The 72,089-nt window shown below is 34.4% G+C and overlaps 2 protein-coding genes across 2 annotated transcripts; both read left to right on the forward strand.

The window, feature by feature from the left end:
• Window positions 1-27,825: 27,825 nt before the first annotated feature.
• Window positions 27,826-32,909, forward strand: LOC139861251 (oligopeptide transporter 1-like). The gene is made up of 6 exons (XM_071849580.1): window positions 27,826-28,000; window positions 29,439-29,878; window positions 29,964-30,061; window positions 30,819-31,650; window positions 31,733-31,915; window positions 32,275-32,909. The coding sequence occupies exons 1-6, from the start codon at window positions 27,940-27,942 to the stop codon at window positions 32,896-32,898; spliced, it is 2,238 nt and encodes a 745-aa protein (XP_071705681.1). The 5' UTR covers window positions 27,826-27,939; the 3' UTR covers window positions 32,899-32,909.
• A 1,228-nt stretch (window positions 32,910-34,137) lies between these two features.
• LOC139861252 (oligopeptide transporter 1-like) lies at window positions 34,138-37,953 on the forward strand. Its single transcript, XM_071849581.1, has 7 exons — window positions 34,138-34,493; window positions 34,614-35,053; window positions 35,148-35,245; window positions 35,549-36,121; window positions 36,213-36,471; window positions 36,925-37,107; window positions 37,221-37,953. Exons 1-7 carry the CDS (start codon window positions 34,445-34,447, stop codon window positions 37,836-37,838), a joined length of 2,220 nt encoding a protein of 739 aa, XP_071705682.1. The 5' UTR covers window positions 34,138-34,444; the 3' UTR covers window positions 37,839-37,953.
• The last annotated feature ends 34,136 nt before the right edge of the window (window positions 37,954-72,089 follow it).

Consider the following 72,089-nt stretch of genomic DNA (forward strand, 5'->3'; position numbering starts at 1 on the left):
TTTACTATTGCTCCTACCAAGGATAGTAATTGCGTTCGACACGTTATAGACCATAATCAAAAGCATGTCACGGGACATTGCCTTAACAGTTGCTTGTTCAACGCTTTCCTTTACAACCGGACGGTAGTTTGCCGAAAGGTAATATACGGAACAAGTAAACTGGACGTGTTGCTTTCCAAATACAAGGTTAGCAAGTGGGTGACACAAAACCGCAAGTTTTGAGCTAAAATTTTCAAATCTGAAACCCACCAAACCCACAAAAATATTTTGCAAACACCGGTAAAGGGTTATTCCGGAAAACTTATCTAGGGTAAAAACTAGATTTAATTTTCAAAAGATCAAATGTTTTCATAAAGATCCAATTTCCTTAATGGATCTAAATTTTTATAGTCATGTGGGACTGTAAACCATATCGTTACTACCATTGTTTATACCGCCATATAGAAATCACTGATGTACAAAGTGTGAAGAATAAAGAAGTGATTCTAGTATTTCAAGACGATATTGCTTGAGGACAAGCAACGCTCAAGTGTGGGAATATTTGATAATGCTAAAAACGAACATATATTTCATAGCATTATTCCTCAAGAAAGACAAGCTTTTAGTTGCAATTGTTCTATTTACAAGTGATATTCGTTTAAATAATAAAAGGTGAAGACAAAAGACAGATTCGACGAATTGAAGACGCAAACGACCAAAAAGCTCAAAAGTACAAAAGACAATCAAAAAGGTTCCAATTATTGATAAGAAACGTCTCGAAATCACAAGAGTACAAGATTCAAAACGCAAAGTACAAGATATTAAATTGTACGCGAGGACGTTCGAAAATCCGGAACCGGGACCAGAGTCAACTCTTAACGCTCGACGCAACGGACTAAAAATTACAAGTTAACTATGTATATAAATATAATATAATATATAATTAATTATATTAATTATATATATATTATATTTATATATAAAAAAACCGTCGGTAGAGAAAACTCCAAGGACTGAGCTGTAAATACTATCTCCGCGACTCGCGGAGTTTGAAGAGCATTTTGCCGCGAGTCGCGGAGCCCCAATTTTCAACTCTGGCTATAAAGCAAACCGAATTCTGATCAAATTTCATATTCTATTTCTATCTCTCTCTCAATATATACGTAATATATATATATAATTTATATTTTAATTTTAATTTTAATTTTAAATCCTAATAATAAGGGTATGTTAGCGAATGTTGTAAAGGTGTAAGTCGAAATTCTGTCCGTGTAACGCTACGCTATTTTTAATCATTGTAAGTTATGTTCAACCTTTTTATATTAATGTCTCGTAGCTAAGTTATTATTATGCTTATTTAAAACGAAGTAATCATGATGTTGGGCTAATTACTTGTCATAACCCGTCCTTAACCATAAGAACGTGTTAGATAACGTATGATTTCATTGCGAGGTATTGACCTCTATATGCGACATTTTTTTAAAGAAAAACTGCATATATTATACATTACAAACCATGATCCTTATTTTTGATACAAGCTTTGGACAAAATAAAGATGATTATCGTTTAGCGATAATCTTCGACTTACAAACTTTACAAATGATAATAACAACCCGATTTCTAGCATATTTTACAACACAAGTTCTTGGATATGCAGTCTTATTTTTGACACAAATATGCGTACGCAAGATCCTGCTTAGATTCAACATGATGCAGCGGAAGCTTCTAATTATCACCTGAGAATAGACATGTTTAAAACGTCAACATAAAGTTGGTGAGATATAGGTTTAATGCCGGCAGCGATATAAATATAGACCACAAGATTTCATATATAAACATTTTAATAAAAATATTCTAAGTGGTTGAGCACTTGGTAACCATACTTAACATTTAATCACGTCGCATATTCCCTTTATTATGAAATCTTACTACACCGTACCAAGTGTAGTCACGAAACGAAGTACTGTGCAACCGTTGAATACTGGTCATCCAGTCCGGTTGGGGTTGTCAGGCCCGATAGATCTATCAACAGGATTCGCGTTTACAATACCGCTGTAAATAACAGTTACCAAGCTACAGGGAAGTATGCCAGTGGTACAACTCAACGTAGAATATATTTTTCAGTTACTTGTGTCCATAACGTAAAACATAAAATACATGTATTCTCATCCCGAAATATTTAGAGTTTAAAAGTGGGACTATATACTCACTTTCGTCTTGAAGATATATATATAATTTGACTTGCTCTCCGGTTGATATCACGAACCTATCCATATATAATATATCAATACCTTTTCTTTTTAAACAAACATCACATATATATACTTGTTATACTTTTAATACTTTGAATAATTCCTTAGTCCGTAGTTAGCAGTTCGTTGTTAGTAATTCAATTTTAATGGTTCATTTTTAGATGTTTAATATACCCGCAATGAAATAAATAAAACCCCCAACGAAATAAATAAAACCCCATCGTATATGTATTGGTCGAGATTAATCTTGACCCATGGTACCGGTGTTGTCAAATGACGTGTTGCGTACATAAAGTACCGGTGTTGTCAAATGACGTGTTGCGTACAATCATGGGATCTTATGATTAATCTTCTCGTGTTGTTTACGGGTGATCCTGAACCATATAAAATTGAATTATAAGTACATATATATAAAATATCATATTAACTTAAAAAGATGTGATTTATTTAATTTTTTCCCAATTATTTCCGTGGCTAAACTAGTCTTGGATATCCGATTTTGTTTCGGTCATAGTTTCTTCGTTACAACTCCGTTTTCGTTGATTCAACTTGCCATCTCCTTGGATCGAGTCCCTCTTTAAGACTATGAACTGTAAATACCTTAGTTTGCATTCAAAATCACACGGCATAGGTCAAACTTTAGTGAAACTTATGAAGTTAATCATTTTCCATCATGTAAACAACCTTAAATGATTATTTTTCTAAAAATACTTATACTTTGAGTTAAATCATGAAATTTTTATGTGTTATCATATTCATAGTAAAAATCATTTTTCCAGAAAATAAACCTCCAATTCAAAGTTTAAGATGGTTTTTAATTATCCAACCCAAAACAGCCCCCGGTTGCACTCCGACGCCGTAAATTCAGTTTTTAAGGTGTTCTTTGAAAAACCAAGTTATACCTTGTTAAGTTAGCATATAATTAAGATATGTTACAGGTCTTGAAGTATTTTAAAAGTTAAGTTAGAAGGATCTATTTAGTTTGCGAACAAGTTTGAAATCATTCAAACTATGTTCTAGTTTATAAACTCTTATATATATAGCTTTAAATATATGAATTGAAAAAGAGTTGAAGTAGAGTTTTTACCTCAAGTTTAAAATGTAAAGTTGCTGGAAAGAAGTAGTAAAATAAAAGTTGAGAGAGTTCTTGCAAGTGTGTGTGAAAATTGGAAGTAAAATTTGGAAAATGAATGTGTAAAAATGAGTTAGAAATGATGCTTATTTATAGGCTTGAAAATTTGGTTTTTAGTGAAAATATCTAAGATAAGTTAAAATTTATTATGTCATGAATGACATATTATTCCAATAATTGAAGATTTCTATTGGTATATACCAATAGTAAATACTTCTAGAAGCTGTGTATAGTACCCTAGATATACGTATAGGATTATTGAGGAAACGGAACGAGAATTCAAATATAACTATCTTTTGTAAATATACTTATATTGTTTTATGTATAAAAGCCCTTTAAAAATGATTAAATACATTACTTATACGATATATGTATAAACATTATAAATCATCAGTATTTATGTCAAATAACGTTACGTATGGTTATTGTTTTGAAAACTTAAATTAGTAGTTTCAAAATATACTTATGACTTTTTGTTATTAATACAAAATGAGATATTAAAACATCCTTAGATCATGTTAAATATGTATGTATAATTATCATATATTGTATAGTTCGTGATATCATCGGTCAAACTAGACGGTCAAACGTTGTGTAAAACTCTTTTCAAAAACATAAGTCTCAACAATTTGGATTGCTTATCATGTTGGTAAGGTTTAATTTATGTAAATATTAATCTTATAAGTATAGAACGATCGAAAAAGTGCGGGTCGTTACATTACCTCCCCGTTAAATAAATTTCGTCCCGAAATTTTAAAATTGTACCTATTTTGCGTCATCGAGAAACAAGTGTGGATACTTTTGTTTCATCTGATCCTCCCGTTCCCACGTAAACTCGGGACCTCTTCGAGCATTCCAACGAACCTTAACGATCGGTATGTTGCTCTGCTTGAGCTGTTTAACTTCACGGTCCATGATTTCGATTGGTTCTTCGACGAATTGTAGTTTCTCGTCGACATGGATTTCTTCAAGAGGAATGGTGAGGTCTTCCTTTGCAAGACACTTCTTAAGGTTCGAGACGTGAAAGGTATTATGTACTCCGGCGAGTTGTTGCGGTAACTCGAGTCGATAAGCTACCGGTCCAATGCGTTCGATGATCTTGAACGGGCCTACATATCTTGGGTTCAGTTTACCTCTTTTACCGAAACGTATTACACCTTTCCAAGGTGACACCTTTAGCATAACCATGTCACCGATCTGAAACTCTAATGGTTTCCTTCGGACATCGGCGTAGCTCTTTTGGCGACTACGGGCCGTTTTCAATCTCTCTTTGATTTGTACTATCTTTTCAGTAGTTTCATGTATGATCTCGGGACCAGTTAAATGTCGATCTCCTACTTCATTCCAACAGATAGGAGATCTACACTTCCTTCCATACAATGCTTCGAATGGTGCAGCTTTAATGCTCGCATGATAACTATTATTATACGAGAATTCTGCTAACGGTAAATACTTATCCCATCCGTTTCCAAAATCGATCACACATGCCCTGAGCATGTCTTCAAGAGTCTGAATTGTTCTTTCACTCTGCCCGTCCGTTTGCGGATGATATGCGGTACTCATATCCAAACGAGTTCCTAGTGCCTCCTGTAGTGATTGCCAGAACTTTGAGGTAAATCTACTATCACGATCAGATATAATGGAAATAGGTATTCCATGCCTTGAAACTATTTCCTTTATATATAATCGTAATAATTTCTCCATTCTATCTGTTTCCTTTATAGGCAAGAAATGTGCAGATTTGGTAAGACGATCAACAATTACCCAAATGGTGTCGTATCCTCAGGCAGTCTTTGGTAACTTCGTGATGAAATCCATGGTAATACCGTCCCATTTCCATTCTGGAATTTCTGGTTGTTGAAGTAACCCTGACGGCTTCTGGTGTTCTGCTTTGACTTTGGAACAAGTTAAACATTCCCCAACATATGTTGCAACGTCTGTCTTCAAATTAGGCCACCAATAATGCGTCTTAAGATCTTGGTACATCTTTCCAACTCCAGGATGTATCGAATATCTTGTCTTATGTGCCTCGTTCAATATCAACTTCCTTAATCCACCCAACTTCGGTACCCAAATACGATTTGCAAAATATCGAATTCCATCTTCCCGCATAACGAGTTGCTTCTCATACTTCTTCATTATTTCATTTCCTATATTTTCTTTAGTAAGTGCTTCTCGTTGAACTTCTTTGATTTGTGAGTTGAGATTCATGCGAATTTTTATGTTCATCGCTCGTACTCGAATTGGTTCTCGTTCCTTTCTGCTTAGAGCATCGGCCACCACGTTCGCCTTCCCGGGATGATAACGAATTTCACAATCATAGTCGTTTATCAGCTCGACCCACCTACGTTGCCTCATGTTCAGCTGTTTTTGATCGAAAATATGTTGAAGGCTTTTATGATCAGTAAACACAGTGCATTTAACCCCATACAAGTAGTGTCTCCATATCTTCAATGCAAACACGACTGCTCCCAGTTCTAGATCATGCGTCGTATAATTCCGCTCGTGAATCTTTAATTGTCGGGATGCGTATGCAATAACTTTCTTCCGTTGCATAAGAACGCAACCAAAACCTTGTCGCGAAGCGTCACAATATATTTCAAAATCATCGTTCCCTTCTGGTAACGATAAAATAGGCGCCGTAGTCAACTTCTTTTTCAGTAATTGAAATGCACTCTCCTGCTCAGAAGTCCATTCATATTTCTTCCCTTCTTGCGTTAATGCTGTCAACGGCTTAGCTATTCGGGAAAAATCTTGAATAAACCTTCTATAATAACCGGCTAAACCCAAAAATTGGCGTATCTGCATTGGTGTCTTAGGAGTCTCCCATTTTTCAATGGCTTCAATTTTTGCTGGATCAACCTGAATTCCTTTGCTACTAACAACGTGGCCAAGAAATTGCACTTCTTTCAACCAGAAAGCACATTTAGAAAATTTAGCATATAGCTGTTCTTTTCTCAACAACTCTAATATCAACCTTAAATGCTGCTCATGCTCTTGCTCACTCTTGGAATAGATAAGAATATCATCAATGAAAACGATAACAAACTTATCTAAATATGGACTACAAACTCGATTCATGAGGTCCATGAATACAGCTGGCGCATTCGTCAATCCAAACGGCATGACCAAAAATTCGTAATGACCATAACGTGTCCGAAAAGCAGTTTTCGGAATGTCCTCTTCTTTGACACGTAATTGATGATAGCCCGACCTTAGGTCAATTTTTGAGTACACACATGATCCTTGGAGTTGATCAAATAAGTCGTCAATTCTCGGTAGTGGATACCGATTCTTGATAGTTAACTTATTTAATTCACGATAATCTATACACATCCTAAAAGATCCATCTTTCTTCTTAACAAACAAAATTGGAGCTCCCCACGGTGAAGTGCTTGGTCGTATGAATCCACGGTCTAGTAATTCTTTTAACTGACTTTGAAGTTCTTTTAATTCGGACGGTGCAAGTCTATATGGAGCACGAGCCACTGGTGCAGCTCCTGGTACTAAATCTATTTGAAATTCTACAGATCGAAATGGAGGTAATCCCGGCAACTCTTCCGGAAAAACTTCAGGAAAATCTCTTGCCACAGGCACGTCGTTGATGCACTTCTCTTTTTCTTTCTTTTCGACTTTATTAACATGTGCTATAATAGCATAACATCCCTTTTCTAAAAACTTCTTGGCTTTCAAACAGCTAATGAGTTTTAGCTTTGAATTACCCTTCTCTCCATAAATCATCACCGGCATTTTATCCTTACCAGGAATGCGAATTGCCTTATTGGCACACACAACTTCAGCTCCTACTTTGGACATCCAGTCCATGCCGACTATTACATCAAAACTTCCTAATTCTACGGGTATTAAGTCAATTTTAAACGTTTCTCCGGCTAAATTTATTTTACAATCACGGCAAATTTTATCGGCTTTAATTAGTTTACCATTAGCTAACTCAATCATGTACTTAGTATCTAGAGGTAATGATGAACAATTCAATTTAGCGTAAAAGCCTCTACTCACGTAACTTCCATCGGCACCAGTATCAAATATAATAGATGCGGATAAGTTATTAATGGTAAACGTACCCGTAACAAGCTCCGGGTCTTCACACGCCTCTCTAGCATTAATAACAAATGCTCTCCCTCGTGCAGGTCCGATATTCTTCTCTGGATTCGGGCACTGGCTCTTATAGTGACCTTGTTTTCCACACCCATAACAAGTAATGGTAGCCAAAGCAGTTCTATTTGCATTGGTGACAGGAGTCTTGGTATCATTTGTATTTGTAACGAGAGCCCTACAATCTTCAGCAAGATGACCCTTTCGATTACATTTGTTGCATACCACATTACAGTAGCCAGAGTGATGTTTGTGGCATCGGTTACATAAAGGATTTTGTCCTTTGTAACCAAAGCTTAAACCACTACCCGCACCTTGCGTGATTTCTTGTTTCTTAAAAGATTGTTGTTGGTTACCTCGATCATAATTTCCATTCCACTTTCTTTTGTTACCTGATACCTTCACATCAGTATTGGATACTTTCTTATCCATGATGACCTGATCCATTAGCTCGTTTGCCATGGTTATAGCTTCATGAATTGTCTTAGGTTTCGATGCTGTAACATTTGCCTTGACCTTTTTGGCCAAACCATCTTTGTACATTTCAATCTTTCGTTCTTCGGTTGGAACCAATTCAGGACATAGCAAAACTAATTCCATGAATCGCTGATTGTAGTTGGTGATTTCAGTACCAATAACCTTCAGACTTCGTAATTCATCTTCCAACTTCCTAACCTCGTTCCTTGGACAATATTCGTTGATTAACATTGTTTTGAATTCTTCCCATGGAGTATCATAAGCTACATCTCCTCCTACAGCCTTCACAAAATTTTTCCACCACGTGAGTGCACTATCTTGTAAAGTGCACGATGCATACTTGGTCATGTCCTTTTCAACACAACCACTGATTTTAAACACAGTCTCCATCTTTTCTATCCACCGGGTTAAACCGATCGGTCCTTCTGTTCCACTGAATGATGAGGGCTTGCAAGCTTGAAACGTCTTGTAGGTGCATCCTACACGAGGATTTGGGTTAACTGCAGCACCTCTTGCAGCCTCGACCCATAACATTCTGTCGTTCACTCGCTGATTGATGAGTTCCTGGATTTCTTGTTCCGTCATTCGGTTCAATCGCGCCATATTCTTCTATAAGAATGAAAAGAAAATAATTATTCACATGGAATATTATAGATGTAGTGTATATTTACAGTACATTATAGCTTATTAATAATATGAACCAGGTATTATTATAAAAGCCTTTTCTTCTTATTAGCGTTTTATAATTATATCTAGGGTAGTACCTACCCGTTAATGTCCATACTTAATAGCTTAGTACAGAATCAATTACTACCATCTAAATAATACTTAACCATGGAAAATTATTGCATTTCACACTTCACTATTTTACATATGCTTATATTATATCGAACATTAAGCAAACCACACTAATAATATTATACACAACATTATATGATCCCATGGTTTAATACGGCAGCGCATCGTTTGGTCTATTTTCTAGGACGTTTAGGTTCAAGGAATGGCCTAACGCTTATCCTAGCTGTCTGCCTATATTTTGGCTGTGGGGCTGAAGAACTGGATGCCGGGACAGCACGAATAGGAATAGCGGGAATAGGGGTGGTAGTGTTTAGTGGAGTTGGTGCCACATCATCCTCCCTAAACTCGGGATTTGAATTTTCTAATTCATTAGCTTTTCGTTTCTTTCCTTGTTCGAACTTGTCTTTCGTAATTTCCTCGGGTTCACTTTCCTCCTCGGGTTCACTTTCCAGATTTTCTATAGTTGGTTCATCCGGAATTTGTGAGTCTTCCCCAAAGATATTATTTTCGTCATCGGATAGGTTAATGACTGGAACACCATCTGAAGATTCTGATTCGGAGTCGCTGAATGTGATAATAAGTTTTGAGCCCGACATCTATCACACCACAACTAACTCATTAGTACTACATAATATTTACATATAAATTTTAACCAACAGTGATAAGCAATGGTTTTTGAAATCAGACCCGGTCAAAGTCCAGACTTACTAATGTATCCTAACGACTTATCGGTTAGACACACTAATGCAAACCTGGTTCGCTAAGACCACCGCTCTGATACCACATGTCATAACCCGTCCTTAACCATAAGAACGTGTTAGATAACGTATGATTTCATTGCGAGGTATTGACCTCTATATGCGACATTTTTTTAAAGAAAAACTGCATATATTATACATTACAAACCATGATCCTTATTTTTGATACAAGCTTTGGACAAAATAAAGATGATTATCGTTTAGCGATAATCTTCGACTTACAAACTTTACAAATGATAATAACAACCCGATTTCTAGCATATTTTACAACACAAGTTCTTGGATATGCAGTCTTATTTTTGACACAAATATGCGTACGCAAGATCCTGCTTAGATTCAACATGATGCAGCGGAAGCTTCTAATTATCACCTGAGAATAGACATGTTTAAAACGTCAACATAAAGTTGGTGAGATATAGGTTTAATGCCGGCAGCGATATAAATATAGACCACAAGATTTCATATATAAACATTTTAATAAAAATATTCTAAGTGGTTGAGCACTTGGTAACCATACTTAACATTTAATCACGTCGCATATTCCCTTTATTATGAAATCTTACTACACCGTACCAAGTGTAGTCACGAAACGAAGTACTGTGCAACCGTTGAATACTGGTCATCCAGTCCGGTTGGGGTTGTCAGGCCCGATAGATCTATCAACAGGATTCGCGTTTACAATACCGCTGTAAATAACAGTTACCAAGCTACAGGGAAGTATGCCAGTGGTACAACTCAACGTAGAATATATTTTTCAGTTACTTGTGTCCATAACGTAAAACATAAAATACATGTATTCTCATCCCGAAATATTTAGAGTTTAAAAGTGGGACTATATACTCACTTTCGTCTTGAAGATATATATATAATTTGACTTGCTCTCCGGTTGATATCACGAACCTATCCATATATAATATATCAATACCTTTTCTTTTTAAACAAACATCACATATATATACTTGTTATACTTTTAATACTTTGAATAATTCCTTAGTCCGTAGTTAGCAGTTCGTTGTTAGTAATTCAATTTTAATGGTTCATTTTTAGATGTTTAATATACCCGCAATGAAATAAATAAAACCCCCAACGAAATAAATAAAACCCCATCGTATATGTATTGGTCGAGATTAATCTTGACCCATGGTACCGGTGTTGTCAAATGACGTGTTGCGTACATAAAGTACCGGTGTTGTCAAATGACGTGTTGCGTACAATCATGGGATCTTATGATTAATCTTCTCGTGTTGTTTACGGGTGATCCTGAACCATATAAAATTGAATTATAAGTACATATATATAAAATATCATATTAACTTAAAAAGATGTGATTTATTTAATTTTTTCCCAATTATTTCCGTGGCTAAACTAGTCTTGGATATCCGATTTTGTTTCGGTCATAGTTTCTTCGTTACAACTCCGTTTTCGTTGATTCAACTTGCCATCTCCTTGGATCGAGTCCCTCTTTAAGACTATGAACTGTAAATACCTTAGTTTGTATTCAAAATCACACGGCATAGGTCAAACTTTAGTGAAACTTATGAAGTTAATCATTTTCCATCATGTAAACAACCTTAAATGATTATTTTTCTAAAAATACTTATACTTTGAGTTAAATCATGAAATTTTTATGTGTTATCATATTCATAGTAAAAATCATTTTTCCAGAAAATAAACCTCCAATTCAAAGTTTAAGATGGTTTTTAATTATCCAACCCAAAACAGCCCCCGGTTGCACTCCGACGCCGTAAATTCAGTTTTTAAGGTGTTCTTTGAAAAACCAAGTTATACCTTGTTAAGTTAGCATATAATTAAGATATGTTACAGGTCTTGAAGTATTTTAAAAGTTAAGTTAGAAGGATCTATTTAGTTTGCGAACAAGTTTGAAATCATTCAAACTATGTTCTAGTTTATAAACTCTTATATATATAGCTTTAAATATATGAATTGAAAAAGAGTTGAAGTAGAGTTTTTACCTCAAGTTTAAAATGTAAAGTTGCTGGAAAGAAGTAGTAAAATAAAAGTTGAGAGAGTTCTTGCAAGTGTGTGTGAAAATTGGAAGTAAAATTTGGAAAATGAATGTGTAAAAATGAGTTAGAAATGATGCTTATTTATAGGCTTGAAAATTTGGTTTTTAGTGAAAATATCTAAGATAAGTTAAAATTTATTATGTCATGAATGACATATTATTCCAATAATTGAAGATTTCTATTGGTATATACCAATAGTAAATACTTCTAGAAGCTGTGTATAGTACCCTAGATATACGTATAGGATTATTGAGGAAACGGAACGAGAATTCAAATATAACTATCTTTTGTAAATATACTTATATTGTTTTATGTATAAAAGCCCTTTAAAAATGATTAAATACATTACTTATACGATATATGTATAAACATTATAAATCATCAGTATTTATGTCAAATAACGTTACGTATGGTTATTGTTTTGAAAACTTAAGTTAGTAGTTTCAAAATATACTTATGACTTTTTGTTATTAATACAAAATGAGATATTAAAACATCCTTAGATCATGTTAAATATGTATGTATAATTATCATATATTGTATAGTTCGTGATATCATCGGTCAAACTAGACGGTCAAACGTTGTGTAAAACTCTTTTCAAAAACATAAGTCTCAACAATTTGGATTGCTTATCATGTTGGTAAGGTTTAATTTATGTAAATATTAATCTTATAAGTATAGAACGATCGAAAAAGTGCGGGTCGTTACATTACTAAAATTGGGTAATTGGGCTTTGTACCATAATTGGGGTTTGGACAAAAGAACGACACTTGTGGAAACTAGACTATGGGCTATTAATGGGCTTTATATTTGTTTAACTAAATGAAAGTTTGTTAATGTTAATATAAAGATTTACAATTGGGCGTCCCTATAAATTACCATATACACTCGATCGGACACGATGGGCAGGGTATTTATATGTACGAATAATCGTTCATTTAACCGGACACGGGAATGGATTAATAGCCACTAGAATAATTAAAACAGGGGTGAAATTACATTCAATGGTAATTGGTGTAATTGTTAACAAAGTAGTAAAACCTTGGTTTACACACAGTCGATAACCTGGTGTATTCATTAAACAAAGTATTAAAACCTTGTTACAATTCGAATCCCCAATTAGTTGGAATATTTAACTTCGGGTATAATAATAATTTGACAAGGACACTCGCACTTTATATTTATGACTGATGGACTGTTATGGACAAAAACTAGACGGACATATTAAATAATCCAGGACAAAGGACAATTAACCCATGGGCATAAAACTAAAATCAACACGTCGAACATCATGATTACGGAAGTTTAAATAAGCATAATTCTTTTATTTCATATTTAATTTCCTTTATTTTATATTTAATTGCACTTCTAATTATCGCACTTTTATTTATTGTTATTTAATCACACTTTTAATTATCGTACTTTTTAATTATCGCAATTTTATTTTATCGCATTTTTATTATTCGCAATTTCATTATCGTTATTTACTTTACGCTTTAATTTAAGTCTTGTATTTATTTTATATTTTACATTAGGTTTTAACTGCGACTAAAATCTTAAAATCGACAAACCGATCATTAAACGGTAAAAACCCCCCTTTATAATAATAATATTACTTATATATATATTTGTATTTTTAATAAAAGTAAACTAATATAGCGTTGAGCTTTGTTTAAAGATTTCCCTGTGGAACGAACCGGACTTACTAAAAACTACACTACTGTACGATTAGGTACACTGCCTATAAGTGTTGTAGCAAGGTTTAAGTATATCCATTCTATAAATAAATAAATATCTTGTGTAAAATTGTATCGTATTTAATAGTGTTTCCTAGTAAAATATAAGCTATTTTATATACACCTCGCATAACATCAGTAACCTTAGCCTCACCAACACAGTCAGTGCTGACAACGTCGTTACAATCGTCAGCACCTCTAACATCACAAGCTCCGCCAGTTCAAGAAATTACTGTGGATATCATCACAAATCAACAACGCGTATATTATCAACGAGTTATGAAGTATTAACTCATTCTCTCTGAAGGAATTTTTTATATTTTATATATAAATTTTAAAATCAAAATAAATCTTTTCGTACTAAGCTATTAAGTATGAATTAAAAAAGGGTAGATACTACTTGTTTAAATTCATATTACTAATATGCTACGATGTACATCCTTCGTTAACAACTTAATCATCGTTAACTACAATCTCTGTTTCAATTCAATGAATTCCGTCTCATAATAAATCAAGTGTACTATTCAATAACATGTTTGATTTTACACTTTCATCTTCGATGCACTTAAAACTTTCTAGATTACATCAATTGTACCTTGCAAAGTTCACAAAAATTCCACGAGCATCAACATCCTTCACCAAGGAATATCAATATGAATAAATAAGGAAGTATGATTCCATTAGGGAAATACTCCGCGAAGATTGTGTAATCTCTAATGATTTAGAGATTATTCATTTCTAATTCAAGCCAAAAATCAAATGAGCTTAATATGATATTAACTCATTAAATTTGTATTACATCTGAAAAAAATATACATACATATTTTTCAAAAAGACTGTAATAAAATTCTTTTGTACAAAATATTAATTGTGAAATTTTTTTTTAACGGGTAGGTAATACCCGAGAGATATATATGAATTCACAATTAATATATTACATTCTTCGAATCTGATTCATCAATCACTGACTATACTCACTACTCTCACCACAATATACATTCTTTCGTAGAAATCAAAACAACCATTCTCATCCAAATTTGATTACATATTCTGATTTTGACAAATCAAAATCCAAGTCAAGACTTAACAGAAGACATCACTCTTAGAATTCCTACATCTATCAAAGCCACACTTTGAATTCAAAACTATGATAGAACATCACTTTTATTCGTAACACTCAGAAGGATATGAGAATCAGTCGAGATTCATGATGATTTCATCCTTTGGATATTGACAATGACAATCTGCATTTAAAACCCTTCAAAATTTCGAAAAACACTTCAAATAATGAACAATCGAGATGATGATACAACCACACATTACCCACAGTCATACACCGAAAAACTCTCGAAACCAAAGTTATAGTTTAACATGTACCCTTGTCGAATTCTTTATCATTTATTAGCAAAAACAACCTTACGATTCCTTTTCAAATTAGCCAATTTTGTCACAGCTCCAGCAAGTCAACTTCAACTTTTCAGTTGGACTAGTCTTATTATAACCTCGATGGATATGTTGTCCTTTCATCATCGTTACTGGGAAACCTTTCATGTTCCACCACATTAGCAGTAAAGTTACCAACAACTTCATTACTCGATGGTTTAAGTCTCTCCGAAAAACCATTACATTTGTTCGTTAAAACTCGATCGTATATTCACCCGCATCTTGTAACAAAAACTGACGTACCAATTACCGGGAATTAGCAATCAGTATTTTGAAAATTTCGTAGCGTTTCCACGCCAACAGTTATACATATAACGTCTACCTCCAAGACTTACGGATTTTAAATGTGAAGTTTCTGAAAAACACCTGAACTGCGAACTAGTTCTCGAAATGCTGATGAAGCAGCAAAAATTGTAAACGACCCTAACAGTCAAAAGTTTGATGATAAAGAATAGTGTGTTGGTAAAGCTCAGAAAAAGAGAAGGTTTGGAACTGGAAAACGGATTGAGCAAAGTATGAAAGAGGCTATGGATAAATCACAAAGACTGAACCTGCCTTCAAAGGATCCAATAATTCAGTGTCTGCTGAAATCGTTAGCAAACACCTTACTTCTTATTCTAAACCTTCACAGACAATATTCTTCATCATCATCTTATCTTAAATATCATAAGATATCTTTGTATCTCCCATTATACATATTCTCCATATTTCTGGAGATATTTTCACAACTACTCTTATCTGAAATCATCTATCTCTCCGTAATATCTGCAACGTAAAAGAAACTGTGTTAGTTTTTAAATTCTGAAAAATTCGAATATGAATGTTTATGAAGTAGTGTTAGGAACTGAAGCATGAGTTAGTATAATATAATGACACTTGATCAACGTGATTATATTACAGTATTTTATGCTGAGTTTCTAATGGAACGTGATGATTCACAGAACATACCGTCATTATGTGTCATTTACACGACTCTTACATTTTATCTAATCTCTAAAGATATCAAGAAAATATTTTTTTCTTGATGATTCGGTCTTTTCCCTGGTAATTTAACAAATCAAGATTGTGCAATTACTATTTCTTTCTTAGAACAATAACAATGTTCATTCCGAAATCCATATGTGTGAATTCCGGACCATTACAAGAGATGCTTAATCGCAAGAAGAGGAAACGAAAGAATGAAAACTCCAAACTAAAAATTGGAGTATAAATCGTAGTAAATAGAAGAGAGCATTAACTGTGGATGACACTGATTATAGAAGACAGAAGCAGGGACATCGAAGTATAAGGGAAGATATAAAACCCAACAACCACCCAGAAATTATAAACCGTATATGTCGATGCATATAGCAATATAAAGACACGGGAGAACTAGAAACACTATAAACCCAAGAGTATAGTAGAAGTAAATAGATTCTTCTGGTGGTAGATGAAAGAGAATAATGACAGATGTGAAAATTAAGAGTATATCAAGGATCAGAATGGGATGGAGCATATTGACGAATGTCTTAAATTAGGAATTAAGGAGAAAGAATAGAAGGTGTGAGTTGTTGAAAAATAAAGAAACGAAGGGGGTAGATTTATAGTGAAATATCCGACATAACAATCGAAATAGATTACCGCATTAAATCAAAGGAGATCCTGATTTTCTTAATCACTGAAGAACCAAATCTTATTATGAAGATTTTTTTTAAATCCCTTAAATTTCGAAAACCAATCATAATTACGTCATCAGTTAAAATGAATATACGTTACTCATTTCACTCTCTTGCGATAGCTTCATTTATATACTCTTCGCGTAATCAAATTGTTTTATCTATATTACTCAATGATGATAAAACTCTATTTATCAACTCATATTCGTCATGAAAACATTCTTATAGTTAGCCATGACGACCTCGATCAAATTTCGGGATGAAATTTCTTTTAACGGGTAGGTACTGTGATGACCCGAAAATTTTCGATCAAATTTAAACTTTATATGATTCCGACACGATGAGCAAAATCTGTAATGATTGAGTCTCGAAAGCTTTGAAACTATGTTCATGTAATCAAATACCCTTTGACCATGACCGACGATTCACGAACAATTATGTGTAAATAGATATATATGATTATATACACATGTGCGAATATTAAATTGAGTGATATTAGCAAAACAGTTAACGGATGGTTGATATGAAAATAAATTATGAAATTATTATATGACTTGAAAACGTTAACAAATTATTAGATATATAATACTTTACATAAACGTGTTGGTTTCGATATTTGTTCAATATAGTTATTGACGGAATTAAAAGATAATATTATATGATTGAATTATCAGATACATCGAATTATGATTACGAGTCTATGTTATGAGGTCCACTTTGAATTAGGAAACCCTTACTCTTTAACGGTATTCGGAATATTTGGTAAAGTGATTACGTGGAAGGTTGAATTTCATATTACTCGATTGAACTATTTTTAAATGTACGAAAACACTTTACGATATAATAGAACTCGAATATTTAAGATGTCTGTGAGATGAAATATTGGTTAACTTACAACGTGTATTTAAAACGTGTTTACAAATAATGATGATACATATATAGTTTCAAATTAGGTAACATTTGATTCGATTGATATTTAGATATAGGACGTTTGATAAATGTTGGCGCATAAATGGATTACGTCAGGTTAAGTTTTAAAATATAAACAATACGTGTTATATTATTTTCTAAACGAAATTTAAAACGAACTTTAAAATGTAATTAAGTTTTAAAAAAATTAAATATTATATCATTACATAAATATTTTTCCATTACTTATGATATGTACAAGATTATATTTTAAAATATATATATATATATATATATATATATATATATATATATATATATATATATATATATATATATATATATATATATATATATATATATATATATATATATATATATATATATATATTAATTTAGTCATAAAACGTCCTGATTTAAAATAATATATCTTGATAAATAACGAGTCACTGATTTATAGAAGTAAATGACCACAACACTCAATTGTATAAGTTTCATTTTTTATAAAGTAATTTATTGATGAGTAAGTCAAATTATTAATAAGGGTACACGTCGTGTAACGTAAAAGGCTAGTTTTCTAAACGTATGAAAGTGCGCTCGAAAAACCGAAAGTGGTACATGAGTCGTGAGACCTAGTCCGTGTCATTTTTGTAAAAATTATATTTTTACCATGAGCGTAAATATAATATAATATTTAATAATCCTAAAGATTAAATATATTATATATTAAATAATATATGTATTTATGTTACGTATGAAATAAGTGTGAAATAAGAGTGTCGGCAATCTAATTTGTGTTAGGTGAGCTCAACTTCATTATAAATCGAACGCATTTACTCTCATTCGTTCTTTATATTAATATTTATTATTATTATTATTATTATTATTATTATTATTATTATTATTATTATTATTATTATTATTATTATTATTAATATTAAAGATTAATATTATTATTAATCGTATTATTATTATTATTAGTAGTATTATTATTAGTATTATACATAAAATACTACAACGAGGTCATGAGCGGGTCATTTCAAGACAAGTTTTGCGAGTAGGATAGGGCTAAGGAAATTATGGGTTATAGCTATGGAGGTGATGGGTATGGTTCATGGGTGTGTTCGTGAGGTCAACCTAGTGTTTATCATCTCCGTTGCGTTTACGTACCTTTCCTATAATATTGAATCTCAATATTGATACGTGAGTACTCATAATTTAATTTTTACATAATAATAGTGTATCCCTGACTAGTGCTCGAGTATATAGGATTATGCATGCTTGTACTTTTGATATTGCCATTAGATAGGTTATGTTGAATCTTGAACTAGTTACACCTGCGGTTGAGATAAAGTATAAGATATGCATGTCCTTGGAAAGCTAGCGAAAAATTAAGAACTTTTCCTTTAGATATCGAATGGATTCGATGAACGGATTAGAAGTTATCATCAGTTGAATTTTTGTAAAAATTATTATTATTATCGTCGTTATTATCGTCGTTCTAACTTTTATCCAATTACTATTATTATTATTATTATTATTATTATTATTATTATCATTATCAATAAAAAGTATTATCATTAAAAATTATTATTATTATAACCATCGTTATTATCATTAAAATTATAATTATAATTATTATTATTATTATTATCATTAAAATAGTTATTAGTGTTATCCTTATCATAATATTTATTATTATTAGTATTATTAAAACTAATATTAGTAACACTTAATTAGTATGATTACTATTACTATCATTAAAATGAACGCGATATAAAAGACGATTTAAAAACTATTAACAAACTGATTAGGAAATAATGAGTATGAGTATCATGATGAAATTTAAAGATATTGATTTAGATAAAACTATCATTTTTCATTATTTATATCACAATTATTATTAAAAGTATTATAGTTAATATTAAAAATGGTATCTTTACAAAAATTATTATTTTTAATAGGAATATCATTGTTAATATAAAATTTCATTATTAATAAGAATTATCATATTGTTATAATACCATTTTCATAAATATAAATATTGTTATTATTATTAGTAGAATAATAATAATTATTAATACAAAATAATACAACTTTTACTTATTATTATTATCAATGTTATTTTATCAAATAAAAATGTAATACAAATAATATAATTATCTTAATAAAACCTATCATAACATTTTTATGATATTTAATAAACTTTATAAATTTTATTATCTAAGATATATAAAAATATATTTTTATATAAAGTTTTATTTATTAATAAATAAATTATATTATCTACTCTAATAAATCTTTTAAAAATATTTTTAAAATATAAAACGACAATATTTAAGACTATATAATAATCATGTATAAATTTTGGAAATCATTTTTGCGTCAAATTGACTTTTGTTAACTTTTGCATATTAGTCTCGAGCATTAGGATTGTGGTACACTATGACCTTACTTAAATTATTAGACAAATATTGACCAACATATAAATATATATAATTAATTTAGGTTTGTGAATCCAAGGCCAACCTTACACTTGTTCAATGATGTTATATGTATTTTTACTACAAAATACAGTATGGTGAGTTTCATTTGCCTTTTTACCCTTTATATTTTTGGGATGAGAATACATGCACTGTTTTTATAAATGATTTACAAAATAGACACAAGTACGTGAAACTACATTCTATGGTTGAATTATCGAAATCGAATATGCCCCTTTTTATTAAGTATGGTAATCTAAGAATTAGGGAACAGACACCCTAATTGACGCGAATCCTAAAGATAGATCTATCGGGCCCAACAAGCCCCATCCAAAGTACCGGATGCTTTAGTACTTCGAAATTTATATCATGTCCGAAGGAGGATCCCGGAATGATGGGGATATTCTTATATGCATATTGTGAATGTCGGTTACCAGGTGTTCACCATATGAATGATTTTTGTCTCTATGCATGGGACGTATGTTTATGAGAATTGGAAATATGAAATCTTGTGTTCTATTAAAATTATGAAATGATTCTTTATGATAAACTAATGAACTCACCAACCTTTTGGTTGATACTTTAAAGCATGTTTATTCTCAGTTTTGAAAGAAATCTTCCGCTGTGCATTAGCTCATTTTAAGGATATTACTTGGAGTCATTCATGACATATTTCAAAAGACGTTGCATTCGAGTCATTGAAGTTCATTAGAGATTATTATTAAGTAAATGACAGATTAAGTCATTTATAGTTTGGATATTATGAAATGGTATGCATATATGTCAACCTTCAATGTAAATGAAAGTTTATATTTTAAAAACGAATGCAATGTTTGTAAAATGTATCATATAGAGGTCAAGTACCTCGCGATGTAACCAACTATTGTGATTCGCTTATAATCGATGCGGACTTCGTCCGGATGGATTAGGAACGGGCGTTTCACTTTATCTGTGTCAGACACGTATTGAGGTCATATAACGGATCTAACTGTTGGATAGCCACTTATTGTTTGTGTTAATGGATACCGTTTTACATGAAAATCTGTGTTGGAAAGATTAAGATGGGTTGGAATTGCGTTGTAAGTGTTTCTACTAATGATCATATGATTAGAGGCGGGTATTAAATGATGTTTTATCGAATAAGTGTCGGCATAGTTTGAATAAGTCATGACGAAATTCTGAAATCTCGAACTTGAATTAGGTATTTAAATGCAGAATTCGGGTTATTTTGTTGAGAATAGTGTTGACCTAGCGTTAAATATCTAAGGAATTAGTTAAAATTCTTTGTGTTTGGAGGTTAGTGCTAGCTTTTAACCTATGACACTAACTAAAATAACTCTGAACCGATAGAATTGACTTAGAAATAATCCCATAATGATATTGATTGTTGTTAAGACACAGATTGTTAGCAGCTTTTAGTGAAACTTTTTGTGATAACCCAAAAGGTTAGTGACGGAATAAGGTGACTAACGGGGAATACTTGGGGTTCAGAGACGAAATAGTGTGTAACTGACAATGAACGATGACTTCTTAACCTTTTCAGTTAGGATTCAGACAGGATTGGACTTATTCAGATTTCGAATAGTGACATATTTTCGGTATTAGATTACTCTTGCGAGTGGTGAGAATGAGATTTTAAAGACTAGTGTGTGATCAATGATCTGGATATTAAGTCTTTTAGCTTAAGTTGGGTTTGACTTTAGATCAGTAAGTTTTAATCGAACGGTTTGGAAATAAATTGAACCCGGTAGTGTGTGTGTGATCGTACGACATTTTGTGACTTAGGTTTTGTTGTGACCCGTTATTGTGGTTTGTGGTAACCATGACCTTGTTAACTTGGACTGACCAGATTCCGAGGACGGAATCTCTTAAAGGGGGGTAGATTTGTAACATCCTGATGTCAGGCCTAGGTAAAATTACCTATTCTACCCTTTTTATCCGTTTAGTATTTTAAAGAGCATTTTAATGAATTAATTAATCTCTGGGTGTATTTAATTAATTATTAGTCCAGTGGGTGCGTTTTGTGATAAGGGTCACAAAAATATTTTATTTATTTAATTTGGACTTCGTTTGGACTCCCGACCGTGGTATGTTGCGTTTCTAAAAACAGGTAAATACCTGTGTTTTATTAGATATGGAATTAAATGCCTTTTTATGACTCAAAACTGGCTACCCTTTTGTTTATTTACTGTTTGCGGTTTTCAAAACTCCCTCCCCTGGTTTTCTATCGACTAAAACACACACACCCACAAACCCTAGCCAAAATTGATGAAGATGATTACATGCAAGCTACAAGATTCGAATTTGCGCATCTCCAACATACAACAAGAAGGTTTGTCCTCATTAATTTCTATTTTGATTCTTATAAATCTAGGGTTCTTGAGATATGTTACAAAAATGCATAAATTACTTGAATCTTGTTCTAATCATGTTGTTAAGCTTGTTTTTGTGTCAAATAATTGTTAAATACTTGTTAGTAAATGTTTGTAATTGTTGTGGACTTGTAATTTGATCAAGAAATGCAAGAAACACCAAAAATTGATTAAACCCAAATTGTAGCAGCAACTTTTTGCTGTTAATGTTTTCTGTTTCAGTTCACGCAGCCACCAGCTGCTACTGTGCAGCTTCCGGCGGTGGTGGCTGCTGTCGCTGCTGCTGGCGGCTTGCGGTGGCGGTTGGTGGCCTGCGTTGGTGGTTGCCGGATGCCCTGCTGCTGCTATTTTTTGTTTCTGTTCGAGTGCAACAGCTTCGGCTGCTGCTGCTGTTGCTGTTCGCTGAGCTGCTGCCACCATGGCTGCTGGCGGCAGCCGGTGGCAGTGGTGGCAGTTGGCGGCCGGTTGCGGTGGTTGTTGCTTTTTGGTGCACGAAACGTTTTGGTTTACCCGTTTGGACCCCGACCCGTTAGTATAAAGTTTTTGTTAGTTTGTATCGTCCATGTGGACATTGACCCATTTGTTGGAATTTATAAGTGTGTAGGGGTGCATATAAGTTATAACTCGTACCCGTGTTGTTTCCGACCCGTTTTGGTTGGTTTGTGTAGATTACTCGTTTTGTTCACGACACGTTCATGGGCTTTTGACATTTGGAATGTGTATAAGTGTGAATATATGTATATTGTATTATTTGCCCATATTTACTCGCGACCCGTTAGTATGATTATTGGCATTCGTATATGTGTATGTGTGTATATATATATACATGTGTGTATATGAACATATATACATATATAGATGGATACATATATGTGTATATATATACGCGATTGCCCGTTTTGATCGTTGACCCATTTGTAAGACTTTTTCGGGAAGTGCTATAACGGTTTAGGATATTCTTGGATTTAAGCATATTTTTGGATATTGTGAGATATTATATATTTGTGAGTTTGTGACGGTTGTTTATATTGTACGAATATAAGTGTGTTATATATATATATATATATATATATATATATATATATATATATATATACATACATGTATATATAGATATCGTAGTATGTATATATACATATATGTGGTGTTTATATATATAATTATATATGCATATCGTTATATATGCATATCGCTATAAATGGGTAGTATTATATATATATATATATATATATATATATATATATATATATATATATATATATATATATATTGAATATATATAGAGTAATATTGTTAGTAAATGAAATACGATTTACTAACTTGTTCAGTATTTATTCTCAGGTGGTACAGACAAAGAGAAGACTCGGTGATATTAGACTACCGAGTTTGCGGGTATCGGTGAGTGGGACTAACTAGACTATATAGTATAGAGTAGCATGTTATATTATGATTGCCATGCTTATTAGATATACTTGCTACTATGGTTAGTTAGTTGTTGTGATGACTGCATGTTAGTTGATGCTTGTCTGCTGGAGCCCAGTGCGTCCCTATTGTGTGGTAGCCTCGGTAGGAGAGATCAACCTGCGAGTTGGGTTCCTCATGTGGTAGCCTAGACAATCGTGGTGTATATATGTGTGAATGACTCGTCTATCGCGTGTGGATTATATATATACAACACGGTGGTGGAGGAACTTCTGGTAAGCCCCAGTCCGATTAACTTGTGGTTAATGGTTTGGCCGAGCCGCCAGAGTTTCTGTAGACGGCACTTGGGTGATGATTATGTGTTAGCCTTTATGACATGATTGGTATAACGGTTTCTGTATGCTAGTACCTGTAGTTAGTTGAACTCACTTAGCTTCGTGCTAATCCCCCACATTTTCCTTGCAGGTTATGGATCTGTTGTATGCTAGTTATCAGGTTGAAGATGGGATGCTGGAAGATATGTTTGACAAAGCCGAAAACTCTGATATCGTGTCCTTTATATTAAAAGTTATTATAATATTTAATATAACACCCAGACTTTTAAATATTAACGTGTATATTATAATCAAGTGGATTTTACATTATATATATGATAAACAGATCTTCCGCTGTATTATTAAAAAAAAATCTGGGGTGTTAAAATACCCTCGAATGGCAAAGAGATTTGCAACTGACCAGTGAAACGAACCAGATTCTTCTCGGATAGTCGCGATTTTATTTCTTACTCGTATAGTGAGAGCGTGATTGCGATGAGAAGATGGGGTTTGTGAAATTCATAGCTATGAGGAGGTCAGTGTACCAGCGAGAAAGCGGAAAGTTGATAAGGTGGTAGATTTCGAGGTTGTTCTCACTGGAGCCTTGATGAAGAGTCTACGAGGGAGTCTGTTGGATTTTCTGATTGCTGGTAAAAGGAAATCATAGATAGACGGAAAGTACGATGGTGATCATTGACATGTGGGTTCGGGATTGGACATGTCTAGAGTGATCAGTGAGGCGGTGTAGTCTCCTGAAGAATCCTATAATTGAAGAGTTGCATACTTCAATTGATCTTCTTGTGTAAGAAGATGGTGGTGCAAGAAATCGAGATGGACCAAGTTAGTAACTGGAGATCGGGTTGAAGCTTAGCGGTTTTGATGTCGAAAGACTTCCTTCCCTTTGGTGTGGAAGAGTGGCGTGACCCGAAAGTTTGATTCCGGCGGTATCAAAAGTAGTAGCTGAGAGGAGATTGGGAGTTGCTATGGGTGTTTGAACAACATTGACAGTTGAGGTAATTATTGGTTTCTAGTTCTGATAAGTAGTATTGAAGACCTTGTATCGAAAGTCTACTCATTCGACGTATGTGATGAGTGTGTGTGTCCCAAATGGAGTTTGGCGGTATAATGGTGGTTTGACGTTCTTGGTTGGAATGGAGATTGATGATCGGGTTTGTTCAAAATCTTCAAATGGAAGATTGTTGAGTAGTGAACAGTTTACTCAAAGTCTTCAAGTGGGAGATTGTTGAAGAAACATAGTTGATGGGTTGGCGAAGGTTGTTTAATGTCTCATTCGAGTGGGAGATTGTTTGAGTGCGAAGTTCGAATTAAACAAGGTTTGCTGAATCTGTGAAACTTGTGACCACAAGTTTAGATTTATGGTCGCAAGAATCACATCTGTGCTAAGAAAACAAAACTCGCGACCACAAGAATTTCATTGCGGTCGCGAAAATGGTTCTGACGGGAGGAAACTTCTATAATCGTGTTTTTTTATTCATTAAGTAGTTTCCTTGTTTAGATTTGCCTATATAAACACATTATGTAACCCATACAATGTGTGCACGAAATTTATAGTGAAAAATCTCTGGTTTGCGCCCTTGGAGTAAACCTTTCTCCATGTTTTGGAGTTGGGATATAACCACGTTAAATTCCGTGTCGTTTATTTATCGTTTTGCTTTAATTGTTCGTTTGTCGATAGTGATTATGATCAATCAATTGTCTTGTTGGGGCCCTTCACAAATTCCTAACAAACGAAACCGAACCTGAAACTGAATTTAAATTCGGTATGGTTTTTCCGATTTTCATTCGGTTCGACTTTTGGATTAATTGGTTTGAAATCAAATATTTAACACTACTACCGCAACGAGTAATAATAGGATTATAGATAGTGTTCTAGAGTAATTTCATTGACAACGGGTGGACCAATATGATTTTTAAGCAATCAGAAAAAAAAAAAAAAAAAACTCAGCTTTTTGGCGGGACGTCGTTTTAGAATGTCGTCCGAAATACCGTTCGGAAGTGATGAAACACTGAGAAGCAACGTTCCGAATCAAAATGTTGTCAGAACTCTGTTTACTCTATATGCTCTTACCGAATAGATTTTTAAGCCAAATCCATTTCAATACGCATTCGATCTTGATCCCTTTACAAATCAAACGTCACCTACATTTAAGTTCCGTGAGATTATTTAATTTTAATTCACATAGGAAATATGAAATTATTGGGAGAAAAAAAAGCCAACCATAAGTCTTACTATATACTCCATATACGGAGTATATTGTTTAGTTTGTGATAATGATTATTTTGTCATTTTACCTAAACCACATTAATTACCTTTTAGACTTATGGTTTGGGCTCATATATTTTGCTTGTTACCAACCGGTCTACGTACATTCATTTGTGATGGTTTTCGTCACGAAATTAAATGCATGATTACACAAGTAAGCACCCTATACATCTAATAATTCAACTTAATTATTAGAAAAACCCATATTATTACAAATTAGGTCGGGTCACATAACTCAGTTAAATCGTATATATTTAAATAAAAATACTTATATGTTTTCATGTTTAACCATATTATTACAAATTCGGTGCCATATGCATGACATTACTAATTCTTTTAAAATAGCTAACTTTTTCTAATGTAGCTAGGCCCGCATCAACTCATCATATCATATACAGTATATAATTCAAAATGTATATGTATATGTATATGTAGTACGTAAATTACAGGTTTAATTTCAATTATATTTAATTAATTAAATCGTCTTAGTTTCCCATGACAATTAGAGAGTTTACTAACAATCATGTTAACATAAAAAATTCTCCGTAATAATTAGATACTAAGGGCCTGTTTATTTGAGGCTCGATGGACTGAGGTGTAGATGCTTATTCGGTCAAACTAAGCCTAGAATATACTCCATATAATATAGTGAATGTGCTAAAGAAATACAGGCCTAGAATATTACTCCGTATAATATGGTGAATATACTTAACAAATATACGTAATACCAATAGTAATACTCTAATGACCTGTTTTTTTTCACTTGTTAATTTGTTTCTACAGAACTTCTAATTCAGTATGCAAAACTGTTGTTTGTTTCACAATTAATCTGTCACCTAATCTGAAAATTAATCTGTTTTTAAAAAACATAGAATTAGACAAAACTTCTAAAAACAAAAGAAAACACATGCAATTTAAGAGAAAAAAAACATAGCTATTCAGACTATAATAACGCAAAATATGGGTGCCCCTTAATTTGCATTACTAATTATTATATTATTATTATATTATTAATTATTATTTATATTTACATTTACATTTACATTTATATTTATATTTATTTATATTTATATTTATATTTATGCTATAATACTATTATGGGTTAAAACTATAAACACGCTATATACAGTACTTTCATTTTATTTTAATGTAGGCTAATATCCACTAAAATGCTATTGTGAGCTATATACTTTCAAAAAATGTATTAATATGAGCGCATTAAACTTGTTAACTGGATAAAACAAAAATGAGCGAACAAATGTGAAAGTATATAGCCTACATCGGAACAAATCATTTTTGTATATAGCCTACATCGGAACACAATGAAAGTATATAACCTATTTGTAGTCATATAAAATTAAAAGAAAAATGAAAGTATATAGTGTATTTATAGATACAACCCTACTATTATTATATACAGTAATGAAGGATATATAATGGTGTTGAGGTTGCAAGTCACATAAGCATTATACATTTTACACTAATCTTATCTACTAACTAAGTGGGTGAGCTAGCTTAAATGTTCCTAACATTCTTTACCACCTCACTTAGCTTTAAAAATTTATCAAAGCAATTCAAGATCTTCTTTTCTCTCACCAGAAAGGAGAGAAGCCTAAATTGAAGTTTATCTAGGTAGGTAGGTAGGTAAAGCAACTTCACATTTTTGGAATTAAGTTTGGCAGCCATTGATTGATTATGTAGAATTAGCAACTCTCTAAAAGCAAAGAAGAAAACTTAACAGTTGTTAAGTCTTGTCCGTACGCTGTTGATAATTGCAGTGTAATGCAAAACTCAGACAGAAATACAAATCAGCTGGTAATGGCACCTGAGAATCTAACTATTGGTAAGATCCTATTTTTACATATAATATATAATGTTCACAATATATTACTTCTTCTCCTAAGAGTTTTAAGATTTACATGGTTTTGTTCCTTGGTATTGGTTCCTACATTCCTCTAACTAAAACTCAAAAGAATTAAAAAAAAAAAATTATTTGCAGTCTTATCTTTCTTTACAAACTCCAAAGCTACCTTCACCTAGTTACCAACTGTCTTCATAACAAGTTGTTAATGATGGTTAATTTTTTTTTTTTGTTAATCAGGCCCTCCTATTTTTGTTACTCAATTATTGAAAATATATTTATAGGAGTAGTATATTGTTTAAAAATACAATTACTCACACACATCACTACAACAAATTATATACACTAATTCACGGACTACAACAAATATATACACTAATTCATAGATACATACAAGGAAAAGTTAACTTGTGCACATGTTAAGAATCATTAATGACGTTAAGGTTTCAATGAATATTGTAAAATTGTACAGTACTTAATACATATGTAAACTTAGAAATCTGTGAGTTTAATAATTTATCTATGTAATATATTTGTAAAGTTTAATTGAAATAAATGAGATTTAACTTATGCACTTAGGTCAGTAGGATAGTCAATCCCTATATAGAATTGTACATTCCCAAATTCATGGTTAGAAAGGCATAAGGCTAGCCCAATAACCCTTTCTATATGCATACTGGGGCGGAAACGAGTAGTGCGGGGTGGGACGCCCGCCTCCGGTGGATTTGGAATTTTCAGACCTGAAATTTTGGATTTTCATATTTTGCCCCTAAAGCCTCGATATTTTACCCCCGAAGTATTCATATTTTGCCTCTAATGATTCCATATCTTGTCCAAAAGCCCTCATATTTTGCCTAAAAGCTTTCATATTTTGCCAAAAAAGTGACAGTAAACGTGAGCTTTTTAAAAAAAAATTCACTCCGTTTAAAAATTCTTACTTTGGCCACAGGCATAAAGATTCTACCACTTAAATAATAATAATAATAAATAATAATTAATATTATTATAGATTCTAGTGTTTTAGATACTGTTATTATCATGACATGATGAAAGATTCTTATTTCGATAAGGACCTGGAACATGTGCTTTATCATGAGTTTTAAAAGTGTAAATATTTTATTAGCGGTTAATAATAATTTAATTAGAGTATGAAAGTTCCACTTTTTAGACAGTGTTAACCTTATTTTTCCACTTTAAAATTTTATGGTTTAATTCCTAAAGTTAAATTTTTACAATGATTGTCTTTAGAAGTGTATCCAGTTTAATCATATGACTTTCCAAAGTCTAATACCAATAAGTCCAACACAAAATTTTAAGATTAAATCATGAGAAAAACGTTGAATTATTAAAACAATAAGTTAAAATATTTAGGCCAAACTTGTCTTAATCTAACTTCATATTCATGATGAAAACTGGGCAGAAGAGGTGAATGATTCTCCAATTGAACAAGTTCGACTAACCGTCCCAATAACGGATGATCCAACATTGCCTTGCTTAACATTCAGAACATGGTTTCTTGGAATCATTTCATGTAGTGTTCTTGCTTTCTTAAACCAGTTTTTCGGTTATCGCCAAAATCCACTCTACATTTCATCAGTTTCAGCTCAAATTGTTGTACTTCCACTCGGTAAGCTCATGGCAGCAACTTTACCCACAAAACCAATCCGCGTTCTGAACACGAGATGGTCCTTTTCACTCAACCCTGGACCCTTTAACTTAAAAGAGCATGTTCTCATCACCATATTTGCAAATTCGGGTTCCAATTCTGTTTATGCAGTCAGTATCATCACCATAGTCAAGGCTTTTTATCACCGTAATCTTAACCCGTTTGCAGCCATGTTGCTCACACAAACTACCCAGGTTATTCCATTATATCTAGTTCTTGTACTGTGCATGAACTGCATTGTATTAGGTAATCGACTGAATGATTCATCTCTTTATGTAGATGCTTGGTTATGGATGGGCTGGTCTATTCCGAAAGTTTTTGGTTGATTCACCTTATATGTGGTGGCCTCAAAATCTGGTTCAAGTTTCCCTTTTCAGGTTCATCCTCTCTCTTTTATGTGTATATATATATATATATATATATATATATATATATATATATATATATATATATATATATATAGTAAACAAGTTCTCAATCAGTAAAGTTGCAAACTTTATGCATATATATATCTTTCCTAAACAAGTTCTCAATCAGTAAAGTTGCAATCTTTATGTAAATATATCTGCAGTAAACAAGTTTTTAATCAGTAAAATTGCAAATCTTTATGTACATATCTGCAGTAAACAAGTTCTCAATCAATAAAGTTGCAATCTTTATGTATACATATCAGTAGCAAACAAGTTCTCAATCCTTATGTATATATATCTACAGTAAACAAGTTTTTAATCAGTAAAGTTGCAATCTTTATGTATATATATCTGTAGTAAACAAGTTCTCAATCAATAAAGTTACAATTTTTATGTATACATATCAGTAGTAAACAAGTTCTCAATCAGTAAAGTTGCAATCTTTATGTATATCTATCTGCAATAAACAAGTTTTTAATCAGTAAAGTTGCAATCTTTATGTGTATATATATATATATATCTGTAGTAAACAAGTTCACAATCAGTAAAGTTGCAATATTTATGTATACATATCAGTAACCAAGTTCTCCATCAGTAAGGTTGCAATCTTTATGTATATATATATCTGCAGTAAACAAGTTTTTAATCAGTAAAGTTACAATCTTTATACATATATATCTGTGATAAACAAGTTTTCCATCAGTAAAATTGCAATCTTTTTTAGGGCATTGCATGATGAAGAGAAGAGGCCAAAAAGGGGCTTGTCAAGACTGCAGTTCTTCCTGATAGTCCTCGTATCAAGCTTCGCCTATTACATCGTTCCCAACTATATATTTCAATCCATAACAGCAATATCCTTTGTTTGCTGGATATGGAAGGATTCAGTCACAGCTCAACAACTTGGTTCGGGCCTGCGTGGGCTTGGAATTGGAGCAATTGGGCTTGATTGGGCCACTGTATCTGCTTTTCTTGGAAGCCCATTAGCCACCCCTGGATTTGCCATCATGAACATACTGGCTGGTTATATTATAGTTGTCTACATACTGATTCCTATTGCTTACTGGAATAACTGGTTTGAAGCCAAACGTTTCCCGATTTACTCTTCTCATGTGTTTGATTCTAATGGAGGACATTACAATGTTTCAAGAGTCTTAGATGCATCAACGTTTTCATTTAACGAACAAGGCTATAATAATTACAGCAAGATCAATCTTAGCATATTTTTCACATTCACATATGGTCTAAGTTTCGCAACATTAGCTGCCACTCTCTCTCACGTCGCACTCTTCCATGGCCGAACGATTTGGGAGCAAACAAGAGCGTCATTTAAAGACAAATTTGGGGATGTTCATACAAGGATAATGAGAAGAAACTACGACCCGGTCCCACAATGGTGGTTCCATTCTATACTGATATTGATGATAGGACTTGCTTTGTTAACTTGTGAAGGATTTGGCGGACAACTACAACTTCCTTACTGGGGTGTCCTTTTGGGTATCGGTTTGGCTATGGTCTTTACATTACCGATAGGCGTTATCACGGCTACAACAAACCAGGTAATACATATTTCAAAATAATTACACAATAATACAATAATCTTTTATTGTATCGTATTCTAAAAGTGAAACTTTGTTACAGCAACCAGGACTAAATGTTATTACAGAGCTGATTATTGGTTACATGTACCCTGGGAAGCCACTTGCTAATGTGGCCTTCAAAACATATGGTTACATAAGCATGTCACAAGCCATTATGTTCCTCCAAGATTTTAAGCTAGGCCATTATATGAAAATTCCACCAAAGTCCATGTTCATCGTGCAGGTAAACGAATCATTTTTTGATTGCAGACGTTCTAAACAAGGTTGCAAAAATCTTTACTCGGGGAGTACTCGGGTCGGTCGGGACTTTTTAGAGTGTACTCGGCAACTAGGGGATTGCTTAGAAGTTGACCAAGTTTAACTTTGACAAATTTTAACCTTGTTTTGACAATTTGACTGATTTTCGAGTAATCCTGAGTTTTGGCTGAGTTTTGACCGATTTTCCAAGTAATCCCGAGTTTTGGCCAAATTTGACCGAGAACTCCCTGGATTGAAAAACCCGAGTACACGCCGAGTAATTCTGAGTTCTGCAACAATGATTATAAACATGACTAATTAATATTTGTTTTGTGCTTAAAATAGTTGGTAGGCACGATAGTAGCTTCGTCTGTTTACTTTGCCACATCATGGTGGCTCCTTACGACGGTGGAATACATCTGCGACCCGACCAAGTTACCCGAAGGCAGCCCATGGACGTGCCCCGGAGACGATGTTTTTTACAACGCCTCGATCATATGGGGAGTGGTGGGCCCACAACGAATGTTCGGGAATCTAGGCCTATACTCCAAAATGAACTATTTCTTTCTTTTAGGACTTCTTGCACCAGTACCGGTTTGGTTTCTTTCACGCAAGTTCCCGAATAGAAAATGGTTAAGGCTTATAAACATGCCGATTCTTATATCGGGTCCCGGTGGGATGCCACCAACTAGAGCTGTAAACTACAATATGTGGTTTGCAGTGGGAATTTTTTTCAACTTTGTTGTGTATAAGAAGTTCAAGAATTGGTGGGCCAGGCATAACTATATTCTATCAGCGGGACTCGATGCGGGAGTTGCGTTTATGGCTATTTTGTGCTATTTTATGCTACAGATTAAGGATATCAACGGACCAAATTGGTGGGGTATGGAGATAGATGATCATTGTCCTCTTGCGGGCTGTCCAACCGCTCCTGGTATTAAGGTTAACGGATGTCCTACAGTTTATTGACACGTACACTCGATCGATGTTTTTTATACAGAATAATCTTGTTTGAATTTTAAATGTGTACAGTATTTATACTTGTAAACATAATCAAACAGTCATTGGATGTAACTTGAGTTTCAATGAAAAAAGAAGAAGTTTTGAAATTTGAGATCATGTTGTGTATGGTGACAGCCTATTGCGTGAAATAATTAACTATATGTTGACAACAAAAAGAAGTTTGGTTAAATTGAGAAACTTTATACTTATTTAGGTACCCTGATCTAACATTACTATATAAAGTAATGGAAGTATCTAAAAAATGGAAGTTTTGAACACAGCTTCCAACTAATTATAACAAGTCTAAGATGTACTAATCAAAGAAGGTGATGTAACACAACAAATGGCAAAATCTTGTTATTTGAAAGATTCCATTGTTAAATAAAACCAATATTTAAGAGAATCAGCTAACTAGTAAAATACTACTTTTGTATGGAATTCTTAATTATTAAACTACTTGTTATGTTATTGGTTCCATTGTTAAATATCATTCCGGCAGCAGTTGCTGTTAATTACCTAAATATTTGTTAATGTTCATTTCATTCTATTCATTACTTGATCACTGGTATTAACTAAAAAAGTTTACTACTTTTTTTAGAAAGGCATGACATACAAATATCACGAATATAGAAATTCATTCATTAATTATCTTGTATACTAGCTGCATGCTTATATAATTGAGGTTTTTAATAATGCTATAAATAGTTAGGGGTTTAAATTTAAAATTCTTGAAAGTATTGTAAGTTGTAATAGCCCAGTGGTTGAGGCCCTATGTTCCTTGCAAGAGGTCTCAGGTACGAAGCTTGTCCAGGACGAATATTTTGTGGTGGTCAGGGAAGGGTTCGAAACAGCCACGGAGTAATCCTGCTGTGTTGCGTACATCAGAGTTTGAAATCGGATTACACGCCCTCCCGGGGTAGACCGAACATGGAAAAATCTTCTTCCTTTTTATTGTGAGTTGATTACTACCAAAAAGTAAAAATAATATGAAAATAACTTAAAAGAGTTGAATGTTTCATGTGTTTGTAATGCAAATAAGTGAATGAAAGGTCAAGTTCACTAGCTGACAATAATATATAGCCAGAATGAAAATTAAACATGCGCATAGAGATAATAGAGGACAATGAATGTCGATGCATACCTTAACATACATACATCATCTTGATTCAATCTTCTTGTTTTTATTTGTACTCTCATTTATGCTTGTCCTAACCATAATAGCCAGACCACATCTTTCTGATTGAATGTACCTGTACGTAACGCATATCCACCCGTTCGTTGTTATAAGATAAATTATCATATACTCTCATGGCCACAAATGAGGTAAACAAGTCAGTCCAATAAACAGGTCCCCGTCACCTTCAGTTAAGCGAATCAAAATTCGCTCCAATTTAACACAGCAGTACAAGGGAGGTGATGAAACCAAGACTGCTATTATATAAGATTCGTATCTGCCTGCCGTCTTTATATACAAATAAATACCTTCCTACACTTTTCATTAGTTAGTGTCAAAATGGGTGAATTACAACAAACTGATGCCCAGACTCTGCGTTCAGAAGCAGGTGAGTTCTGAATTTTTGGAAGAAAAAATAATGCATGCGTAAATCAAGTCGTTATTTCTTTTTTTTTCTTTTTTTTTTTGGTAATTTAGTTTTTATGCTGAAATAAAGTTGTTATGACAGAAGAGGAAAATGATTGTCCAATTGAGCAAGTTCGACTTACGGTCCCAGCAACTGATGATCCAACACTGCCTTGCTTGACTTTTAGAACATGGTTATTAGGGATTATTTCATGTGGTGTTCTTGCTTTTTTGAACCAGTTCTTTGGTTATCGTCAAAACGCACTAACAGTGTCGTCAGTTATAGCACAGATTGTTGTTCTTCCTGTTGGAAGATTGATGGCAGTTAGCCTACCGACGAAACAGATCAGATTTCCAGGGGTAAAATGGTCATTTTCATTGAATCCGGGTCCTTTTAACATGAAAGAACATGTGCTAATCACAATATTAGCAAATTCTGGCTCAAGTGGTGTTTATGCAGTAGGAATTATCACTATTGTTAAAGCTTTTTACCACACTGAAATTCACCCACTTGCAGCATTGCTATTAACCCAAAGTACTCAGGTAAGTTACTTTATTTTCTTCTGAATATTTCTTGATTAATTTTATTCTTTTCTGAATATTATTATTTTCTTCTGTTGGGTACGTGAATACATAGCTTCTTGGATTTGGATGGGCTGGTCTTTTTCGAAAATTCTTGGTCGACTCTCCTTACATGTGGTGGCCCGCAACTCTAGTCCAAGTCTCCCTGTTCAGGTTCATCTCTCCCTCATGCTCTTTCTTAACGTTAAACTTATAGTTGGCAATTGAGACCCATACTCTAAAAATTGGGCCAATTGGGTCTTGAAAAAAAAGATTGGCAATGTAAACCAGTTTCAACCAATTACCCAACCCAACTTGACCCATTTGGACCCGTTTAAAAATCTGACCCGTTTGACCCATGACCCATTTCAACCCAGAACTGTTTTGACCCGTTACCCAAACGACCCAACCTGACCCGTTTGCCAGGTAGAATTAAACTCAATAGGGGAATCGAAATTAATTAATGTGAGTTTGAAGGGCTTTGCATGAGGAAGAGAAGAGGCAAAAGGGAGGCATAACAAGGCTGCAGTTCTTTATGATTGTGCTTATAACTAGCTTTTCATACTATGTGGTTCCTAATTATCTATTTCAATCCATCACTGCTCTCTCCTTCATATGTTGGATATGGAAAGACTCATTCACAGCTCAACAAATAGGTTCTGGTCTTAAAGGTTACGGTATTGGAGCGTTCGGGCTTGATTGGGCCACTGTTGCTTCTTTTCTTGGAAGCCCATTAGCCACCCCTGGATTTGCTATGGTGAATATGTTGATTGGTTATGTAATAATTTTTTATATAGTTGTTCCATTATCTTATTGGAACAATTGGTACGAAGCTAGACGATTCCCCATGTATGCTTTCAAGACATACAATGCTGATGGAACAAAGTACAACGTCACGAAAGTCTTAGACCCAGCTACTTTCTCATTCAATCAAACAGGATATGATGAATACGGAAAAGTCAACCTTAGTATCTTGTTTGTGCTTGCCTATGGTCTAAGTTTTGCGTCGTTGGCTGCTACCGTATCTCACGTCCTTCTCTATCATGGAAGGTACATAATCTTCTTTTGCTGTGTTAATCTAATCTAAAGGGGTTACATAGGATAAATAAATCATTCTTTTTCGGTTGTTATTCATTCATAGGACAATTTGGGAACAAACAAAGGCATCACTCAACAAGAATTTCGGTGACGTGCATACCAGATTGATGAAGAAGAACTACGAACCGGTCCCACAATGGTGGTTTCATAGTCTTCTAATATTGGTGACTGGACTTGCTTTGCTTACATGTGAAGGATTTGGGAGGCAATTGCAGCTTCCTTATTGGGGTATTCTCTTAGCAATTGCTTTGGCTTCCATCTTCACCTTGCCCGTTGGTGTTATTTACGCCACCACAAATCAGGTGACTATATGGAGACGAGTCAGTCGGGACTTTGAAACGACTAGTCGGTCGAGTCAGGGTTGAGTCGGATGTTAACTAACGTTGCCTTTGACTTTTAGTAGTAATATATATTTAACATATAATCGTATATACCACACATAAATATTTCAAGCGATAATCAAACGTAAATATTTCAAACATTTGTATGGGCACAAAATCTGGATATAAAAAATCTTACCAACCTTGACTTTGACCGATTTTAACCGACTCAAACAGACTTTGACCTAACTTTATAGTGTTGACTGACTAATTAGATGTTATTGGGCGAAACGGGATGGGCTAGCCACCAAACCACTAATCGGCCGACTAGTCGGCCGAGACGGACGTCGTTTACAATACTGCTCCTATGTGTATTGTACGTACACACTTGCTAGCGTTTGAATATATATTGTTGTAATTGTCGAATGTTTTCAGGGAATAGGACTGAATGTTATTACAGAGCTAATCATAGGGTATATGTACCCAGGGAGACCCCTTGCTAATGTGGTGTTCAAAACTTATGGTGACAACAGCATGTGGCAAGCTATACAGTTTCTCAGTGATTTTAAGCTAGGCCATTATATGAAGATCCCACCCAAGTCCATGTTCCTTGTTCAGGTATGTATGTATGTGTGTGTGTGTGTGTGTATTGTGTGTGTGTGTGTGTGTTACAAATCAGTAGTAATAACTGATTGACCGATATTCAACACTAACTAACGTTTACCTAAAAGTTGGTAGGATCAATCATCGCATCCACCATCTACTTTGCTACATCATGGTGGCTGCTCACAACTGTGGAATTCATCTGTGACCCGGCCAAGTTACCACCTGGCAGCCCATGGACGTGCCCAGGTGATGACGTGTTCTACAACGCATCAATCATATGGGGACTAGTCGGACCTCAACGCGTGTTTGGGAATCTCGGTTTATACTCCAAAATGAACTACTTTTTTCTGTTTGGTATTCTTGCACCTGTACCGTTTTGGTATCTTTCTCGAAAGTTTCCAGAGTGGAAATGGCCGAGGCTCGTAAACGTACCGATCCTTATAAATTGTCCGGGACCACCAGTAAAGGCGGTAAACTATAACATGTGGTTTACTGTAGGGATGTTTTTCAACTTTGTTGTTTATAAGAGGTTTAAGAGTTGGTGGGCCAGGCATAATTATATATTATCAGCTGGGCTTGATGCTGGTGTTGCGTTCATGGCTATACTTTGCTATTTGGTGTTACAAAATCGGAACATTAATGGACCCGAATGGTGGGGTTTAGAGGTAGATGACCATTGTCCATTGGCGAACTGTCCTTCGGTCCCTGGTATCAACATTACAGGATGTCCTATTATCCGATAAAACCAAATAGCCATTATCAGACCACCTTGACACAAGATTCAGTAAAATGTAATATGAAATGTAAGAATCATTGATTACATATGCTTATTTGATCTGAAATAGTAACAAATATGATTGTGGGTATGAAATTAACAAATGCCAATACAAAATATATAATGAATAGGAGATCATAATCCAGGCTGTGCGGATGAGGCAAGGTTGCAAAAATCGTTACTCGGGGAGTACTCGGTCGCAGTGGCGGAACTTGAACCCGACTTAGATGGGGCGAAACTAATGAAAGGGGGTAAACAATAAAAAAAAACCTCAATTTTTAGTAATTTTTTGTTTTAGTGCAAAAAAATTTTGCCCCCGAAATCGAGCCGAGGCGGATACCCCCTTTTGCCTCCACAATGTTCCGCCTCTGCTCGGTCAGGACTTTTAAAGGAGTACTCGGAAACTCGGGGAGTACTCGGAAGTTGACCAAGTTGGACTTTGACCGATTTGACTGTTTTCCCGAGTAATCCCGAGTTTTGGCTGAGTTTTGACCAATTTTCCGAGTAATCCAGAGTTTTGACCGAGTGCTCACCAAGTACTCCCCGAGTTGCAACAACCGAGTACTCGCCGAGTAATTCCGAGTTCTGCATATAACAAGTTTTTTAAACACTCAATAGCCTAAATATTGGCTAAATTGTGAAGGGATAGTAAGGTTTCAGGTGAGACAAAAACAGAACTTTTGTTAATAATAATATATAACCAATTAAAATCGGAATCAAACTAGACTGACGATACAAAAAGCAGGAGATAAAAACATTTTCACCCAAAACTACACAATTTATATCTCAAATGAGCAAACCTTTGAAACACATGTATTCCTACAAACTATGCAAGTAAATTTCATACATTTACCTAAAACTTTTTATGAATAATATATAATATACCATAACATTTTTAACACTGTCAGTTTAAGCAAAGTAAAACACTGATTAGAGTGATGTAGAGTAATATAGAAGAGGGTAATAATCTATGAGCAATAAACTCAACATAAAGAAGAGATTAAAAACCTTTGATTTGAAGAGGAGCCAAGTAGCATAGCTAGAAACGACTTCATAAGTTCAGCACCATTATCATCGACACAAAATAAACAAATATCGTAAAGAATAATGTGTTGGGAATCCAACAAAACAAAATGTTAAATACATTGCAATTCAGTTTTTTTAAAAACGTAGTTGATTAGAAGAAGAAATTTAAACGGGTTGAAACGAGCATAAATCAGGAATCCTACCATTGTGCTTTTGGCTACATAAATTAGAGTTTGGCTACGCTATTTAGTTTTTAATATTGCTAAACTTGCGGCCTAAACTTCATTCTTCTTGTGTGTTGAACTACACAAGTCCTTCTTCTTATATGTTGAACTAAAAGCACATAATAAACCCCTATTAAGTAACACATCAACAGAACCATTCAAATATGTAGAAGGCAAGAACTTCAAGTGATCCGAGTTAGATTATAACAATTATAGCACGAATCAACCTATGCCAACCGATCAGAAAGTAACTAAGTTATCATTGGTAAGATGATACTACTATAACATTATCAATATATATATATATATATATATATATATCCTTTCTATTATCACTAATTAGGGTCACCAGATACTTTAAATAAGAATTATAGTTTTATTTATGCTAACATCATAGCTACATAGAAGTAAGTAATTAAAATACAACAAATTTAACAATTAATTAATATAAATCAAACATTGTAGACGCTCTGCTATAGTATCATAGAAATAATGAGTATTTCACGGAATAATAAGCAAATGAAGAACAACCTCGTCTCATACGCACTTCATCAAACAGTTGGTGGGCAAACAAAACCATGCTCAATTGAAAACAATGTCTATTGAAATGCACAAATTGAAAAATAAAATAATATCAATAATGTACCAGCTTTGATTATCAGTTGTAGTTCAACATCAACTAAAAAGAAGAAGCGTAGGGATCTTCGCTAAAACGTCATTCCAAAAGCTAGTGAAATACTCCGTAAATTGCCAAGTTGAAAGAGACCGTATCACATAGGGGGTGTTCATCGGTTCGGTTTTCGGTTTGTTCGGTTTATTCGGTTCGGTGTATTCAGTTTTGAATTTTTTTTCCGCAGAACCGAAAATCGAACCGAAAACCGAATTCAAAGTTAAAACCGAACCGAAAACCGAATTCAAATTCGGATTCGGTTCGGTTTTCGGTTAAAACCGAATATTATGAAAAAACTGAGAACGATGGTAGTTTAATTGTGGCGTTACTGATGTCTTAGTTATTTGTATCCTAAAACAATGACATACTATTAAATTATCAGGAATTCGATGATTTATTAATATTTACAGCTTAATTATGACGTTTACCACTTCTGTTATTAAGAAGAAGAACATAATAATTTGATTAACTTAATTATAATGTGAGTTACCAAATCGTTATATGGGTGAGAACATATTTTATTGATTGGGTCCCAAATTATAATGACATTAAAACATAAATATACAAATTAAATATATAAAAATTTTGAATTCGGTTTTGAATTCGGTTTTCGGCTAAACCAAATTCAGAATTTTCAAAACCGAAAACCGAACCGAAAACCGAATTCAAATTCGGTTTCGGTTTGACTCGATCCGAAAACCGTTTTTCAAATTCGGTTTGGTTTTTTTCCGGTTTGTTTTCGGTTTGGTTTTCGAGTTCCACGGTTTCAAACCAAATACTGACCACCCCTACTCACCTATCACACACCTTTTCAATCTTTTCAATCTATATACATCAAATTATCTATTTTACTTTTAATTATATTTATAATTTATAATAATAATATAAATTTCGAGCATAACTGTAATTTTGTGAGATAAAAGTGTACACTGATTAAAAAATTAATGCGTAAGAATCAACTTTCATACGATAACCCAATTTTTTTCATTTAAAAAAATTAAAAATTAAAAATTAAAAAAATTATAATTAGTGGCAAAATCTTTTTATCAAAATAATACTATAAAGCTCTAAAGTACATATAAGACACGAGAATAGTGCCTCAACTCAATTAAACACAAGAACCTAACTTTAAGCTCACAATCTAAACACAAAGGATCCGTATAAACAACAAAACATACAACAACAACAACAACAACAACACTCTTAGTGCATAATTTAAGTCTCCAGTTCGTAATCGTGTCTGTAACATTTATTTCGGTCATTTGATCTAGGAAAGTCGTTTCGATCCAATTCATTCTTGGGGTCAAATAAAGACAAAAAAGGATATGTCAGTGACCTAGCACGGCAAAGCACTCTCCGAGGCCCTGGAATGTCTCATTTTTTGGTAAGAATCTCCGCAGTAATGTCTCTGTTAGATTTTCCGGTCGAAATACGGGAAAAGTCCATTCAATTCTTGATGGAAATGGAGTTTTGCGAATTCTCCCCGGAACTGGAAGATCATTTCGAGATCTTCGAACATATTCGAGGGTTCAATGTCACTATTGTAACTTCGGTCAACACACAAACATTATTGTTAAATGACGGACTTTTGGATGTTTGTTTTGTATGTTACTTGAATGATTGTGTTAATTTCATGTTGACATAATCGTTGATTATTTAGGTAAGAAGATCGTTAATGTTAGACCAAAGTTAAACTGGTAGTCATTAGCACGGAAGTAATATACTTTCGTATGAAAGAAACAGAGTTGAGTCAGATATTATGATTTTACTGTCATCGCACAAAGGTGTGAGATCTTCGTACGAACGACATAGATTGTCGCATGAAGGAGAGCTGACAGTGTATAAATAAGGACTACGGATTTCATTGTCATGTTACACACTTTTAACAAACCATAGCCGTATTCTAAGTTATTCTTTTCGTTCCAATCAATCCCAACATGAATAACAACTCTATGCATCATTCTAATTTATTCTCAGGTGAGTAAGTTTGATTCTTTGATCTCAATAGTTAAAGTTTATTTGATAAAACTTGTTCTAGTAAGCTACGCGCATTCAAGCGAGTATAGTGTTTGTTCTAAGATCGACTTAGCAATTACTAACGCAAACACAAAGAGAAAAGAGAATGAATACTAAAGAGGATGGTCGATCTTTTTTTTTAACAGCGAGATTGGAGACACTAAGAAAAGACCACCAGATGAGTTCCCACCACACGATCAAATCCATTCTACGTGTCAAAGATGTTCAACCGAACATCTGCCATAGGATAGGCTCTGCGTGTACTCACCCTTGGGAAGTACCCCTTAAACAAATGCCAAAGGACATGTTCAGATAACGGTGCCACCAGAGGATTCCATAACCAACTGCAAAGCAAATTGCATTATGAAATCTCCAGGTAAGGCTCGAACTCGGGACCTCACAGACATCCGGAAGGGCGGTAACCACTCATCTAAAGAGGATGATCAATCTAATAACCAAAGAAAGATTAGGAGCCATCTACGTTACACAAACCCAAGAACGGTACAAAACCAACGATAACAAGCTCAAATATCCTTCACGAAATCCGTAGAATTCTTTATTTCAACGCCTTAAACCTGTCTCTGGCTTCTTTAGTTTAAATCTTAGGTGGAACATAGCTTAACTTTAATAATTTATTACTAAAACAAACATGAACTTTACTAAGCAATGCTAAAGTGTTTGTCAAACAAAACATGAACTTTCGCAAGGAAAAAAAATGTTTAATATTTGCCTCCATGACAAACCCAATTATTTAGTTGAAGTATTTATATTTATCTCAAAAAGAAATCAAAAAAATGAATTTAGGGCTAACGACATATACAGTTTAACCTGAGATATTCTATTATCGTTTTCGACCATTTTTTCCAACCACTCCAAGATATGCATTTTTACTCATATGTATGTGACTTAATCAAAATATCACGTAACCGGTACACTCTAAACTTTATCATCATTTATTACACACTACAATTTATTTAATTAATTAATATTTGAGTCACATTTAGTATATATAATAATAATTCTAAGCATGCACTGCTAGTCTGCTACTCACAATCTGTTACTGCTTCATGCTTTGTCTCTTGCTTTGATGTTGTTTACTATTTTTACATCACATCCTCGAACTATTGCATCCATTTAACTCACATTCTTGAATCAATTCTGTAACACCGGCCTTTTTTTTTTAAATACACAGCGGAAGACTTTATTAACAAACACAATATAAGTCACGTCATTACGTTTAAGTTTACACAACGGTGTTACGTTATCACAAAACATTATTTATACAAAAGTCCACATCAGAGTTGGGTTGTCAAACATGTCTTCTGCAATAGTACCCTTTCCGACTAGCAGTACCTAAACCTGCAAAGGGAGAATATGTGGGGGATTAGCGCACCGCTAAGTGAATGGAATCTATCTAACAGATATAGCTTAAGTCACACACAAGCTATATACTAACAACAACACATGCTAACTATCAACTAGCATACAATAAGACAATACGAGGATCGGCGGCTTGTACGAGCACACGACTCCTAGCTGATTGGACTTGAGTCTACCGATAGTCCCTGCTACTCAATTCACAGTATAGTTATCCAGATGCAGGGGATGCATCATTCACACTATACTCTACAATCAGTAGCCTATGGACCCAACCTCCCCTAGGCACGGTTGACCTCATACGGACTCTAACCTCTCCTAGGTACGGTCTCGAGTCCCCAGTCTCCCTAGACCCGACTGGTGCCATTCACACAGTGTACACATAATTCACATACAACATCAGGCATACTATATTATTCTAACATGGCAATTTATACACTATTCATGGTAAAAGAGTCAACCACGGTAGCATGATATGCTACTTAAACTCTATCCGGAGATAGACCCACTCACCAATTACCAGCAACTGCTCAGTTATTATTTCTGAGCTTCCTCATTGTCCTTATAACCTGAGAACAACACAAACAAAGTTAATATACATATCCAATAAATAATATAATTATTTCATACGATTAACTAGGTCATAACACCATATATTCATAATTTTATGAGTCTACATCATGACTCCACTCAATAATGGCATACAGGTGCGTGCAAAACACGATATACACACTAAAACTCCTTTTTCGGCCCAAAAATAGTTTGATCTAGTTTCTTAAAAGTTCACCATTAAAAAGTATTCTTTATTACGATTCTAACGATAGTTTATTCATCAAAAACGGAGTTACGTTTTGAAAGTTACGCCCGTTTCAATTTCATAAAAGGTACTGTAGCAAATAGTGACACTGTAGCAAATCGGTACTGTAGCAACTCGGGTACTGTAGCAAAGAGTGACACTGTAGCAAATACCGAACACTGTAGCAAATAGTGACAATGTAGCAACTCGTACTGTAGCAAATAGTGACACTGTAGCACCTCAGGCACTGTAGCAACTCGGGCACTGTAGCAACTAGGTACTGTAGCAAAATACTGTAGCAACTGGTTCGAACACATTCGCTGATTTCGTGATTTTTTTCCCCAAAAACTCGATTTTTGAGCGTTTTTGATCAAATTTTAAGCACATGGAAGCTACTAAACATATATACAACCTATTTCTAACATCAATTAACACATACAAACACATAATATGAAGATTCAAGCTCAAAATTCATCAAAAACCCATTTACACCCAAAACCCAATTTCTATGAATTAAAGCACGAATTCAAGCTAACAAACCTGGATAAATGATCACAAGGATGATATGAATCAATCCTTAAAGCCTCACAATCCAATTTAAGACTTAGATTCAATTAGGGTTTGTGAAGGGATGAAGTTTGGGTACGGAGTACTTATTTTCTTATTTAGGGAAATGAGAAGAAACATACATAAACATACATATAAATGGGTTATAAACCCATACCCCATATCACACTGGTATTTACCAGTTATCTTATCTGATAACCTTTCGTATCTCCTTAGGCGGTCCTAACGGAGTCCAAATTAAATAAACCAACCTGTTCTGGGACCCTTGTCACAAACTGGTCACAACACAATTATAATAAAACACTAATAAAATAACTAAAATAAAAGCACTTAAGACTAAGCACAAACCCTAAGGCAAAATAGGCAACTTACAACTAGCCCGGGTTTCAGTCTGTTATAAATCCACCCCCTTAAAAAGATTCCGTCCTCGGAATCTGGTCTTGGTCAAACAAACGAGGGTAGCGTTTTCTCATCAACTCTTCCGTTTCCCACGTAAGATTAGATCCCAAACAGTGTTTCCACTCAATCAACACCATCGGAATCTCTTTCTTTCTCAGCTTAGTCACCTTTTGGTTAACCACACGGACCGGCTCTTCCACCAATTTCTTATTCAAATCAACCCTTAAATCTTCTAAAGGAAGAAGTTGTGTTTCATCGTCGACTTTACACTTACGAAGATAACACACGTTGAATGTATTATGAATACCAGATAACTCTAACGGAAGATTTAACACCACAGTCTGATCATTCAACACTTCACTGATCGAAAACGGACCAATAAATCTCGGTGCTAACTTACCACGTTTACCGAATCTGATAACCCCTTTCCACGGCGAAACTTTCAGATACACTCGTTCACCCACATTAAAGGTTACCGAACGTCTACGCAGATCAGCATACATTTTCTGCCTATCTCTAGCGGCTTTCAACTTTTCTCTCGCAATTGCAACTTTTTCGGCTGTCATTTGAACAATTTCGGGACCTGCAAACTGTTTCTCCCTGGCTTCTAACCAACAAGTCGGAGTTCTGCAACGACGACCGTATAACATTTCATAGGGCGGCATCCCTATACTCGAATGATATGAATTATTATACGCAAATTCGACCAACGACAAATGTGTATCCCACGAACCACCGTATTCTAACACACAAGCCCTTAACATATCCTCCAAAGTCTGTATCGTTCTTTCACTCTGACCGTCTATCTGAGGATGATAAGCTGTACTTAAATTTACACGTGTACCCAAATTCTGTTGAAGTCTATTCCAAAAATTCGACACAAATCTGGAATCTCTGTCTGAAACGATCGATAATGGCACACCATGTCGACTAACTATCTCATTTATATACAATTCGGCTTACTCACTTAACGAAGCTGTTTCACGAGTAGCAAGAAAATGAGCACTTTTAGTTAGGCGATCCACTATTACCCAAATCATATCATGTCTTTTCTGAGTTCGAGGTAATTTGGTCACAAAATCCATCGTTATATGTTCCCATTTCCACTCTGGAATCTGTAACTGACGTAACGAACCATAAGGTTTCTGATGTTCGGCCTTCACTTGAGCACATATATGACACTTTTTGACATAACGGGCGATATCTGATTTCATTGTTGGCCACCAATACACTGTTTTCAAATCATGATACATCTTATTACTACCCGGATGTACTGTCAATCTGGATTTGTGAGCTTCCGTCATGATTAAATCCCTCAAATCTCCAAGCTTAGGCACCCAAACACGATTGTTTAAGGTCTTTAGTCCACGTGAGTCATCAATTAAGTCCACTTTTCGTTTGGTCATTTGTTCAGATTTAATATGTTCGTCCTCTAAAGCACAGGCCTGAATGGTTTTTAAGCTGTTAATCAAATCTGAAGTTATATTCAAACGAAGAAATTTCACATTTTCACTTGACTTTTTACGACTTAGCGCATCTGCAACCACATTTGCCTTACCCGGATGGTATTTAATTTCACAATCGTAATCTTTGATCAACTCTTGCCATCGTCTCTGACGCATATTCAATTCTTTCTGTGAGAAGATATACTGCAAACTCTTGTGATCTGTACATATAACACAATGGGTTCCATACAAATAGTGTCTCCACAGTTTCAAAGTAAACACTACTGCAGCCATTTCAAGATCATGCACTGGATAATTCTTCTCATGAACTTTCAACTGTCGCGAGGCGTAGGCGATTACTTAATCTCTTTGCATTAATACACAACCCAACCCAGCATATGATGCATCACAGTATACCACGAAGTTGTCTGAACCTTCTGGTAAAGCTAACACTGGTGCCTGACACAGTAGCTGTTTCAAAATCTGAAAAGCCTTTTCCTGTTCATCAGTCCATCGAAAGGCTACATCTTTACGAGTCAACTTAGTCAACGGACCCGCTATTTTCAAGAAATCCTTGATAAATCTGCGATAATAACCGGCTAATCCCAGAAAACTCTTAATCTCAGTCGGAGTCTTCGGAGAATTCCAATTCATTACCGCTTCTATCTTTGTCGGATCAACTTTTATACCTTCGGCACAAATCACATGACCCAAAAACTGCACTTCACGTAACCAAAATTCACACTTTGAAAATTTTGCAAATAGTTGTTCACGTTTCAACATGTTCAAAACCTGTCTCAGATGTTCAGTATGTTCACTTTCGGTCTTTGAATACACTAGTATATTATCTATAAACACAATCACAAACTTATCTAAGAACGGGCGACACACTCTATTCATTAGATCCATGAAGATTGCTGGCGCATTCGTCAACCCAAACGGCATGACAAGAAATTCATAATGACCATACCTTGTTCTGAACGCTGTTTTCGGTATATCTGATTCAGCAACACGAACCTGATGATATCTGGATCGTAAGTCTATCTTAGAAAAGAATGAAGCACCCTGTAAATGATCGAACAAATCGTCTATTCGAGGTAACAGATACTTATTCTTCACTGTTCTTTTGTTCAATTCACGATAATCAATACACATACGCATTGACCCATATTTCTTTTTAACAAACAATACCGGAGCACCACACAGTGAAGAACTCGGTCGGATAAACCCACGATCTAATAGTTCTTGAATCTGTGACATCATTTCATGGATTTCAGACGGCGCTAATCGGTATGGAACTTTTGCAACTGGAGTTGTTCCAGGAACCAATTCAATCTTATATTCAACTTCCCTTACCGGCGGCAGACCTGGTAACTCATCTGGGAACACTTCGGGAAATTCTGATACTATCGGAATATCGGCCACTGTTTTCTTTTCTTTCTTCGCATCAATCACATATGCAAGAAATGATTCACAACCCTTTGCCATCAACTTTTTCGCTTTCATCATGGTTATCAACAGAAAATTATACCTTCCCCGCTCCCCTCGGGCCACAACACGGGTTCCATCGGTCGAACGAAAGGTAATCATTTTCCTATCACACTTAATATTAGCCCTAAGCGAGCTCAACCAATCCATTCCTAGAACTACATCAAAGCTAGGAATAGGTAACACTAAACAAGTCACAGGGAAAGACTTCCCTTCGATCTCTATACAAACCCCAGTCACATAGGTTGTGACGGGTGTGGTCTTACCATCAGCTACTTCTACACTAACCGGCTTGGGTAACACAGTAGCTGGTAAATTCAACTTAGCACAGAAATCTAGGGACATAAAACACCTATTGGCACCACAATCAAACAATACGCGAGCAGGTATTGAGTTGATTAGAAACATACCGGTGATTACTTCGTCGGTTGCCACAACATTTTCCACCGACATCTGAAAAGCTCTAGCCTCTGCTGTTGGAGGGTTCTTCCTCTTCTGCCCACTCGAGGCAGTTGACCCTCCAGCTGATGCTGAACGCGCCCGTGACCCTGCCCCGAAACTACCACTCTTCGACGGACAACTAATTGCACGATGCCCTGGTTTGTGACAACTCCAACACACACTATTCGGATACGGGCATGCTGAAGACTCATGCCCAACAACACCACACTTTAAGCATCTTCTTGTAGCCTCAGAACACTGACCACTGTGAGAAGATCGACACGTGTGACACCAATTCCCTTTACCTGATCCAGATCCAGTACTACTCTGACCACTTTTACCCTTCGATTTAAACCCACTAAACTTCTTGGATTTAGATCCTGATTGACCAGATACTTGCACACCTTGTTGTAGCACATTACCAAACATTCTATTTCTGGCAGCCTGAACATCACTTTCTACCATCTTAGACATCACAACAGCTTGAGACAATGATGTAGCTGTTCTAACAAAAGTTCTGTACTCAGGCAGAATGATATTAACAAAATGCTGGATACGAGATGCTTCGTCTGGCACCCATTGTTGTACAAACCGCAGTTTATCCATAAACTTCTCTACTACCTCATCGATCGTCATTTGAGGTGTCATCTTCATTTCAAGAAACTCAGTCTTGATTCGGTTTATATCAAATGGATTACAATATTGTTCACACACCTTCCCATGAAACTGCTCCCATGTGATCATACTCACTTGCTCTTTTGGTATACTAGAAATCAAAGAATCCCACCAAATCATAGCCCTACCTTTCAACAGTCTACTAGCATATGTTACCTTCAGCTCGGGTTCACACTAACATGCTTCAAATACCCTTTCAACTTCTCGCAACCAATTGAGAGTTACAGTTGGATCAGTACTTCCAGAGAACTCGGAGGGTTTGCAATCACGGAAATTTTTATAAGTACACCTTTTAGATGGTTGCATGTAAGGTTGTCGGAACATTTGCATTTGGTATGAATTCATCATCATGGGATTTTGGTAAGTAAAGGTGTTTTGTGGTGGCATATAATATTGGTTAGGTATTTGATTATGAAACTGGTTCTGGGGCACATTAGGTATCGTTTGGGATTGCGCGGTTGGGAATCCAGGTGGTGTATCATCATTTATAGAATGCCTCGCCAATTCAAGCTCATTAATTTTGTCCTCAGCCTCTTTTAGCTTGCTTTCTAACTGAAGGATATAACTACTCTGATCATCATCCGACTCAACACCTTCTTCTGGTGCTCTGAATGTTCCGGGGTTAGATGGGCCAGTTGCGTTTCTATCAGCCATACATGTGCTACAAAACAGCTCACACAAAAGCTTAGTGGATAACAGTTAGTTCAATCACAACTAACACACGTATATCCTATTTTCACTTAGCCCCCACTCCCACAGACATGTTTGACTTGCCTCAGGGTTTGGGAACAAAATACACGCACGTATTTACTGCCAAACCATGCTCTGATACCAACTTGTAACACCGGCCATTTTTTTTTTAAATACACAGCGGAAGACTTTATTAACAAACACAATATAAGTCACGTCATTACGTTTAAGTTTACACAACGGTGTTACGTTATCACAAAACATTATTTATACAAAATTCCACATCAGAGTTGGGTTGTCAAACATGTCTTCTGCAATAGCACCCTTCCCGACTAGCAGTACCTAAACCTGCAAGGGGAGAATATGTGGGGGATTAGCGCACCGCTAAGTGAATGGAATCTATCTAACAGATATAGCTTAAGTCACACACAAGCTATATACTAACAACAACACATGCTAACTATCAACTAGCATACAATAAGACAATACGAGGATCGGCGGCTTGTACGAGCACACGACTCCTAGCTGATTGGACTTGAGTCTACCGATAGTCCTTGCTACTCAATTCACAGTATAGTTATCCAGTTGCAGGGGATGCATCATTCACACTATACTCTACAATCAGTAGCCTATGGACCCAACCTCCCCTAAGCACGGTTGACCTCATACGGACTCTAACCTCTTCTAGGTACGGTCTCGAGTCCCCAGTCTCCCTAGGCCCGACTGGTGCCATTCACACAGTGTACACATAATTCACATACAACATCAGGCATACTATATTATTCTAACATGGCAATTTCTACACTATGCATGGTAAAAGAGTCAACCACAGTAGCATGATATGCTACTTAAACTCTATCCAGAGATAGACCCACTCACCAATTACCAGCAACTGCTCAGTTATTATTTCTGAGCTTCCTCCTTGTCCTTATAACCTGAGAACAACACAAACAAAGTTAATATACATATCCAATAAATAATATAATTATTTCATACAATTAACTAGGTCATAACACCATATATTCATAATTTTATGAGTCTACATCATGACTCCACTCAATAATGGCATACAGGTGCGTGCAAAACACGATATACACACTAAAACTCCTTTTTCGGCCCAAAAATAGTTTGATCTAGTTTCTTAAAAGTTTGCCATTGAAAATTATTCTTTATTACGATTCTAACGATAGTTTATTCATCAGAAACGGAGTTACGTTTTGAAAGTTATGCCCGTTTCAATTTCATAAAAGGTACTGTAGCAAATAGTGACACTGTAGCAAATCGGTACTGTAGCAACTCGGGTACTGTAGCAAAGAGTGACACTGTAGCAAATATCGAGCACTGTAGCAAATAGTGACACTGTAGCAATAGTGACACTGTAGCACCTCAGGCACTGTAGCAACTCGGGCACTGTAGCAAAATACTGTAGCAACTGGTTTGAACACATTCGCTGATTTCGTGATTTTTTCCCCAAAAACTCGATTTTTGAGCGTTTTTGATCAAATTTTAAGCACATGGAAGCTACTAAACATATATACAACCTATTTCTAACATCAATTAACACATACAAACACATAATATGAAGATTCAAGCTCAAAATTCATCAAAAACCCATTTACACCCAAAACCCAATTTCTATGAATTAAAGCACGAATTCAAGCTAACAAACCTGGATAAATGATCACAAGGATGATATGAATCAATCCTTAAAGCCTCACAATCCAATTTAAGACTTAGATTCAATTAGGGTTTGTGAAGGGATGAAGTTTGGGTACGGAGTACTTATTTTTTTATTTAGGGAAATGAGAAGAAACATACATAAACATACATATAAATGGGTTATAAACCCATACCCCATATCACACGGGTATTTACCGGTTATCTTATCTGATAACCTTTCGTATCTCCTTAGGCGGTCCTAACGGAGTCCAAATTAAATAAACCAACCTGTTCTGGGACCCTTGTCACAAACTGGTCACAATACAATTATAATAAAACACTAATAAAATAATTAAAATAAAAGCACTTAAGACTTAGCACAAACCCTAAGGCAAAATAGGCAACTTACAACTAGCCCGGGTTTCAGTCTGTTACAAATTCGTCCCTGCAAAACCAAGTCATTAAATAAAAAATCGCGTTTCGCTGCAGGATGTTTTGATCGGTTAATCGAAGCGAGTTTTGGTCGGTTCATTTGAATGTAAAAATAATCACGCCAGCAGTTACTTACATAGTTATATTGTTATATACATGTACAGAAACTTATAATACAAATATATAAATCTTATAATATACGAAGATAAAATGGTGAAAGTCAAAGTTTTATCGCATCTTTGATTTACTAATAGCAGTGAAAAGATTAAAGTCACCTTCGAAGATTGAAGAGCTGATCTAAATGATTTGGTTAACTGTTAGACTGGCGATAAATGTATAGCAATGAGTCGCGTCTCTCATGCTATATTGTGGGAGTATTAACTTGTTTTTAATGTTCGTCTCTAGCGAACCTCTGGTGTAATTTGAGATGATGTAATGTATGGAGTTAGTACAATAAAAGTAGCTTTTAAAAAAATACGTAGTAATGAAATTGTATAAGCGTCTCGCATGCTACTCACGATGTGTTTGAGGGCTCTGCACACGAATTGCACAGCAAATCATCTAAGAATAAGAAAAGGAAAAATAACTCAAGAAAACCAAGTCTCAAATTGCAATCAGAGGATGAAGTGGATCCTGTATATGTAGGAATCAGAGAAGATGGGGTAAACATCGAAGCCCCAACACACTCTAGGAGAATGTGTAACGATAAGCCTTCGATAGTAGGAAATTGGCGAGCTTCATCCATGATAATGAGAGCTAAATGCTTAGCCCGGTCCCAACACCGGGGTGAGAAAAAACAAAAGGGCAGTGAGAGATCACAATCGAGTCTTTCCAAAAAGGGCGATGTAGGTATAACGAAAAGTAACCGCTCAAGACAATCAAGGTCACTCAATATCGAAGGATGTGGTGGTGGGAACAACCCTCAAACTTCTGAAAACAGTGTGGAGTTGGGAGAATTTGCGAAACAGCCTGGTTTGGTATGGGACCATGATCATAATCAGGTCTAATCCTATTCCTTTTTGCTTCTCGTTAATTTTTGTTTGTTATGAAGATTCTCTCCTTTAATATTCGTGGGTTCGGGTCGGGCAAACTTTGTAAATTGGGGGATTGTAGAAAACTTATTTCTCGTGAATGTCCTTGTGTTGTTGCCCTTCAAGAAACCAAACGTAACACTGTTGATAATAATTGGGTGAGTATTTTATGGGGTTCTAATGACTTTGATTTTATCTAAAAGGAAAAGGTCGGGAATTCGGGGGGGCTTCTGTTGATTTGGAACACTAATGAATTTATAGTCGAACATTCGTTTCACAATGAATTTACATTGCAATCACGGGTAGATGGAAGGGAAGGAATGATTTATCTATTATTGTTAATATCTATGGCCCCCACGACGATGCTAATAAGATAAGATTATGGTCGAGTCTTGAATCTTTTGTAGGAGCACATGAAGCGGCGTGGGTCCTTTGTGGTGATTTTAATGAAGTAAGAGATCCCTCCGAAAGACAAAATTGTGAATTCATCGAAAGAAGAGCTAGATGGCTTAATGAATTTATCGAAAATTCTCAATTATTGGATGTTCCGCTAGGTGGCAAGAAATTCACGAGAATAAGCGAGAGCGAGATGAAATGTAGCAAACTCGATAGATTTCTCATCTCAGAAAAGTTTCATTCGATGTGGGATGATGTTTCGGCCATTGCATTAGAGAGAAAGATGTCGGATCATTGCCCAATAGTGTTACGCGATAAGATTCTTGATTATGGTCCAAAACTGACAAAGATCTTTGATGAATGGTTGGATGCCGAAGATTCTAGGAAAATTGTGGAAGAAACTTGGAATCAAAATGTAGAAGGAGATAGGCTTGACTGTGTTTTTCGAGATAAACTCAAAAAAGTTAAGTTCGCGTTAAAAGATTGGAGCAAATCCACATATGGTAATATTGACTTGGAAATCGAAGATCTTAAGAAAAAGTCGATTGATTGGGAATTGAAAGCTCCGGGCTTTAACTAATGATGAAAGAGATACGTGGCTTGATTTTAGGAAGAAATGGATTGAGAAAGAGAAGATTAAAACCAACATGGCTAAGCAAAAATCAAGGGCTATGTGGATTCATGACGGGGACGAGAACTCCAAGTATTTCCACTCAATGATTAAAAGAAGATACTCAAAACGAAATATTAGGGTCTTAATATAAATGGAAGTTGGTGTGAGGATCCTTGCGAAGTTAAAAACGATGTTTTCTGTCATTTTAAGGCGTTATTCGAGAAAAGATGGATTAATAAAATGAAGTTTGGTCCTCCCGTGGATTTGATTGCAAACAGAAACGGTGCAGTCAACCTATCCAGCATCAATTCGGGTAGGTCAGGCCCCATTGCAGCCTTGTCCGATACCCTTATAGCTGCTGATCAGAATCGTTACAGCTTTGTCACCTCAGAACCTGTTTAGTACCTACCTGCTGATCAGAACCATACGGCAGCTAGTCAGGGAGTCAGAAACATCCCAATTCCGGAACTGAGTGTTATCAAAAAGATCAGTGAACTAGAGGCGGCCAATATCGAATGTAAATTCACTGAAAAGGAGGTTCTCGATGCCATTAATGATTGCGGCTGCTCAAAAGCTCCGGGCCCTGACGGTTTCAAATTCAAATTCTTCAAAATTCATTGGGATTTAATATAAAAAGATCTCATGAATGCTCTACTTTGGTTTTGGGAAAGTTGTAAGATCTCTAGGGGTTGTAACGCGTCATTCATTACATTGATTCCGAAAAAGATTGATCCTTTAGGTCTGAATGAATTTAGACCTATTAGTCTAATCGGGTGCTATTACAAAATTCTTGCAAAAGTTATCTCGAATCGCATCCGTCAAGTCTTACCCGGCATTATTGGTAGTGAACAAAGTGCGTATTTAAAGGGGGGTTTATTCTAGACGGGGCCCTTATTGCAAACGAACCAATTGAGTACCTCAAGAAAAACAAAAGAAAGAGTCTCATTTTCAAAGTCGACTTCGAAAAGGCTTTCGATAGTTTGAGTTGGGAGTTTTTGTTGGACATGATGGAGAAGATGGGGTTTGGGGTTAGATGGAGGAAATGGATTCACGCATGTCTTAAATCGGCTTCAATCTCCGTTCTTGTTAATGGTTCCCCTACTAATGAGTTTCAAATCGAGATAGGTGTTAGACAAGGTGATCCGCTTTCGCCCTTTCTTTTCCTCATTACGACGGAAGGGTTAAATCACCTCATTAAAAAGGCGTGTGTAGAAAATCTTTTTAAAGGGGTTGAAATTGGTAACGACAACATCCCGCTCTCTCATTTACAATTTGCGAATGACACGATTTTCCTTGGTGAATGGCATAGGCAAAACTTTTGCAACCTTATGAAAGTGTTAAAATGTTTCGAAAATGTCTCGGGTCTCAAAATCAATTTCTATAAAAGCATCCTATACGGATTGGGGTTTCAAATGATGAGGTGGAATCTATGGCCCGTCGTGTCGGGTGTAAAGTACGCGAACTTCCATTTACCTACCTTGGACTACCCGTGGGAATGAACATGATTCGAGTGCAAAATTGGAATCTCGTCATTGAAAAATTCAACTTGAAGCTCGCGAATTGGAAGGCTAGAATGATCTCTTATGGTGGAAGGTTAACGCTTGTGAAATCGGTTCTTAGTAGTCTACCACTATATTTTTTCTCCTTATTTCGTGCCCCCTTGAGTGTTATAAAAAACTAGAGAGTATTAGGAGAGATTTCTTTTGGGGAGGGACGGGCGAGAGTGCTAAGTTAGTTTGGGTCAAATGGGATGAATCTCTCTTATCTTACGATGAGGGGGGTTTAAACATCGGGTCCCTTCGGGGTAAAAACTTAGCTCTTTTGGGGAAATGGTTTTGGAGGGCCAAAACCAAACCTAATTCACTTTGGGTTATTATTTTAAAAAGTATTTATGGCGCTAACGGGCTACTCCCTCCCTTGAACCTTAACGGGTCACAAGGGGCGAGTAGTGTTTGGGGCAACATCTTACGTGCAGGTTACATGATTGAGAAGTTGGACATCAAGTTTGGTTCTTCATTTTTGAGACGTATAGGCAATGGGGTGGATACCGAATTTTGGAACACCCAATATGTGATGACCCGGAAATTTCTGATCAAATTTAAACTTAATCTATGTATGATCAATATTTCTGACGCGATAAGCAAAGTCTGTAAAACTGAATCTCAAAATTTTAGAACTGTCTCATGTATTAAATTACATTTGACTGCTCTCGACGATTCATGAACAATTATATGTATGTATATATATATGTACAAGTAAAAACGACTTTCCTACCGTAAAACACTATTTGCTACAGTAAAACACTATTTGCTACAGTGAAACCGTATTTTGCTACAGTTCTACAGTGAAAACGACTTTGCTACAGTGATTTGCTACAGTAAAATACTATTTGCTACAGTAAAACACTATTTGCTACAAAAACACTATTTGCTACAGTAACACACTATTTGATGTCGACGAACTAGCAAACAAAAACAGGATAAGGCGGCCATGCGATCGCATGGCAAAACCACTGAAAACTCATGCGATCGCATGAGGTACTGTAGCAGGCCACATACTATAAAAGCTCGATCTGGTCTCGAGTTTCTTTTCTAATTTATTCCTCCTTATTATTATTTATTATATTATTATTATTATTATTATTATTATTATTATTATTATTATTATTAAGATTAATATTATTATTATTAATCTTATTATAATATTATTATTAGTATTATATATACATAAAATACTACAACGAGGTTATGAGCGTGTCACCTTCAAAATGGGTTTTTGAGCGGGATAGAGCTAAGGAAATTATGGGTTATTGCCAAGGAGGTTATGGGTAATGTTCGAGGGTATATTTATGAATCAAATCTAGTGTTTATCATCTCTGTTGCGTCTACGTACTTTTCTACAATATTGAATCTTAATATTAATACGTAAGCATTTATGAAACGACCCGACCCAATCCATAGGGATGAATACAATAACATATGATTACATCGCGAGGCATTTGACCTCTATATGATACGTTTTATAAACATTGCATTCTTTTGAAAAGATATACCATAAATGAATATTTAAAATTCAATGTTTTCGACATCTGATGATTTCTACATGTAGACAATCACCGTAAATAATGGTTTACAAGAATACTTTCGTTGACAATGCAGTCAAAATAAATACACGGTGATGATTTTGTGAATGCAATGCTTCCTCGAATAAAACATGTATGACTCCATGCACATGGTTTCTCTAACATATATTCAAACAGCGGAAGACTTCAAGGAACCTGAGAATAAACATGCTTTAAACGTCAACATAAAGTTGGTGAGATATAGGTTTAATGCTAGCAGCGTTATAAATATAGACCACAAGATTTCATATACATAAACGTTTTAATAAAAATATTCTAAGTGGTTGAGCACTTGATAACCATACTTAACATTTAATCAACGTCGCATATTCCCTTTATTATGAAATCTCACTACACTGTACCAAGTGTAGTCACCGAAATGAAGTAATGTGCAACCGTTGAATACTGGTCGTCCAGTCCGGTTGGGGTTGTCAGGCCCGATAGATCTATCAACATGATTCGCGTTTACAATACCACATGTAAATAGTAGTTACCAAGCTACAGGGAAGTATGCCAGTGGTACAACTCAACGTAGAATATATTTTTTTATCACTTGTGTCCATAACGTAAATCATAAAATGCATGTATTCTCATCCCGAAATATTTAGAGTTTAAAAGTGGGACTATATACTCACTTTTGCCTTGAAGGTATTTAACTCGACTTGGTCTCCGATAGATATCACGAACCTAACCATATATATATAATATATCAACATATTTTCTTTTCAAGTAATCGTTACACACACACACACACACACACACACATATATATATATATATATATATATATATATATATATATATATATATATATATATATATATACTTATAATACTTTTAATATTTTCTTAGTCCGTAGTTAGCAGTCCGATGTTAGTGGTCCACAATTAGTTGCTCAATAAAATAAATAAAGACCCCATCGTATTCGAATTGATCAGAATTAATCTCGACCCATGGTACCATGTTGTCAAATGACGTGTTGCGTACATAAAGTACCGTGTTGTCAAATGACGTGTTGCGTACAATCATGAGGTCTTATGATTAATCTTCTCGTGTTGTTTACGGGTGGTCCTGAAATATATAAAATCAAACCATAAGTAATTATATATAAAATATCATATTAATTAGAAAAGATATGATTAATTTACTTTATCTCCAAATATTTTCGTAGCTAAACTAGCTTCGGATACCCAATCTTGTTTTAGTCGTAGTTTCTTCATTACAACTCCGTTTTTGTTGGTTTAACTTGCCACTTCCTTGGATCGAGTCAAATTTTAAGAATACGAACTGAAAATACCTTAGTTTGTATTCAAAATCACAGGTTATAGGTCAAACTTTGGTAAAACTTATGAAAGTGATCATTTTCCATCATAAAAACAACATTTAATGATCATTTTTCTAAAAATACTTACACTTTGAGTTAAACCATGAAATTTTTATGTGTTAACATATTCATAAGAAATATCATTTTTCCAGAACATGAACTTTCAATTCAAAGTTCAAGATGGTTTTTAATTATCCAACCCAAAACAGCCCCCGGTTGCACTCCGACGACGTAGATTCAGTTTTTAAGGTGTTCTTTGTAAAATCAAGTTATATCTTGTTAAGTTAGCATATCATTATGATATATTACAGGTCTTGAAGTGTTTTAAAAGTTAAGTTAGAAGGATCTATTTAGTTTGCAAACAAGTTTGAAATCATTCAAACTATGTTCTTGTTGTTAAAATTTTACAACATAAAATAAGATAGCTATATAATTATGAATCGAACAAGATTATGAACAAGGTTACTACCTCAAGTTACTTGGACAAAGTTACTGTAAGATATAAGAAAAAAATCTTGGAATCAAAGAGTGGTGGAGTTAGATCAAAAGGTTGAAAGTATACTTCTTCAAATGGGTGGTTATTTTGATATGTTCTTGAAAGAGTTTTCTTATGGTGTTTAAGGCTTGTAATTGAAGCTAAATGATGGGGAAAATGCTTGGATATGATCAAGTATGAAGTTAGGAGTATTTTGAGAGAGAAATGAGGGTGTAGGTATGAGAAAATGGAGTGAAGAAATGGTGTTCATTCATAAAAACGTTTTTATTTTATAAAGAAAGAAAAGGATTCCTAATTTTGTTTTCTTACTAATAATTCATGCTACTTGACAAATCCTAGTTACCTCATATCTAGGGCAGTAATAATGTTGATTAGGATGTTGATTTGATGTGTATATACCAATAGTAAATACATATAGAAGCTGGGTATGATACGGGTACATATACCCTAGATATACGTATAGAAATCTTGAGGAAACGGAATGAGAATTCAAATATAGCTATCTTTTGTGAATATACTTATATTGTTTTATGTATTTAAGTCCTTAAAAAGTGATTAAATACATTATATATACGATACATGTATAAGCATTATAGGTTATAAGTATATATATCAAAGAATGTTACGTATAGTTATCGTTTTAAAAACTTAAGTTAGTAGTTTCAAAATATACTTATAACTCATTGTCATTAGTACACAATGAGATGTTAAACCATCCTTAGATCATGTTAAATATATATAAATACATATATATACACAAACGTATAATTATCGTATGTTATATAGTTCGTGATATCATCGGTTAAATTGGACGGTCAAACGTTGTGTAAAACTCTTTTCAAAAACACAAGTCTCAACAATTTGGATTGCTTATCATGTTAGTAAGGTTCAATTTATTTAAATATTAATCTCATAAGTATAAAACGATTGGAAAAATCCGGGTCGTTACAGTACCTACCCGTTAAATAAATTTCGTCCCGAAATTTGAATGGGATGGTCATGACTGTCAATAAGTATGTTTTCATGACGTATACGAGTTGTAAATTAGAGTTTTATTATCATCAAGTAATATTGATAAAGCAATTTGATTTTTGTGAAGAGTACGAGTGAGGCTATCACCAAAGGGTGAAATGAGTAGGTATAGATTCGTCATATCTTTTGACGTAGATAGGATTGATTTCCAAGTTCAAGAGATTTGGAGTAAAATCTTCATAATGAGATTTGATTCTTTGATAATCAAGGAAATTAGAATCCGCTTTAAATGCGATCATCTATTTTGATTGCTCTGTCGGATCTTTTACTATAAATCCACCTCCCTACATTTCCTTACAACTCATACCTTCTATTCTTCCTCCCTCAATTCATACTTTAAAATATTTATCAGTATGCTTCATCCAGTACTGATCCTGGATATACTCTTAACTTTCATCTCTGTCATTCTTCTTTTTCATCTACCTCCGGAGGATTTTATTTATTTCTACTATTACCTTGGGGTTATAGTATTGTTAATTCTCCCGTGCCTTTACGTTGCAATACGTATTGATATACACGGTTTGTAATTTATTTGTTGTTGTCGAGCTTTATATTTTCTTTTATATTCAACAGTTCCATACTTCTGTTTCCTCTTCCCGACTTCGAGTCAAGCGAATAATGGTCCGGAATTCGTACGTATGGATTTTGAAATAAACATAGTTAATGTTCTAAGAAGGAAATAGTAATTGCACGATCTTGATTTGGTAAGTTACCAGAATGTCCGAAAAGATAGAATTATCAAGGAGATATGTTCTTAATATGTTTGGAGATTGGGTAGAATGTAAGATTTGTGTAACATGGCACATGATGACGTTATGATCTGTGAATCATTATGTTCCATTTAGAAACTCAGCATGAATTACTGTAATATAATCACGTTGATCAAGTGTCATTATATTATACTAATTCATGCTTCAGTTTCCAACACTACTTCAAAACATTCATATTTTAAACTCGAATTTTTCAGAATTTAGAAACTAACACAGTTTCTTTTATGTTGTAACGCAAATATTGTGAAGAGATAAATGATTTTTGATGAGGATAGTTGGGAATATATCTTCAGGAATATCGGAGATATTTATAATGAAAAATACGATGATATCTTAGAATATCTAAGATCAGGGAATGACGCGGAAAATCTGTCTGTGAAGGTTTAGAATAAGGAGTAAGGTTTACTAATGGTTTCAGCAGACACTGAATCATTTTAATCCTTTGAAGGTAGATTTCGTCATTGTGATTTGTCCACGAGCTCCTTTATACTTTGCTCAATCCGTTTTCCAGTACCAAATTTTTCGTTCGAGCTTTTCCAATCTATTATTCTTTATTGTCAAACTTCTGACCGTAATTGTTGTCTACTGTCTTTACCACTTTATCAGTCTTTTCCAAAACTTAATAGCACTAATTCATAGACTGGAGCATTTTTCAGAAACTTCACATTTGAAATATGTAATTCTTGGGGATAGACGTTGTATATATATATATATATATAACTGCCGAAATAGAAATGCTGCGAGATTTCAAAATACCAATTATTGATTCCGCCAAAGGGGTAACGAGTTGCTGGTACATCTGCTGATAATGTCGTGGAATATAAAAGGTTCCCTGGTAACAAAAGGGTAATCGTATGTATTACAGGTTATAATAAGGCTACTTCGAATGGAAAGTCGAGGTTGACTTGCTGAAACTGTGACAAAATTTGCTATTTTGAAAAGGAATCGCAAAGTTATTTTTGCTAATAAATGCTAAAAGATTTAACGGGGATACGTGTTAAATTATGTCCTTGGTTTCGAGAGCTTTTCAGGTGCAAGACTGCGGGTAATGTGTGGTTGGATCATCATCTCGATTGTCCATTATTTGAAGTGTCTTCAGGAATTTCGAAGGGTTTGATCATAGATTGTAATCGTTAATATACATATGATGTTTTAGGACTTTGAATGATACAAATATTTTTCTGGGTTCCAAGAATCGAATGATGTTCTAGCATAGTTTTGAAGTCAAAGTATAGTTTTGAAAGATGTAAGAGTCCTAAGAGTGATGTCTTCTGTTAAGTCTTGACTTGGATTTCATTTTGTCGTAATCAAATTTGGATGAGAATGGTTTTTTTGATTTCTATGAAAGAATGTATATTATTGTGAAGGTAGTGAGTATAGTTGATGATTGTTGAATCAGAGTCGAAGAATATAATCATATTAATTGTGAATTTATATATCTCTCGGGTATTACCTACCCGTTAAAAAAAAATTTCACAAGTAATGTTTTGTACCAGAGAATTTTATTACAATCTTTATGAAAATATATGTACATATATATCTTCTTCAGATGTAATCATGAATTTAATAAGTCAATATAATATTAGACTCATTTGATTTTCGGTTTGAGCTAGAATAAGTAATCTCTAAAACGATTAGGAACCACATATTCTTCACATAATATTAATGAAGTTATGGATCAATACTTCATTATTTATTCTTATATATATTTCCTTAATGAATCATGCTGATACTCATTGAACTCTTACTAACTTCGCAAGATATGAATGTTGTTTCCCAGTAAGCTTCGAGTACATTGAAGATGAAAGTGTAAAATCAAACATATTATTGAATAATACACTTGGTTTATTATAAAACGAAATTCATTGAATTGAAACAGGGATTGTAGTTAACGATGATTAAGTTGCTGACGAAGGACGTACATCATTTCATATTTGTAATATGAATTTAAACGAGTAGTATCTACCCTTTTTCAATTCATACTTAATAGCTTAGTACGAAAAGATTTATTTTGGTTTCCGAATTCATATATATAAAATATTTATATAAATTCTTCAGAAGAATGTGTTAATACTTCATAACTCGTTGATGCAATATACGCGTTATTGATGATGTCCACGGTGATTCTTGAACTGGTGGAGCTTGTGATGTTAAAGTTGCTGACGATTCTAACGATGTTGACAGTACTGACTGTGTTGGTGAGGCTAAGGGTACTGCTGATGCTGTTGGTAAGACAAGTCTAGCTTGTACCTTACGCATCATTCTTGTCAGAGTTTCTACTCTTCCTTTTATCATTTCTGTCCACTCATCTGATTTATGGTTAAGGCAGAAATAGGTAATCTCTATGTCTTTAGAGATTACATAATCACCATAGAATGTTTCTCCGATGAAGTTAGGAATCAATACTTCATCGTTTGTTGTTGTTGGTACTTCTTGGTATCTATGGTGCATGTGACGTTGATATCCGAGGTACGGATGGTGATATTGAGGCGTGTGATGCGGATGTGATTGTTGGTGGTGGTAATGATCCTGTTGATGTTGATGATGGTGATAACGTTGATGCTGGTGATGCTGCTGGTGCTTAGGGTATTGAGGCTTGCGATGTTGATGTTATTGACGGTACTAGTTATGCTGCTGATGGTGTTTGTAACCTTCGTACCGTATTCTCTAAAGCCACTACCCGAGTGCGAAGCTCGTTGACTTCTTCTATTACACCGGGGTGATTGTCGGTTCGAACGAGCGGATAAATAAAATCTAGAATTTGATGTAGTATATAATCGTGACGAGATACTCTGGAAATGAGAGAGAAAATGGTTTCTCGAACAGGTTCGCCGGTAAGTGCTTCAGGTTCATCGTCAAGAGGGCAATTTGGTGGATGGAAGGGATCACCTTCTTCTTGTCTCCAATGATTGAGGAGGCTATGAACCCATCCCCAATCCATACAAAATAGATGATGACTGATTGGTTGATCCATTCCGGTCACACTGCTTTCAGAGCTTGAGTGGTATTCCATATCGGAATCCGAGGGACTTCAACTAGTGAAGAGTTCCATTTCGTATGATTGAATAAAGAATTTTTCGATATGAAATGATTTTCCGGCTATCGGGTGGTATTCTAATTATATAGAATATCCACATATATAGAACAAAAGATCTCATAGATTACGGAGGGATTTACAGAATATGTCAGACAAAGTTTACAGTAACAGATACGCGTAGATATGAATTAGAAAATACGCTAAGATATGAATTTTGTCTATACACCATTCATGCAATGAATGCAGTAAGACGCGTTTAGACTTAAGATGAAAAGCAGGTAATTTCCTAAGATGATAAGTAGATGATTTTCGACACAAAATGATAAGCAAAATTTTGACATGCAGACACGGTCGAAGTCCAGACTCACTAATGCAACCTAACGACTTATCAGTTAGACACACTAATGCAGACCTGGTTCACTAAGACCACCGCTCTGATACCACATGAAACGACCCGACCCAATCCATAGGGACGAATACAATAACATATGATTACATCGCGAGGCATTTGACCTCTATATGATACGTTTTATAAACATTGCATTCTTTTGAAAAGATATACCATAAATGAATATATAAAATTCAATGTTTTCGACATCTGATGATTTCTACATGTAGACAATCACCGTAAATAATAGTTTACAAGAATACTTCCGTTGACAATGCAGTCAAAATAAATACACGGTGATGATTTTGTGAATGCAATGCTTCCTCGAATAAAATATGTATGACTCCATGCACATGGTTTCTCTAACATATATTCAAACAGCGGAAGACTTCAAGGAACCTGAGAATAAACATGCTTTAAACGTCAACATAAAGTTGGTGAGATATAGGTTTAATGCTAGCAGCGTTATAAATATAGACCACAAGATTTCATATACATAAACGTTTTAATAAAAATATTCTAAGTGGTTGAGCACTTGATAACCATACTTAACATTTAATCAACGTCGCATATTCCCTTTATTATGAAATCTCACTATACTGTACCAAGTGTAGTCACCAAAACGAAGTACTGTGCAACCGTTGAATACTGGTCGTCCAGTCCGGTTGGGGTTGTCAGGCCCGATAGATCTATCAACAGGATTCGCGTTTACAATACCACATGTAAATAGTAGTTACCAAGCTACAGGGAAGTATGCCAGTGGTACAACTCAACGTAGAATATATTTTTTTATCACTTGTGTCCATAACGTAAATCATAAAATGCATGTATTCTCATCCCGAATTATTTAGAGTTTAAAAGTGGGACTATATACTCACTTTTGCCTTGAAGGTATTTAACTCGACTTGGTCTCCGATAGATATCACGAACCTAACCATATATATATAATATATCAACATATTTTCTTTTCAAGTAATCGTTATATATATATATATATATATATATATATATATATATATATATATATATATATATATATATATATAATACTTTTAATATTTTCTTAGTCCGTAGTTAGCAGTCCGATGTTAGTGGTCCACAATTAGTTGCTCAATAAAATAAATAAAGACCCCATCGTATTCGTATTGATCAGAATTAATCTCGACCCATGGTACCATGTTGTCAAATGACGTGTTGCGTACATAAAGTACCGTGTTGTCAAATGACGTGTTGCGTACAATCATGAGGTCTTATGATTAATCTTCTCGTGTTGTTTACGGGTGGTCCTGAAATATATAAAATCAAATCATAAGTAATTATATATAAAATATCATATTAATTAGAAAAGATATGATTAATTTACTTTATCTCCAAATATTTTCGTAGCTAAACTAGCTTCGGATACCCAATCTTGTTTTAGTCGTAGTTTCTTCATTACAACTCCGTTTTTGTTGGTTCAACTTGCCACTTCCTTGGATCGAGTCAAATTTTAAGAATATGAACTGAAAATACCTTAGTTTGTATTCGAAATCACAGGTTATAGGTCAAACTTTGGTAAAACTTATGAAAGTGATCATTTTCCATCATAAAAACAACATTTAATGATCATTTTTCTAAAAATACTTACACTTTGAGTTAAACCATGAAATTTTTATGTGTTAACATATTCATAAGAAATATCATTTTTCCAGAACATAAACTTCCAATTCAAAGTTCAAGATGGTTTTTAATTATCCAACCCAAAACAGCCCTAGGTTGCACTCCGACGACGTAGATTCAGTTTTTAAGGTGTTCTTTGTATAACCAAGTTATATCTTGTTAAGTTAGCATATCATTATGATATATTATAGGTCTTGAAGTGTTTTAAAAGTTAAGTTAGAAGGATCTATTTAGTTTGCAAACAAGTTTGAAATCATTCAAACTATGTTCTTGTTGTTAAAATTTTACAACATAAAATAAGATAGCTATATAATTATGAATCGAACAAGATTATGAACAAGGTTACTACCTCAAGTTACTTGGACAAAGTTACTGTAAGAGATAAGAAAAAATCTTGGAATCAAAGAGTGGTGGAGTTAGATCAAAAGGTTGGAAGTATACTTCTTCAAATGGGTGGTTATTTTGATATGTTCTTGAAAGAGTTTTCTTATGGTGTTTAAGGCTTGTAATTGAAGCTAAATGATGGGGAAAATGCTTGGAGATGATCAAGTATGAAGTTAGGAGTATTTTGAGAGAGAAATGAGGGTGTAGGTATGAGAAAATGGAGTGAAGAAATGGTGTTCATTCATAAAAACGTTTTTAGTTTATAAAGAAAGAAAAGGATTCCTAATTTTGTTTTCTTACTAATAATTCATGCTACTTGACAAATCCTAGTTACCTCATATCTAGGGCAGTAATAATGTTGATTAGGATGTTGATTTGATGTGTATATACCAACAGTAAATACATATAGAAGCTGGGTATGATACGGGTACATATACCCTAGATATACGTATAGAAATCTTGAGGAAACGGAATGAGAATTCAAATATAGCTATCTTTTATGAATATACTTATATTGTTTTATGTATTTAAGTCCTTAAAAAGTGATTAAATACATTATATATACGATACATGTATAAGCATTATAGGTTATAAGTATATATATCAAAGAAATGTTACGTATAGTTATCGTTTTAAAAACTTAAGTTAGTAGTTTCAAAATATACTTATAACTCATTGTCATTAGTACACAATGAGATGTTAAACCATCCTTAGATCATGTTAAATATATATAAATACATATATATACACAAACGTATAATTATCGTATGTTATATAGTTCGTGATATCATCGGTTAAATTGGACGGTCAAACGTTGTGTAAAACTCTTTTCAAAAACACAAGTCTCAACAATTTGGATTGCTTATCATGTTGGTAAGGTTCAATTTATGTAAATATTAATCTCATAAGTATAAAACGATTGGAAAAATCCGGGTCGTTACAATTTATATTTTATAAATTAATAGTGTATACATACTAGTGCTCGAGTGTATATATTTATACATGATTGTACGCAAAATTTTGTCGTTAAACAGTTATGATGAATCACGAAGTAAATACATATATTACTGATAAAAGGTATATGATATGCATGTTTTTGGAAAGCTGGTGAAAAATCAATAACTTTTCATTTAGATATCGAATAAATTCGATGAACGAATTAAAAGATATGATCAACTGAATTATGATTGACGTTAATTGAAATTGCTTTTGAATCTGCAATTAAGATTTAAACAACTTGTTTATGAGATTGATAAACTGTATTTTTGAATATTACCAACCGAGTAAATGAATCCTTATATAAGGTACGTCTCGTTTTGTTAAACAACTGTCAAAATTGACTTTTTGAAACGACTTTGGATAACTTTTGTATGCCGATCTCGAGCATTAGGATTGTGATACACTATGACCTGACCTAGCTTGATAGACATTTATTGACCAATATATGTTCTCTAGGTTGAGATCTACGGTTATTTGGTAATCCGAGTTTCGATCACATTTTGGTGAACGACTTTATATGCTGCTAAGGTGAGTTTCATTTGCTCCCTTTTTAATTACTTTTGCAATATATATTTTTGGGCTGAGAATACATGCACTTTATTTTAAACGCAATGGATACAAGTACATACTAAATTCTACACTGAGTTTGAACCGAAAATCCCTTAGCTTTGGTAACTGTTAACTGCCAGTTATAAGAACTGGTGAGCGCGAGTAGTAGTATATGGATCCATAGGGCTTGATATCCCCGTCCGAGCTAGAGCACTAACCTTTTAACGGACGTATGCTATTTGAGAAGCGTACACGTTGGTTTGCGTGTATTAGTAAGATGATTATACAAAGGGTACAAATTATATATACGTTAAGGTTAGTTACCAGGGTGCTCAATTTCGTAGAATATTTTGATAAACGTTTCTGGATTGAACAACTAAAATCTTGTGATCCATCTTTATATACAGATTATGCGAAACATACAAACTATGAACTCACCAACCTTTGTGTTGACACTTGTTAGCATGTTTATTCTCAGGTTCCCTAGAAGTCTTCCGCTGTTTGCTTATATGTTAGACAAGCTATGTGCATGGAGTCATACAGGGCATATTTTTCAAGGAAACGTTGCATTCACTAAATCATCACCATGTATCTTATTTTGACTGCATTGTCAACGGAATTACTATTGTAAACTATTATTTACGGTGATTGTCTATATGTAGAAATCATCAGATGTCGAAAACCTTTAATTTAAATATTCATTTATGGTGTGCCTTTTCAAAAGAATGCAATGTTTACAAAACGTATCATATAGAGGTCAAATACCTCGCAATGAAATCGATGAATGACGTGTTCGTCCATATGGATTTGGAGCGATCGTCACAGTTGGTATCAGAGCGTTGGTCCTAGCGAACCAGGTCTTGCATGAGTGTGTCTAACTGATAATTGTTAGAATACATTAGTAAGTCTGGACTTCGACCGTGTCTGCATGTCAAAAGTTTTGCTTATCATTTTTGTCGGAAATTACCTGCTTATCATTGCTAGTCTAGACACGTTTTACTGCATTGATTGCACGAATAGTGTATAGACCAAATTCATATCTTAGCGTATCTGTTACTGTAAACTTTTCCTGACATCTTTCGAAAATTTCTCCGTAATTTACGGGATTTTGGTATTATATATACATATGTAAATTATGTATTGAAGAGTACCAATCTAAATTCTATAATCTATCTTATATCAAAAATCAATTCCCTGATTATATAAGATGGATCACGTATCTAGTTCAAATTCCTTAAACTCCGACAGCTATTCTGATATGGATATTCACCTGAACTCCGAAGGCAGTGTAACTGGAATGGATCAACCAATTAGCCATCATCTATTCTGGATGAATTGAGGATGGGTTCGTAGCTTACTTAGTCATTGGAGACAAGAAGAAGGCGATCTCTTCCATCCACCACATTGCCCTCTTGGCGAAGAACCTGAAGCACTTACCGGCGAACCTGTTCGTAATACCATTTTCTCTCTCATTTCCAGAGTATCTAGTCATGATTATATACTATCTCACATTCTAAATCTTATTCGTCCACTCGTCCGAACCACCGATCATCCCGGTATAATAGAAGAAGTCAACGAGCTTCGCGCTCGGGTAGTGGATTTGGAGAATATGGTGCGAAGGTTACAAACACCAGTAGCAGCACCAGCAGCATAACCAGTACCACCATCATCAACAACAACAGTACCATTACCACCACCAACAACCACATCCGCATCCCACACCTCAATATCACATCTAAAAACTGTACTTCGGATATCAACATCATACGCACCGTAGATACCAAGGAGTGCCAACAACAATAAATGATGAAGTACTGATTCATAACTTCTTCGAAGAAATATTCTACGGTGATTATGTAATCTCTAAAATCTTAGAGATTATTTATCCCAGTTCTAACCGTAAATCAGATAAATAGAAGGAAGAATAGAAACCCTGACAAGAATGATGCGTAAGGTACAAGCTAGACTTGTTTTACCAACATCATCAATAGTACTCTTAGTCTCACCAGCATAGTTAGTGCTGTCAACATCATTAGAATCATCAGCACCTATAACATCACAAGCTCCGCCAGTTCAAGAAAGCACCGTGGATATTATTACAAGTCAACAACGCGTATATTTGTATCAACGAGTTATGAAATATTAACTCATTCCCTCTAAAGAATTTATATGTATATCTTATATATATTTTAAAACCATCATAAATCTTTTCGTACTAAGCTATTAAGTATGAATTGAAAATGGGTAAATACTACTCGGTTAAATTCATATTACTAATATGCTATGATGTACATCCTTCATTAACAACTTAACCTTCGTTAACTACAATCTCTGTTTCAATCCAAATAATTCCATTTCATAGTAAACCAAGTGTATTAATTAATTACATAATTGATTTTACATTTTCAATTTCAATATACTCGAAACTTTTCAGAAAACATCATCTGTGCCTTGTAAGCTTCACAAAAATTCCACGAGCACCAACATCCTTCACCAAGGAATATCAATAAGAATAAATAATGAAGTGTTGATTTCATTAGTGAAAAACTCCGCAAAGATTATGTAATCTTTAATGTTTTAGAGATTAATCATTTCTAAGTCAAGCCAAAAATCAAATGAGCTTAATATGATGTTAACTCATTAAATCCGTATTACATCTGAAGAAATATACATACATATATTTTCATAAAGACTGTAATGAAAATTCTTTTGTACAAAATATTACTTGTGAAATCTTTAACGGGTAGATAATTCCCGGGAAATATATAAGTTCACAATTAATATGTTATACTGTACATTCTTCAACTTTGATTCAAAAAAAAATTATTAACTATGTTCACAGCGATATACAATCGTTTTCATACAAATTCAATTACATATTCTGATATTGACGGATCAGAATCCAAGTCAAGATTTAACGGGTGACATCATTCTTAGATCTCTACATCTTTCAAAGCAATACTTTGACTTCAATAATGTGAAAGATCCTTTAGCATTGTTATTACTGAAAATAATATTGCAATCCTTTTCAAAGTATCCAGTTTTATCACACTTCCAACCAACTTCGACTTTTCATATTAGCCTTATTGTGACTTTGATATATACGTTCTTGTTACTGGAAAACCTTTCATGTTCCACCACATTAGCAGTAAATTTACCAACAACTCCATTGATCTTTGACCTTTCGAAAAATCCTTATACTCATTAAAAACCTATCATGTACTCATCCACATCTTGTAACAATAATTGCCATACCAACCACCGGGAATTAGCAATCAGTATTTTGAATCTCGCAGAATTGTCTACGACAACAGTTATATATAGATAACATCCAACTTCTAGACTTACATACTTAGAATGTGAAGTTTCTGAAAAACATCCCAAACTATGAACTAGTTCTCTGAAATTGGAAAAATGCTAATGAAGCAGCAAAAACTGTAAACGACCTTAACAGTCAAAAGTTTGATGATAAAGAATAGTATGGTGGTAAAGTTGAGAAAAATAGAAGGTTTGGAACTGAAAAACGGATTGAGTAAAGTATGAAGGAGGCTGTGGACAAATCACAAAGACTAAACCTGCCTTCAAAGAATCTAAATGATTCAGTATCTGCTGAAGATATTAACGAATACCTTGCTCCTGACTCTAAACCTTCACAGACAAATCTTCTTCACCATCCGTTGATATTAAAAATTCTAAGATATTATCATATCTTTCATTATAAATATCTTCGATATTTCTGAAGATATCTTCATAACTATCATTGTCCGAGATTATTTATCTCTTCACGCTATCTGTGTAATATCATAAAAGAAACTGTTTTAGTTTCTAGATTCTAAAAAAAATTCGAATTTAAAATACAAATGTTTTTGAAGTAGTAATTGGGAACTGAAGCATGAGTTAGTATAATATAATGACACCTGATCAACGTGATTATATTACAGTAAGTCATGCTGAGTTTCTAATGGAACATGATAAAGGTTCACAGATCATACCCTCATCATGAACCATGTTACATAACTCTTTCATTCTATTTAACCTCTTAACATATCAAGAAAATATTTTTCTTGATGATTCAGTTTTTTTCGAGGTATTCTGGTAATTTGACAAGTCAGATTGTGCTATTACCATTTCTTTCTTAGAACATTAGTTATGTTCATCTGAAACTTCATACCTACGAATTCTGGACCATTATCCGCTTGACTTAAGGTCGGGAAAGATAACGAAAGCATGAAGCTTCGAAATATAATGGAGAATATAAAGCCCGATAACAACCCCGAAATTACAAACCGTGTATATCAATGCGTATAGCAATATAAAGACACGGGAGAATGAAAAACACTATAACCCCAAGGTAATGGTAGAAGAAAGTAATTTTCTCTGGTGGTAGATGAAAAAGAAGAATGACAGATATGAAAGTTAGGAGTATATCAAGAATCAGAACTGGATGAAGCATTTCACAATCTTTTGAAAGTATGAAATGAGGAAGAAGATATAGGAGTAGTGAAAATAATGAAA

The sequence above is a fragment of the Rutidosis leptorrhynchoides genome, chromosome 8 (assembly GCF_046630445.1).
Source record: "Rutidosis leptorrhynchoides isolate AG116_Rl617_1_P2 chromosome 8, CSIRO_AGI_Rlap_v1, whole genome shotgun sequence".
Taxonomy (NCBI): Eukaryota; Viridiplantae; Streptophyta; class Magnoliopsida; order Asterales; family Asteraceae; genus Rutidosis; species Rutidosis leptorrhynchoides.

Bases quoted from the DNA above. Each gene is read 5' to 3' on its own strand.
- LOC139861252 (XM_071849581.1), top strand. From the start codon at position 34,445: ATGGGTGAATTACAACAAACTGATGCCCAGACTCTGCGTTCAGAAGCA. The intron at 35,054-35,147 runs GTAAGTTACTTT...GTGAATACATAG, and splicing joins TATTAACCCAAAGTACTCAG to CTTCTTGGATTTGGATGGGC. The intron at 36,122-36,212 runs GTACATAATCTT...ATTCATTCATAG, and splicing joins GTCCTTCTCTATCATGGAAG to GACAATTTGGGAACAAACAA.
- LOC139861251 (XM_071849580.1), top strand. From the start codon at position 27,940: ATGCAAAACTCAGACAGAAATACAAATCAGCTGGTAATGGCACCTGAG. The intron at 30,062-30,818 runs GTTCATCCTCTC...AATCTTTTTTAG, and splicing joins GTTCAAGTTTCCCTTTTCAG to GGCATTGCATGATGAAGAGA. The intron at 31,916-32,274 runs GTAAACGAATCA...TGCTTAAAATAG, and splicing joins AGTCCATGTTCATCGTGCAG to TTGGTAGGCACGATAGTAGC.